We start from the raw sequence: 60,562 nt of genomic DNA on the forward strand, positions 1-60,562 counted from the left end.
TCCACGCCTCAATATTACAACTCTTTCGCCCTTTCACGCAGCTACAAAACGGCTCGTTGATGACCCAAAATGCCAGCCACGAAGCACGAGGCCACGCTGCCAAGCTTATATTCACGGCATCCCTCAATCAGCTCAAGCATCTTGCTATCGTGTTCCGCTACACGCACCCATGTGCATCCTACGCTATACTCTGGCATATTGCTCTACTGCACGTTGCCAACGCAGTGATGCAGGATACCGAGGACCCACAGTGGCGAGCGTACTTCATGCTTTGCATAAATAGCTATGCAGACTTATGTGGTGCCTTCCGTGTGGTGGAAGGGATTGTCACGAGTCTCCTGTCCATCGCGCTCCGTCTACGCATCACAAATGCATCCGAGGCGCGAGCACTCGTGGCTCGAGTTCACGCGAAGGGCGGACGTAGCACTGATACGCAAAGAATAACCGCCAGCTTTGTTATTGATCTTAATCTGGCCGTTATAGATCGCCAGGGGGCGCAGTTGGAGAGCCTCTACCAAAGTTTCGACGATCTGACACTGTTTCAGGAGTTCACCGAAGTCGAGTGCGAGAAATTAGCAGCGAGTCTATCAGAGTCTAGAGTTTGGAACAGTTTTGGGTCACTATAGCGCCTTGTCACTCGCCACACACATCACCACCACCACTACCCTCCTATTCGTGGAAAAGGCATTCTCCTACCTATTTCGGCCCTTACTATTGGCTACCATCTATTTCACCGACCTCTCCGTGGACCCCCGTTGAGCCGCCTACCCCACTCGCGGCGGACCCAAGGTCCAGGCGGCCCTTTACGCGAGATGAGACGGGGCAAAAGAGAAGAAGAAAAGCTCATCACGGACGGACAAGAAAGAAGAACGCCGCGCATTGCCGCATTTTTTTTTTATTTCAGTCTCATCATCTATTTCAACGTTGCCTATGAACCTCCATTCATTCTCATGAATTTCGTGAATTCAAAGTATGCATTTTCTCCCCGAGACTTCCCTTTAACCGTGATGATGTTCTCCCACAGCACACCCAAGTGAACAACAAATATGCCAGCTCTGCCTCCACTCAGACCTGGCTCCTCGCCACCACACTGCCAGCCGCCAGCAACCCATTTGAGGACTCCGCTGCCGACAAGCTCGTGCTCGCCAACGGGACGTGGCAGCGACTTTTCAGGTCGGCCAGGGTCAGGGCAGCCACCTCCGCGAAAGGTCGTTGCAGGACTTCTGGAACAAGAAGCGGCCGAGGATCGCCGTCTGCACGCCGAAAGCAAACAGATCTGGCGCGATCGCCAACTACATTCATGCGTTGAGGACAACGAGACCACGCCATGGCTTAAACACACGGGGTGGCGGATTTTTTCCAGGGTCGACCGCTCGACATCATCACAACCTCTGCATTCAGCCTACGGCAGGACTCAATCGACGCCAAGAGGATTTGCTGCTGGGTTCTTGGCAAGGTGTACCCGTCTGGAGCTCTGCCAGAGCCGAAGCGCGGTTGCGCATACTCATGCAAGCCGTCGACGACATTTTTGATCGAGCGGAAGCTAGCTCGCACATCCTATCGATCTCGTTGCTGGATCTCGAGTTACTGGCGAGACACCTTCTATACTCGGCCACTGCAAATTCTACCAACCAGAACAAAGGCAAGATACAAGTTCCTTTTGGTGACTAGCGGCACTCAGTCACCTGCCTCACAACCCCCGAGGTCAACACCATTATTGTCAAGTCGGTCTGATCACTCGAATGGTGGTGCCGAGGACGTACATGACGACGGAGGTTCTCAAAGTGATGCCGGCCTCCGCCTAGTCGCCCAATCTGCTCTTGCCCTTCCCTCGGCGGTGGACTCCAGCTGCGGCGCAAACCTTGATTGCGGAAGCTCGATTGAAGGAGATACCGACAAGCACCCAGCGGTGGGCCAATCCGTGTCCCGCCGCCTTCGTCACTCGACGCCACCGTATCAAAGGCGAGCGTGGGGCCCACGCCGAAAAGTCAGGGTCGATGGCCAGGGTGACAGTCAGTCTGGTGCACTCAATCAAGACAAGCAACTCGGGTCGCAGGGGCAACGTGGCACGAGGACCAAGCATAGTCTTCGACCGCATCCATCGAAGAAGCGTTTTTTCGGGGAATTCACGGACGGCGAAGACGACGGCCATCTTCTGGCTAGCAAACGTCACAGGGCCCCAGTCCCTACTTCCCGACGGCGGGATGCAAAGCGTAAATCTGAACTGCCTAGGGTAGGCGGTCCATCTCGTGCACGTGGAGGGAAGAGAGGCAAGAAGGACAACGCCGGAGCTGCCGCCGTTACGGATCCCTCACATGCAGCCATTGGACCCAGGTTGATGAAAACAAAAGTCCCTAAGATGCATCCTTATCCATCATTATCACACTTGATTATGGCGTCCCTTATCTTTTCTAGCAAACCCCCATCTCCAGGAATGCTGTCCTCACCATCATAGTATCCTCCGCGAAACCGCAACTTCTCATGCCTTGCCGCTTGCGTGCTTTGTCCTTCTCTGAACCAGTGGTACTATCCCAGTCCAGCCGTCTCTTGTTAGGCACAAGATACGCAAGTGGGCTTCTTGCCTGTTCAAGCAATCTCGCACGCTCAAAATCGATCATCATCACGCCATTCGCCTCCCTGTTGACCAGCATATTGGCGCTTCGTACGTCTCTATGCACCACGCCTTCCTTATGAATCGCCCGCAAGGATGCTAGCGCCTTGGCCTCAAGCGCTGTTTTCGCGCTCCCTGGCGCGTTGACGGCCTCGTCAATTGTGTCCCCGCCCCATGAAAGAAACGTCATGTGTACGATGTAAACCCGGTGGTCGTAGTAGTAGGTCCGCTTGAGTGGTCGAAGGTCTACGGCCCCGAGAAAAACGGGCACGTTAATGCCCTGAAGTCGGTCTAGACGCCTGTAGATGGCTGCTTCATGTTCAAGATCTTGGATGAAGGCTTGGTTTGTGCCTTTGCACACAAACGTGTAGCCGTATGACAAAAGCGTCACCTTGAAAAGGACTCCTCGCGCGCCGTGCTTCCCTAGCTTTGTGATTCCTGCGTCCAGCGTCTGTTGCAGTTGGTCTCTCAGTAGCCTCAGCCATGTATCATGACTGATCGGATGTGGTGCGCCCGTACGTGCGAGGCATCCACCATGACACCCCGTATTGGGACAACGAGGATCGAGGGTACCTCCCCGAACCAGTCCAAGGAGGCATGCTTGGGTGCAGTACTGCCGTTCCACTTCCTCGTTGGTCCCTTGCCCTAGTCGGTGCGCTAGGATCCGCTGACTTCGTCGAGGCACAGTTGCATCGCTTCGTCCTCGTCGTTCGTGTCGCTCAGACGGGCTTGGTGTACCTGGAGGCTGATATCCAGACCCGTCGTCCGATGACTCCGACTGATTTCGTCTTGGCGCAATCTTCTGGTGCTCACCGCCTCTTCTGCTTCGACGGCGTTTCCTTCCTCGGTCTGTAATTGGCGACCGGTCAAAGCCCTCATATGTCGTAGGTGCCCAGCTGGACGCACTGTCCGATGCCACGCGTTCGCTCTCAGGAATCGACCGCAGTGTCGTTTCGAAATCCTCTGCCCACCTGCGCAGATTCCCCATCGCTCGATCGCGCTCATCCTGACCGTGTTCGACACGTTCACCTGGCCTACCTAATGCCATCAAGCTAAACGCAAGATATTGTCCAACGGCAGAGCTGGACTGCACATGCTCTGGGTGAGCCAGCACCTCTGGCCCAGGCTCTGCAAGGTGGTAATGCAACGTCTCAGGCTTCGTCCAGTCGACCTTCAGGAAGACAGTTGCCTCACCGGTTGTTAGCAGCCCGTATTTGAGACCGCCCTGGACCATGTAATGATATGTCTGAGTGAGGGCAGAGGCCGTCAGTCTCTCTGCGTGATATGCAAACCGGCCGGCCGGGTCCACGGACGTCGGGACTGTCTTCCGATTGACGACCTCCTTGTAGATGTTCATCGGCCGTAGTCCAGCGCGAAGGTGCGGAGCCGTGAGCTTGTGGGGAGCCTTATATTCGGATACAAAAATCATTGCCCGCTGCTCGGGCGATGATTCATTGCCCGATCGATATATGCAGATTTGGTCGGGCCGCAGCCGATGAAGACCTTGCCGATGGTCCGGTGTTTGCGGCGGCGTTGACGCGCCATCCCTGAACATGACCTCGTCTGCAACATCGCTGATGGCGTGCGGGTGGTTCTCGAAGACGATGCCGTTTCCCACATCGAATGCTTCGCGTACTTCGTTAACTTGTCTAAGTTTATCCATGATGACTCTGACAGGATCTTCGACACTGTTATGCATGAAGTACTCAAGCGTCTTCTCATCGGCTATCGATCGCTGGGCCACCCGCCTTCCGAGACCGGCCAGGAAGTTTCGGCTCTCGAATACCTGGTTGTCGAGGGGCACACACCCGTAAAGGATATCGAAGACGCTCCTCTGCAGTTCCAAGAAGTTTGACCATGGTTCTAGGCTAGTCGGGCATAGCTTGTTTCGGGGGTTAGTGATCGAACCTCTCGACGTGAGCTTCCGGTCGCTTTCCACTCTGAACTGGCGAAAGACATGGTCGTGGCAAGCAGCGATGTACTCGTCGAATGTGGTCGGTCGCGTCTGTATCTCTGCTTCTTCGGCGCGTTGTTGCTCCTGTTGGCGCTCCCGTTCTGCTACTTCGGCGCGTTGTTGCTCCTTCTCGGCACGATCTCTCTCCTTTTGGCGCTCCCGTTCTGCTTCTTCGGCACGCTGCTGCTCCTTCTCGGCACGTTCTTCCGCTTCACGAAGCCGCCTCTCTAGCTCCTCAATCCTGTTCATGCCTTGTGTGCGGCAAAGAGATCGGCAGAATCTTGGAAGATGGGGGTTTTAATGCGAACGAGTAAATGGTAATGACACATTCATGAAAGCGGACGACACAGAAGGCTAACCAGCAGTTGCTTGGCAACCTACTTGCCCACCGTAACACGGTGGCCCCGCTTGGTAAGATAAACAGAAGTCCCCCCCGAACCGCCCTGTGGGTCCAGTTTGGCGAACTTTAGCCGGTCGCGCGGAGCCCTGGCATTGGCGACAGCGATGGTGGCCGTCTATAGTGGCATGTACAGGCCAGCACGTGCCGAAGCCGGCAGCCTGGGCTGGTACATTGGGGCGAGCACTTTGGCCTGCCAGCTATACAGAACGCCAGCCCACATCCGCGGCAAGCACCCATGCGCTAGCAGCCGTCGTGGTCCGCCAGCCCTGCCTCTGCGCAGACTGGGGCGTATCAGTACGCGATTTGGGACGTCACGGAGCCAACAGCACGCACAACAGGCTGGAGCCTCCTGTGTTTATTACAGCTGGCTCATCCTCAATGCGCCAAGTGGGTGGTGTTGACGATACTCTCCAGACACATGCAAGCGCGTAATTCATGTTCCTTCGCAAACATTTGACAGCCACTCGCTTTTGCTCCAGCTTCGTAGCCTGTGGCCCCTGTGTCGGCGCAGCAATTGACGCGCATATAGTGTATGCCATGCCTCGTTCTCGCCCCTCCGCGCCCATGAAGACCCCTGATTGTTTGCCTCAGCGTTAGCGCCGGCCGAGTCGCTAGTGCTGGCTGCAGAGGCATACCCAGAAAACCCGGCATCTTGGGTCGGCTCTGCCAGTACGGGATGCCAGTGAGCCTCCACTCTATTCTTGGTCGTGGGAATCATACATTGTGAACTTCGGCATCTGGGCGGTCACCGGTTTGCTTCCAGTACCGAGATCGCCTCGGTGCTGCACTAAATTTAGGACTGGCAGCCATCTATGGAGCCTAAATTAATGACTGCCGGGAGGCTCCGTGGTGGGTATTGTGGCTAGAAGCAGATGGCACGCTCGTTCGGCCGCCGCCAGAGTGCCATCAAAAAGTGTACACAATGAAGTACCTCACAGCCAATGTCTCGTGTACTGTACCACTACCATTACAATATTGCGTTGTACGTTCTCCGATCCCTCCATCAAGAGCCAGTCATTGGTTTCATGCCAGTGACAACGACGTAATCGAACACAAGGTGGCGGTCTCGGCGCCTAATCATCCGGAGCACAGTCGCATTCAGAACATGCACCTCCTCCTTGGACCAGCCCAAGATCTCCCTGAACGGAACAGCCGTTAGACCTTCGATACCCTCTCGAAGGCCTTGCGCCATAAAGATACCAATCTCTCTGAGCTTCGGATCTTTTGGCCAGCCTCCAACGGGCAGAGAAAAGCGTCTTTCTTGAACCATCACGAATCCGGCTGACTCTACCCATCGCTTAAATGACGATGCTGGGTCCATGTCTCGTCCACGCTTGCGTCCAGCTTGCCTCAGACCATCCATCAACTGCACAACAGGACTGTCCGACGAGAGAGTTCCGTCCTCTGAATATGGTTGATTGAGGATCCCTTGAAGTTCAACCCAGCCTCCTGGTTTGAGATTCTCGTATATCTGACGAACGAGTTGTGGCCAGTTTGCTATCGACCCTAGCAAGTTCCGCAAGTGTACGAAGTCGTACTCAGCGGACTCGAACCACTCCTTTTCGACATCATCGACAAAAAAATCGACGTTTGGGGGCACGTGTTGTGGCTGAATGGGGCTCAGATCATAGCCTCGGACCTCCGCCGACGGGTACTGATCTCCAACTTCCATGGCCCATATTCCAGTGCCAGCACCCACATCGAGTATGTGGCTCGGATTCAGGCCGATTGGTGCAAGAAAGAGACGATCATCCAGAGCCAGAAGGAAAACATGATGTAGCATGTCGAGCCTGTTCTGTTCTCTATCGTCGTTCGGAAAGCAGTATAGCCCAGCTTGATAGCTGTGGTAGCGACGGCCATATTTCCACTCGTACTCCGTGATGCAGGACGGAAGTGAAGCGGAGGAGGAGGGCGGTCCTTTCCCAAAGGTCGAGTCCGCATCGTCAGTTGGACTTACTCCGCCCTCAACTACATCTCCTAGATCTTGAGAACCCACTGTCGAATCGTATCAAAATGCAAAACATGATAACAGTTCATGCTTGGTGCTCTTACCTGGCGTTTCGGTACTCGAATGGGATATCGCGGACGTCTTTCGGCTGGCATTGGAAGACCTCAGATCCGATGAGTCAGACGCCGCATCGTCGCTCATGTCACTTGGGATCGCCGTGTCCGGCAGTGAATCCGAGGTGTCTAATAGGGCGCATCAATTAGCGAGAGGAAAAGCCTGTGAAGGTTTGCTTACCGGACTTCGATCCAGCGACGAGAAAGTGCTGGACCACTGACTCTTCCTGCTCTCCTTCCAAGCGGCCTAGCCGCCCTGCATGTCCCAGACTTTGCTCGTCTTGAAACAGTCCGAAGGTGTCGCGTGTCCGACCGGTGATTTTGGAGACTCTGTCGTCTCCGTAGTGATGCCCATGGGTCGCCTTCACTGCGCTCTGTTAAGAACTGGAGCTCAAGCGCCACAGATATGCGGGCAAGTACCTGGCTGAGACTTGAGGCCTCCGGTCTCGGATCCATGAGAATCAGGAGTGCCACGGCGAGGTGTGTTGACATTTGTCGGCGGGTTCGAGTCACTGAAATCTCCAGAAGAATATGGCGAGCCTTCCTTGTCTCGCCTTTGAGGGTACTCGACGATACCCCCACAAGCATTTCTCGCCCAAGAGCGGAGCTCTTCTAAAACGGCACTTGAACAGATGGCAGGCTCAAGCCACAAACCGCAACGATGGGGGAGGCTATATCGATGAGGTGGAAGGCGAGTGCTGCCTGACACGATGCCAAGAGCTGGCTCATCGGCCCTAAAGAGGGACGGAACAAGTTCGTCGACAAGGGATTCCTCATCACCTATCGTGCAGCGTGTGGCCACGTCCGTCGCCGGAAGGACCAGCGGCAGATCGAAGATGCCAGATATGTTTTCGTCTGTCTCAGACTCTATGGTGCCGTCTTGGTGGTCTTGTCTTGGCTCTGAAACAGGAGCATCGTCCCCCCGAGATGTCTTTGATTGGACCCTGGAGGTCGTGGTCAATACAAATGCTTGGTTAGCCGACGTTGCAGGTGTCAATGGCATCTCTACACATGGTCAGCCGCAGGAAGTGAATGTGATTGAGCTTATCTTACCGAGTCGGCCTTGGATCAGCACTTGGCATGCCTTCGGGCCGCCCCTATGGCGCGATGGTCCACAGAGCGAGACCAACTCCCTCCGCAGTTCTCGCGTGGGCCATGTGGCGGTGGGGGCGTCCCATTCAGCCGTCTCTGCAGAGTGCTTCGATGACTGTGTAGAATTTCCGATGGCCACAGAGGGTACACTGACATCTCCTGTGTGTCCAGCCATGTGGGTGCCGGGCTTCTGAAGACAGCCTGTTTCAGTGGAGGCTTGCCGCGCCGCGCCTGCTGTAGATAGGCGGGCGTGGTTGGAGAGAGTTGATGGCAACTTATCCAACTCGGCAGCATCAGTGGCGCTCAGGCACTCTATCGTGTCACTCTCCTTCACACTCCTGTCCCATAACTTAGTGAACCCCTGTTGGGCTGTGGGGTCAGAGGTTTCGCCAATCCCAAGTGTGAGGTCTTTGGGGCTCGCCGGCGATTGCCACTGCCGTCGTGGCGAGGTCGTGCCGGTATAAGCCGGTCCTTCGTCGGAGATAGACAGAGCGTTCGGCGAGCATTCAGTATGCAAGTCACCGGGGCCCGCACTGCGAGACGTTGCCATGGCATGAACATCGAAAGACCTCAGACATCTGTGGAGGGGCAATTGACGGGCAAACCCGCCGGGAGATGGTGGCGGAGAGACCCTGATTCTTCGTTAGTAGCGTTTACCTGGCACTTGTCTACCGTTCATGGCTGCCAACGTACCTGTCTTGTCCACCTCTCTCTCGATGGTGCTTTTTGTCGCCTTTCCCTGTGCCTCTCATCCACAACCCTTCGTCTAGAGATTCGCTAACAAGCTCAGGAGCATACGGGCGACCGTTGCGAGAGCCATTCTGATCCTTTGGGCAGGGCTGAGGCGTCTGAGAAGGCTGAAGTGAGCTATTTGAGTACATCGTTGGATATTCACACGACTGAAGGGTATGGAAAGGGATGAAAGAGTTGCTACCTGACTTGAAGAAGCATTGGAAAAGGAACAGACCTTGCTGTTGAACAGGCAGGGTTATATATTCTCGTACCAACAGCAGGGATCGAGCACGGGGCTTCATGCTCCCTCACACAAAAGCCACTCCAATCAGATGGCCCATCCAAAGCTGATCAATCATGCTAAAATGCCGACTTACAGCCACCCGGTGATGAGATCATTCCTTATTCCTGGTCCGCGGAGGTTGTACAATGACCCAGCCACATTGACGTTCAGGTTGGTTCTGAGCGATCCCTGTAAAGCGGACCTCCATTGCAAGTACAGTGACTCCATGTAATTATACAAAGAAGCAGGCGTATTGCCAAGGGTGGTCATTGCTTGCGCATGGAGTGTAAGTACCTAAAAGAGGACAAAACCAGCAAAGGAGCCTGCACATTGCTTCTGTGAGAAGACGAGGTGGCCTCCGTTTCGTGCGACGTGAACCCCAACTGCGTACTGGATGGGCCGGTTGCCAATACTGGTTAGACCTGGACGGTACAACACCGGGGCAGATAGTAGGGAAGTTTGTGAGGTAAGTCTCGGGGTAAAGTTCGGGGTAAAGTGCGGGGTAAGACATAGACATTGATAAGCCACACTTACCTCGTTTTCTCCCTTGAAATGTTCCTTCCTTTCTACCCCCCAGCCAGCCCCTCGTCGGACGCCGACTCGGACCATCCTCGACGTTCTCGTTCCGTAATGTCTGTCCCATCACGACCACTGCAAACCAACGAGGCATGGCTTAGAATCGCTGCTGCTGCAGACAAATTAAAGATTGTTCGATCATTAACGGACGGCAACAAAAGGCGCGCCTCGGAGGCAGTCCCTATACTCAAGGAGGCACAGAAGTCAAGTAAACGCGGGAAGTACCAGGTCTTTCTTCATGATGTTCTTCTCAAATGTGGCCCGGGGGGCGTCCTTGTGTGCGCCGTCGCTCTTGGACAGAACAATGTGGCGAGCATGAATAAGTCCAACCGTGCTGCCCTATTGCGAAGGTTGGAGAAGCACGACCTGGTGCCGCTGCGTGACGGCACTCTTGAATTGCTTGCCACCTCTCACAATATACCCAAGAGTGTAAAAGGTGCGTGTGGTCGCAATCGGTCAATATCGGCCGTACTTACCGGTTTAGATTTGCACGATGCAATTCGTCACGAACAAAACCGACTTCAACGACGGAGTGCTAGCTCGGTCAATTTACGACCCCCTGCCCCAGGGACGAGCTTTCCAGAGGGAGCCCAGGAAGACACCGGAACATCCATCGAAACACGACACGAAGGCGACGCAAGCGCGCCGCGTTCCGTTAATGGAGAGTTTATTACACCGGACCCGGCTTCAGTCCAGAACGACGAACTGGGAGCGACAGAAACGAGAGATTTGCTGCCGGCACATGGAGCTAAAGGTTACGTGACATCAGGGGCGGTTATACCACTCACTATCGAAGCCGTCACTGTCATTCTTTCGCACCTCAAAGAAGGACGGGGCGATGGATTAACAATTTCATTCCCTCCTCCACAGGTACACCTGCCCTTCATCACTGTTCCGCATCACATATGTGCAGATATTATCAGAACCGCGATAGACCCGAATCAGAACGATCATTGAGGGCTCATTCGACATATCTCACCTTGACGCCCTCCATTATCCAGCAGTAATAGCCGGGGTTGAGAATGATCATTACTGCCCCATCCGAGGCGTTGTACTGAACTACAGGTCTGTGGTCCGTCTCGCTCAATACCTCGAATACAGCGACGTATCCTGTGCTGCCTCGTTTCATGACGACCGCAGTAATAGTCTCGAATGGTCCGCGAACCGTAACGGTGTGTGGGCCTGTCCAGTCTCCAACCACGCCTTGCTGTTGGGTCTGTTTGTAATTTAGCTAACACGCAAACCACAGGCAACGAACATGGTAGGCTCACCGTGTCATAATAAATTCCTCCCAACACCTCCTGGTTCTTCGCTGAATCGTCACTAAGAGCGATAGTTGTGATCGAGTCGCTCATATTGCTGGGAGAGAAGTCCTCATTTCCGGCCACATAATCTGAGCATAGCCTGTGATAACCTTTTCTTGGATTGGCGGAACGACCGCCTGCAGAATATGGATGGGACAGTGTGGGGCCAAAGCGACCTATAAACTGGTTGACGAGGTCGAAGGCACAATGATCGAATATTTTTTCGCCGAGATTTCACAGCAACGCCGGAGGTTGGGTAGCAGTTGGTGTATTCGCTCAGGAAGATACCTGATGCAGCAATTTGTCAGACACGTCTCAATGGTCCTGGTGGCGGGAACAGATTGGTTGAGGTCAACAGGGCCGTACTTCACTCTATCAATCAACGCAGGCGGTAGAATCATCGTAAGAAGTTATACCGCGGTTAGAGGTGTTTGCTGCCATTCGTAGAGCCCGACATCATAGCAGCGCGACATCCATGCCTGGTTGAACAGGATGAGTTGTCTCGAAAGCGGGCGGCGAACCCCACTAAATCTTGCGTCTTTCGGGTTCGGGTAATTAATATTCCGGTGACCTGTGTGCGGTCAGAAAGTGGGGAGGTGGTACAACCGAACCGCATGTGCTTGATGTTGTTCTGTGACATCATTCGCGGAAGTATGGTAGTCTTCGCAGTAAAACGTCCCAATGAATATCACACGCCATAATAGAAATAAATGACCTCGTGATCAAGGGCAACGGCCTGGCCGTCCGCCTATTCAAAATTGCATGGAACAAGCCTCTCCGAGCGCTCGATCGTGGATCAAGCTTGTACTATTCCCCGGCTCCATTCCGCACGTGTATCAGGTGCTTCACGAACGGACACAAGCCCAGCCTCTCAGCGCCAGTAGGATCCATCCCTACCTGAGAGAACCCCGTCTGACAAGCTCCGCCCATTGTAGTCATATACAGAAACGTCCAGATGTCCTCACGTGGCAATCAGCGGCACACTCGCATTCGTTGGCGACTTTGCCAAAGAAGGCGCGAAAGGGAACGCCGGCGCTGCTCAAAGTCGACAACGGCTCATTCGAAGCCCAACCTGTCATCAATAACAGCGGAGGTGGCTTAAATGCCTTTGAACGCCTTCATCGGCTGAATCTTGATCACTGTCGTGGGTCTCGCTCAAATCGTGGCAGCCTGCCACGACTATTAAAGAGCAATGGCATGCCGAACTCCATGATGGTAAACTTGCAGGAGTGAACCCATCAACACTATCATGACTGACATTGCTAAGTCTTCGGCAGCCGCACAGCATGCCTACGGCAAGGATGAACGACCGGCCGGTCGCCTGCCAACCCCTGAGCCTACTCCGGGTGTTGAAGATGGCAGGATCGCAGCAGATATTGCCCGAAGGGCCGCGGAAGCTGCCCAGCACCAATCTCCATCCGCATCTGCAAAGCCGCCTACTCAGTCGCCCCAGGACGCTATCAAAGCCGTAGACGAAGAGATTGAGCGAATAATGAAGTGTCCAAAGGATGCACACGCCGAGATCTTGTCAATAGATCCCGACTCATCTGACGCTGACAAGCTGATGGCGTGGCGACGCTTGGGCTGTATGACGCATCCACACTATTGCCAGCAAAAGGGCGCCGAGGACGCGTTCAAGAGTATGTAGCACCTGCCTACCGATCACGCTCACCGACTAACATGTGAGACAGAGCTGCAAGATGCCGCAAGCAAAATCGGTGTAGACCAGCCGTTCATCGGCGAGGTGTACTCATGGGACGGTAAAGCCGACTTGCAAGCGGATGATGACTCTGACGGAGAGGAGACGGACGATGAGCCCGGGATGGAGGAAGACGATATACCCATCCCACCTACACGTGTGAACGACGCCTATCGTGAAGCGACACCCTTTCTGTACAAGCTGGGGGAAAATCCCGAAGATCAAGCTGTGCTGAAGCAGCTGAAAGAGATCAACGACCGGATCAAAGGAGGAAACAGATCCCAAAACGCCAACACAGAGAACGAGAGCGAATGCGTCTCCGACAGTCAGTGGTTGATCCCGGCTTCATTCTTCGGACCTCACTACAAGGTAGTGCTGGAAGGGTATCGCATCCTGCACGACGATCCAGAGAACCAGACCGCAAGGGCCCGTATATCTTCAGAGAAGAAACTCATAGATGCGCTGATCAATACGCACCATTTCCCAGCGGAATGGACAGTCACGTCAGCAGACGAGTACTTGAAGCAGAGACAGGCCGGCGTTGCCTCGACAGCCGCCGCGACAGCCGAAATTCCCAAGCAAGAGGCTGTACACGTCGAGTACCCTTGGCCCACTGCGAGAGCGGCAGACGGAGGTCTGATCGTTGGCGTGCGACGGCATGGTCCATGGTGCACCCAGGTGTGCATCGAGAGGGTCGAGCAAGGCGGGCAAGTTATTCGCCGTCTTGAACCCGCGTCAGAGGTCGGGCTTCTCGAGGGGGAGAAGTATAAGGCCACAGATGGCCACAAAGTCTTGAGCGATGGCCAGTCGACATGGTCCAACAAGGACAGGAGTGATTTCGAGGAGCTGCTGTGGGTGACAAAGTCGCAAACGCAACGCAAGAATCGAGCGGCAGGGAGCAAGGATCCGGCCGCAGACTGTTGTGTCCGATTTCGCAAGAGGGGTATCAACATCTTGACCGCAACAAGCTTGGGAAGAGTCCTTGGAACGGCCAGTGCAAACGCTCAAATCGACAACATCTGCAAGAGAGATGGTATACTTCCGCCCTGGCAAGCCGGATACGTGAGCTCTTTCGAGGATCCTGCAAAGGTCGAAAAGGACCCCGTGCGCCGGAGGGCCCTCAAAAACTCTCAGGCAAGACAATCATCAACTTCGGGCAGACAGCCACGAAGGCAGCGCAGCCACAGTGACAGCTCGGAAGGCGAGCCGGACCCGTCGGATGCGAGCGAGCAGCGACTGCAAAAGCGGCTGGAAGCCATGATGATTGATGTTGCCGAAACGCAAAAGACCATAAACAAGACAATGGCCACAATGGCAGAGATGTTCGAACGATTCATGCGGGCGAACATGGCTTCTCTCGAGGCATCCAGCAAATAACGGCAGGGCAGCCATATCGATGAGCTCTTCCATTGCCATAGCAAGCCCGCTGGTTAGGGTGCTGCGTGGCCAAGCTGCTATTTCTCGGTCGCTGGTCGAACGTCGTTGTTTTGCCTTTGGTACGGTAAGAGGATGTCGTAGTGTAGTTCTGTATGCAGTTCAATGTCAACATGTGCAGTTGTTAGTCGTCCGATGTCAGCCCGGAGTAGGCAGTGTTCAGTGAATCATCCGATTCGCGATATCGCGCGTTCAGGTGTTGTCGAAGTCATAGAGATGGAGAGGACGAGTCTGACCTACGATTGAGGGGGTGGCCGGACATGTGTGGCATGCGCCGGGTGACTAAAGCGGGCTTCAGAAGCTTCTGACCTCTGTCCCTCCAGTTGCACGCCGCTTTAGCGAGCGAGCTGTGCTATAAGGAGGAAACCGGTCCGAGCACCTCCGAGTATTCACCTCAAGCCAATAGCAGGAGACTCCAAGCGCAGCGCGCTTCGGAATGCCCCCAGCTCGTCACGGTTTCGAGCACGTGAGATGCTCCGCACGATTTTGTGGGGCGGAGGGTACAAGCCATACAGTGCGAAAATTGATACCCACATTGTAGTTCGCGAGAGGACGCTGGGACGAGCTCAGATTAAAATTTGCGGGGGATGGCCGGACTACCCTTCTTTCCCATAGTCCATGACTCACCACCCACAAATCGCCCATTTTGACGTCCACAACCAGCCGCCTTCGCCTGCCATCACGTCCACCTCACGTCGACGTCTCTTCAGGCTTTTCCGCCGAAATGCACCCAATTCCGAACAAAGCGACTTCTGGAGCATACGTTACAAGGCACAACAACGATGCCACATTTGGATTCATTGCAAAGATCAACATTCTGACACAGATGCTATCTCCCAAGGCTGAATTTGGCTGCAGCAGCTCAGCCTGCGTCGTTCTCGCCCTTGGGTGAGGACACGGCGGTAGGGAGGCCATTTCCCGCACGGAGCTGCAAAGTCTCTCGTCCTCGCTGACGCAGGTACAGGATGGCGACAGAGGTCAGGCTCCTTGTGGATACCGCCAAATATTTGCCGCGCGGCAGCAAAGCCAGGCACCAATTCGCAAATCACAGGTGTCCATGTTCGGACGACAGGGTTCCGGGACCTTTCCGCATGCGGTCACCGCTCAATCCATCCGACAAGCCGCTTTTAGCCTTTGTCGAAGAGACACCGTGCCACGCCGCCTTCCGTCCATCCAGCAGACCTTGTGGCGCCACGACGCCCCTTTGAATCCGCCATTTGACAACTCGGGTGCATGATCACAGCAGCGAGCTACATCTTCACAGCTTCAATAGCAACTATACCAAATACCTGCGGGTGACAAACGTCCATCCGACCGGCAGCCGCGAAACCCGTACTCTGATATCTGGGCCCGAGGTCAAATCCGCCTCATGTCGGCCACGAGATCGATATGCAAATGCCGCGGCTCGTCGCCACCGACATCCCGCACCCGGCGTCCGATAACCAAGCATGGTTACTGAAGGACGCATGTCTGAAGGCACGCTGCGAGACCGGCGACGCAGCCTTCGAAACAGACGGCCGCCCCAGAAGCTCCGTTCGGCCATTAACAGTGCCTAGAACCTCGCGCAGCCTCCTCCCATCGAAATGGCCTCATCCCGCAGACGTAGTCACTCTATATGACAGCGCGCTGTGCTCGCTGAACTCGCCGCAGCTTCGTGACGCGCTGTATCAGCTTGTTACGTTCCTGCCATACCGGCGCGGTCATGCAGTCTAGCATCTATTGACTTGCACCTTCGTATCTACTCCCCGCGACGTTCCGCACCGCAAGGGCGCATCGTCTCTGCTGATTTCATTGTACATAATTGCTCGAGTAGTGCCAGTCAAGACTGCTCCAGTCCAAGATCCAGCCTTTAGGGCAGAATTGGAGTTAGGTAGTTTGAGTGAACGATATCAGTAGCCATGGACACGGTGAAGCCGCACCAAGTTGTCTCGTCCAGAAGGTGGGATGGAAGAGAGACTTCAAAAGCACTCATACGCTACGTTGTGCGCCGAGCATACCTGCGCTGCATATTCGTGTCCGAGTCTAGCAAAGGTTTCAGAAGAGTACGACACTGCAGGTGCCACCGATGTTGCGCCCGTACGGTGTCGCTCCTTAGATACGCAAGTGTACGCATCTCGGTTGCCCGCAGATCTTTTCGGGTCCTTACAACACAGGCTAGTAAGGGTCCGGCCCGGGATCGCTAAATGATGAGTGCAAATCATCTGCCGAGCGTTCGCCATTTTCGGTGGTAGCCTGTCAGCATCTGGTAGACGTCTATCAGGGCCGTTGAACCAAATTTTGCTGCTTCTTCTATCCTCGTGTGGGACACGGGAGTGGAGCTTTGTGCAACAAGTTGGCTGCCCGCCGATGCGGGCCAGTTGAGGCAAAACGGGCGATGGTGGGAGGAAAACATTGCAAAAACAGCGTCAACGGGAACTTTCTGGCTAGCCGAAAGGTAAACATCAGCGCAGAGAGCACCCGACGCGACGAGCGCAATGCATACACCGGAACGTGAGTGGCAGGTACAGCCTTGCGAGCAGGGAGAGCGATAATGCCACGCGAGTATGAGTCCCGTAACGTGTCAAAAACGAGAGAGAAAACGATGCATTAACCCCTCACGCGAAAACAGTACCAGGGAAGTAAGGAGAAGGCAACTCTATAATCCTTCTTTCTACATTATGCAATGTCAGTTCGTGAACCCGTCTGCACTTGCGCGAGTGCATCACTCCATTTCATAAAGCCCAATCGTGCATGGGCTGGCTTCCGATGTCTAAGACACTGCACGCTACTTGTAGCACGAACAAGTTCCTCGAAAGGCTTGATCGTCCTAAGAGCCCGAACAGAAAGCCTCCATGCTAAAGGGCAATCTTTGTTCTCTGAATCATCAACAACCTCCCATCGAGCTTTGCTCTTCGAATCTTCAACAAGCTCCCATCGAAGGTCTACATTCGCCTGATCGTGAGATGGCGTTACCCTCATCTGGTTTAGCAAGCCAGTGACACAGGAGTAGTCTAACCAAAGCTTGTCAGCGGGACCGCAAATTCCGTACATGGGATCAAAATTGTTCGAGTATCGAATCGTCCCAGCAAAGATACCGAGAAAGTCTCCTTCCTGAATGGTGATGATAGGATGGACAGAGAGAAAGTTTTCGTCCCGAGGGAGGAGGCTGACAAAAATCGACTTGTTTCGGTTTCCGCCTGCTGCAGCGGGGATGTCGAGGAGGCCGCCGAGTTGGTCAGCCGTGGCGTTCGTTTGTCTGGGGATGGAGGCGAACCGCTCCTCTTCCTCGGCGCAGCCCCACACGTTTCGGGCATCATTCCAAAATGCTTCTGGAACGTGCAGTCTCTTGGCAACGTGCGGTTGAGCCAACCACAATCGTCCAGTTCGGTCTCCCCTGGCCTCCTTCTTCGCTCGTTCCGCAAGATGCTCCAGATGCGGACCGTACACCTTCTCCCACGAGAGCACTATCTGCACCAAACCGGACCCATCACCTCTATTATTGTTATCGCAAAAGCTGTCGAATTCCTTTGTACGATAGAAGAGTATATTTTCGACTCCAGCTTCGCGCATATCGGATAGGCTCTTCCAAAAGCGACGGCAGCGGCGCTGGTTTGCGGGGCTTAGTCCAATGCGAGCATTCTTCATGAAATCTTTAGTCGCCTCCTTTTCGGCCATCGTAAAGTCGTCCAGACGTCCCTTGGCGGTTTTCAGGGTACTGGGATCGAGTGACGCGGCATACTTCGTGATAATTCTCCAGTATATGGACTTCATGTACCGGTCCTGGATGTCCTTGATTGCAAGAGTAGCCTTCTCGTTCCGTAGGGCCCGAAGCGCCCTTTCAAAGTCCCAGCTAAGGATTTGTTCGGCGTAGTCCCGCAAATCACTTGTCTTGTCCGTCCTGGCTGATGTGGTCGAAGACCAACTATGACTGCCAAGCGTGTAGTTGAGCGTCGCGCAGCTCACGACTATTGTCTCCATTGCCTCCCTGGCCGACGCCGATGCGAAGAGGTCTTGTATAGTCTCGGTTGGAGGTTCAAGCGAAGCACAGTAGTCAGTGTTAGAAACCGGTGCGCTGTCCGCGGCGACTCTCGCCTGCGCGGCCGTCGCCTGCGTGATGGTTACCGACTGTTGCGACTCATCGGGTGGCGTGGCATCGTCCAATGCGCTTGTCTTGTTCTGATCAGTCGCAGGATTGGCTGTTATGACAGGTATCTGCTGTATCTCATCTTGAGGTTGGGCGACGGCGTTGCTGTCCGTTCTGTCCGGACCGGCATTGCGCGGGTCTCGTCCCGGATTGTGCTCGTTGCATTGATCGTTTTCCTTCCCAGCTGCGGTTTCTACGTCGTTTTTAGCGGCTTCGCTGGGTTGGTCGTTATTCTCGGCAGTCGCAGTAGCTACATCGTTCTCGGAGGCCTTGCTGAGTTGATCATTATTATTAGCACCGGTGGAAGCTATGTCAGTCTCGGGGCGGTCGCTAGATTGGTCGTTCCTGTTGGCGGCTGTGGTATCTCCGTCATTCTGAGGGGCTTCGCTGGCCTGATTGTGATCTTTGTCATCCGCGGTATTTACGCCTGACTCGGAGGGCTCCTTGGATTGATCACTCCTATTAGCAGCTGCGGTAGCAGTGCCACACTCGACGGTTCCGCTCGGTTGGTCGTTCTCGTTGGCAGTGCAGTCTCTGTCATTCTTGGATGTCCTCCCGTCCGGTGGTAGGGAAGCCGCTGAAGGCTTCTTAACCCTCCCTCCTCTCGATCTTTTCTTCCTCGCCGGCCCATCAAGTCCTTTATAGTCAGTTTGGCCGCGTTTCGCAGAATTTGAGAGGATTCGGTAGGATCCAAGTAGAGGTGCGTCAATGGCCGCTTGTCGATTGCGGCAAATTTCTTTCGACAGACAGGCCGGGCTGGCCTCTTTGCCAGCCTTGAGCCTGGCATCACGGACTAGAATACTGGTCAGCGTCTCGCGACTACCGTCCTCCACCTCCATCTTCGAACGTACCAAAATCTGACAGGGAGAGGACGTGCTCTTTGATCGATTCCTGGCTGTAGTCACCGACACCAAGAAGCGCCAGGGCTTCGCCAACCTTCTTTGTTATCACGAGTCGAATCACGTCTTCCATGATACCATGCAGATGCATCGCTGGTTCGAGGGAGAAGCAGCGGAAGTCGACCGTCTTATTCTCATGTGACGCTTCTGTTGCCTTCCACGCACATAGTAGCGGCTATCAAGTCTCCACTTCAGATCAACGCTAGAGCAATACTGACCAATAGCAATGGAGCTAGACGAGATGCCGGAGCGTTGTGCAATGGCTGCTGCCTAGGTTCTTCAGGCTCCTGTATTGACGTATGGAGTCATTCTGCGAGATGATCGATACACGCCATTTGTTTGGGCAGACATATGGCATTTGGTTGTAACTAGTTACAGCAGCATCATGCCAGCATAGCGCTGCATGAAAGAGCCAGAACGCTTGTCGTCAGGCACAGCAAATGGTAGCGCTGATTCTGACAAGCGATGTTACTGTTGACGTGCAAGTCTTAGCAGCCCTGAAGGCCATGTCTCTGTGGCAAGCATGACAGCCAGGCGCCGCGTACAGTCATGGTCGTAGATGAGGCCCACGCGTCATTGCGGAAGCTGCTTCTGTGACATTTCTATCATACAGGAATCGTCACCCGCCAAGCCTGTCATGTCTGCTGCTAGGCCGCCGTCCTTTGGACCTCCCTGTTCTTTGCCAAAGTCTTGTGGGGTTCTCCGGATTGCTGGCGGATAGACCTTCTCCTGGTTTCATGCTTAGCATACCTAGCTACGTGAGTGGACAGTCGGCATACCAAGTTGACGGAAGCTGGAAACTTAGGGTCGCTCGTAGAATTGTAATCGTACGTCCTATGCTTTCGTCGCACACAAACATACACATCTGCATCGTAGCGTCGACTTATTTGATGGCATCGCTTCAACAGACGGGTCGTTGCTCTGGAGAAGTTGTCGCTTGTACGGTCTCGCTTGGTCGGGGTCGTTGCTGGATCCATGGCTACGCTTGACGACGTGTCTGTGGTATTCTACGTAGTTCAACACCTTGCCACGCACCATGGACGGCAGCGGACATTTGAAGCACAAGTCATGTTGCACGAATTCCAGAGCAGCGTCGTGGGTCGCTGTATTAGTTACGGTGTGGGAAGCAGCCAAAACTGGCAGCACACAGCATATGAGGCACGTAACAGCCGCCCCGGGCGACCGTGATACCGTACCGTAGCACCACACAACATGCTAACCCTCAAGTCGTGATGTATAACGCTCCTCTTACTGTAGGTTCGGGCTATGCGGCGACAATTGGCTCGAGTTCGCATCAATTCGGCCCCATTGTTCGGTCGCTGCTTCTCTGCCACAAAATCGGAGCATTGCAGCGGCACGCCAATTGTGGCCCAATTGCTCGCTACCATCCCTGCTGTGCAGAGGTTAGTGGATCATGCTATTGGGACATGCACGAAGTGAAGTGGCCAAAGGAGGGCACAGTCAATAGGCCCCAAGTGGACTGTTCTCAGGACGCATGGCGGTCGCGGCGTCTGCTGTGTCCAGTAGAGCACAATCCGTTCACGCCAGGACAGGCTGTCTGACGTCTGTTCGGGCGTGCACACAGCAGCGTACGGTTACGCTCTGCCACCCTCAACAACTAACAGACTTCCGGCCGGAGCAGAGCCCAATAAACTGCCTAGTGGTCACCCTGCCAAGATCAACGGCCGCTGTTTTGCGCGACCGTCGGGGAGGTGATCACTACCACGACAAACGCCCAGTGCTCCAGCTTCGGGGGCGCATCGAGTCACCCTGCCACCAAAAGGCCGCCGGAGGACTGCTGCCGTGTGCGGCGTGAAGACCCCAAGCCAATACCAGCTTAGCGGAAGCTACCCCAGTGGGAGTACACACTACCAAGCGCGAACTTGCCAATACCTTGTATGGTAATGGGCTGAGATTGGCCGTTTCTCAGCCACGGTTGCCCTCGGGCCACTTCTGGCCCCTTTCCCTTGGGGCCGTATCTTGCTGGTACCCCTACCTTCCAAAAGAGTAACTCGGCGCCTCAACGATTTGTCAACCCCTGAGTGCACCACCCATCGCGCTCCATACCGGGGCTTGACTGGGACGGGCCACCCCTACCGTCGATCGCTGCGCCAACCCTCCCGCCGGTCCTGGCTCTTCGTCGACTCGCGTCAACAGTTACACACAAGACCGAGTTCAGTTTCACCCCCTAGACCAGAAAAAGAGAACTTGACAAGGACGATTTTGGCTGTTACCTGCCCAAGCGTGGCTGTGTACTGTGTGATTAGATATTCTACCCTCCAAGCCCTTCCACCGACAGGCATGGCTAAGAGAACTGCACTGCCCGTTCCCAAGTCGAGGACCCACTCTGAAACCACGCATGCCGTCCTGCTGCTATGCAGAATGTTCATGGTCCGCGCAAGAGGAACTTTTGCTCCGCCCCTGCGACCCTGCAAGATCAAAGTGAATAAATTTAAAGACAAAGAAATCACGTTGGCATTTCCCATAACGTCCGACATTCAACACGAATTGTTGTTAGACGGGCTTCCTGCTTCCCAAGCTTCAAGGACTTCAGATGTGGATTCAACCATTCATTACCAACTCTACGGACCGCTGCCAAGACCAGGAAAAAGGTTACTGTTTGTGGCTCTGAGAAAACTTCATCGCCAGAACACGGCCTGAACGACAGCCGATAGCAATCGTCGATCCCACCACAGCCGCTTCCGCCCCACGAAATTCCGGAGGCAACCAAAGCATCCTCTTCCCATCATTTACAATCCATACACCGTCTGTACTTATACCCCAGCCAAAATGGCGAACACCCCGTGCGGTTGCGTCAGTCGACTGACTAGTGGCAGGCAGTAGAGCCTGGAGATTCAGGTTCAGAAGGCCAATGTTGGTAGAGAGGAGAGTCTGATCGAAGGAAAGATGGGTAATCGCCGTCTCAATCTCGAACGTCCGCACGCAAGCGCCCGTTGCCGCGTCCCACACCTTGACTGTCTTATCGGACGAGCCTGACGCGAGGCGCTGGCCATCGGCCGAGAAGGCTACCGACCACACCCAGCCGCCGTGGCCCTCGAGCGTCTGCACACACGCGCCCGTTGTCGTATCCCACACCTTGACCGTCGTATCGTACGAGCCTGACGCGAGGCGCTGGCCATCGGCCGAGAAGGCCACCGACCACACCCAAGTGTCGTGGCCCTCGAGCGTCTGCGCGCACGCGCCCATGGCCACATCCCACACCTTGATTGTCTTATCTTCCGAGCCTGACGCGAGGCGCTGGCTATCGGCCGAGAAGGCCACCGACCTCACCCTACCGTCGTGGCCCTCGAGCGTCTGCATACGCGCGCCCGTTATCGCATCCCATACCTTGACTGTCTTATCGGACGAGCCTGACGCGAGGCGCTGGCCATCGGCCGAGAAGGCCACCGACCTCACCCAACCGCCGTGGCCCTCGAGCGTCTGCACACACGCGCCCGTTGACGTATCCCATACCTTGACCGTCTTGTCGTCTGAGCCTGACGCGAGACGCTGGCCATCGGCCGAGAAGGCCACCGACCACACCAAACGGTCGTGGCTCTCGAGCGTCTGCACACACGCGGCCGTTGTCGCATCCCATACCTTGACCGTCTTGTCGTCTGAGCCTGACGCGAGACGCTGGCCATCGGCCGAGAAGGCTACCGATAATACCGAACGGTCGTGGCCCTCGAGCGTCTGCACGCACGCGGCCGTTGTCGCATCCCATACCTTGACCGTCTTGTCGTCTGAGCCTGACGCGAGACGCTGGCTATCGGCCGAGAAGGCCACCGATAATACCGAACGGTCGTGGCCCTCGAACGTCTGCACGCACGCGGCCGTTGCCGTATCCCATACCTTGACCGTCTTATCGGACGAGCCCGAGGCGAGGCGCCGGCCATCAGCCGAGAAGACTACCGACATTACGAAATCGCCGTGGCCCTCGAGCGTCTGCGCGCACGCGCCTGTTGCCATATCCCACACCTTGACTGTCGTATCGGACGAGCCTGACGCGAGGCGCTGGCCATCGGTCGAGAAGGCCACCGACCTCACCCAAGCGTCGTGGCCCTCGAGCGTCTGCACACACGCGCCCGTTGTCGCATCCCATACCTTGACCGTCTGATCGGACGAGCCCGAGGCGAGGCGCCGGCCATCGGCCGAGAAGACTACCGACATCACGAAATCGTCGTGGCCCTCGAGCGTCTGTAAACACGCGCCCGTTCCCGCATCCCACGCCTTGACTGTCCCATCGTTCGAGCCTGACGCGAGGCGCTGGCCATCAGTCGAGATGGCCACCGACCTCACCCAATCGTCGTGGCCCTCGAGCGTCTGCAAGCATGCGCCCGTTGTCGCATCCCACACCTTGACCGTCTTATCGGACGAGCCTGACGCGAGGAGCTGGCCATCCGCTGAGAAGGCTACCGAGGTCACGAAATCGCCATGGCCCTCGAGCGTTTGCAGGCATGCGTTCCAGGCCGATTCCATACGTGGTTTCAAGATCACCCAATGTGGCTCTTCTTCCTGAAAGATCTCTCTGATTAGACTGCGGGTGGGACTAAACACAAGTGCTGACGCGTAGACTTGCAATGGAGCGATTTCCATAGCCCTCCTGTGAAAAAGAATAAAACGGCGCGCATCTTGGAGTAGTGTGGTCAATTCTTGTGCTTTCGCATTTCTCTGTGAACATGTTAGCTGGACTCAAGCGTATTCATGTATTCGCGGCAACTCACTACTAAAGCTTCGAGCTTCTGCACTGCCAAAACTCCCTCTGACGTATTGCGTAGGAGACTCAGACACTCTAGCCAATTCAAATACTTCTTTTTAATGAAGTCATGAACGACGCCACCGTCTTGTAAGGTTTCCTCGCTCATCTTTCCCTTGGGTTCACAGGCAACGAGATGGTCAACCCAGTAGACGCAAGAATACCGTATTGAAGCCAATGGGTCGGGGTCAGGCAGCGAGATCTGATCAGAGGGAAACCCTGGGGCGCCCAGGTTGTAAATGTCTCGACGAAGAGTCCTTGACAGAGTTTCCAATGACCTTGAGAAGATGGCGTAGTGCCGGTGTGCGGTGCCCGAAGGGAGGATTTCGTCGTATGCCTTCTTTAGCAGGAAATCCCTCGCTGACTGATGAACAAAGTAGATGACACCTCCTCGAAGAGTCAAGAAAGAACCGCATGACGTGATGATTTGTGGCAGGTCATTGTAGTCTTCCTTCTCAAGCGACTCGACAAGAACCTTCAACTCATCCAAGGTTATTGGTCGGTATACGACCGAAGTAATAGCCAGTATGTCCTTGCAAATGTTTGCATCATTGGAACCAGAGATTTGTTCCATCATGCGCTCGTAGAGGAGATCGAGTCCTGGTGGGAATAACTTCAACTTTGAAAGGGTGTGCCGTTTTCGGACTACCGCGGTATCTGCAAGCCCTTTACAGACCAAGGCTACCCAAAGAAAGGTGCCGTCGGCATTGGCAGCCAAATGGCGTCGAACAGTTTCTTTTGTTTCACTGTCGTAATTCTTGAGGCCGGCCAGTTCCTCCACCTTGTGTCCAATGTACGTGTCGACGGCTTTGGAGATTGAATCCTTGTTCAACTCGAGTTGCAATCTGACCTTCTGTTCCGCGCTGTCAAGTTTTTCCTCAATATCTAGCCAATTGCGACTGGCTATGATCCACTTGATGTGGGACGGAAATGTCGACGATTGAATGATGAAATCAAGAAGCTGGGCTCGTTCGGTGCACTCATCAAGGGCGTCGACAATCAAGATGGCGTCTTTCAAAGTCGGATCCTGGAGCATCTCCCTGAGTATCTCGACCAGAGAAAACCAGACATTACTGCCCTGGAAGAGCTTCTCGCCAGTAACATCATGCTTGGAACGGACATACGAGATGAGCGATCGTTGTCGGTCGATGAGCAGATAGATGAGGCCTCGCAGCACAGACACCGCATCGCTCAGTTGAGTCTCTGTGGCCTGGCAGAAGAAATAGGACAGCAAATTGTTGGTTCGCTTCTCTAGCTCGTCGATGATGCCGCAAAGGAGCATAGTCTTGCCCTTACCAGGGTCGCCCTTGATCCAGAGCAGCCGGCTTTGCGAATCCTCGCGAAATCGCTGGAAGTCGGCGTGGTCAAGAATCCAGCCGTAACAACCCTTGAGCAGGCGGCCCTTTGCTTCTTGGATTCGCTTCTTATCCTCGCGGGGGTCTGTCACGTACAGGTGTCGCATACACTTCTGATCCTTGTCGTCTTTGTTTCTCTGATCGATATCGCAAACGATGGCGCTAATCAAACACAACGTTAGCTATCTCGGCCATCTGACGCAGTCGGAGATCCAGTGTAAATATCGTCAAGTAATAGACTCACCGCACGTCTTGTACTCCTTCCTTCACCTTGGCCGTGACGGATTGAATATTCTTCACATCTTCACAGACTTGCTTTTGTTAGACGATGCGGCAAAACTCTCTCTAACTGACAAACTAACTGGATCTAAGGGTGTCAACAGCGCGAGGGGTAGCCTGAACTTGTTTGGCTGGGACAAATCCAAGAAGCTCCTTCGCGTATGCAGCTGCGGTGGCAGAGGCATACCGCTGCCACCGATCGTTCTTGTGCGAATCAGCGTAGTCGCAGATTCCCCTAATCACAAGGCAAGGAAAGTGGTTCATCAGACCAGCAGCCTCCATCTCAAAACAAACGCACTTCCTCCCAAGGTCGTCTGCAATCCTGTCGCGAGCGATGGCATCCTTGATCAGGCTGTGTCCAGAAGCAATGACTCCATAGTGGATATATGGATCTGTCGTGTCGCGTTGATTGCGCTGGACTTCTTTGGATACGTCGCACATCTGGCAAGTACCGCCGCCAGCATGGTCGTACGTCGACATGAAGGGCCTATCATTGTCGAGGCCCTGATGGACATAGGCAGGGGCATTTGGTTTGGGCTTTGTCATCTGGGGATTGGCGGCCCACATGCCGCGGAGGAGATCGGGAACCTTTGTCGGTGAAATCTCGTGCTCGGCCTGCAAGCTCGCCAGCGCATGGAGGAGAACTGGCGGAGGCATGTTCAGAGAGCCTTTTCGCTCCCATGAGTCGTTCGACGTAGCCTTTCCTAGGTCATACTGAACAACACCCCCCTCAGTTCCCTCGGGTTGGCTAACGACAACATCGCCCAGACGGATGTCGCGACCCTGGTCCGGTCGAGCAACTGCTCCGCCAATTCCGACCAGCAGTCCGATTCTGATTTGGGGCAGAGACGACAGGAGGTTCAACGCAGTCGTCGCTGCTGATGTCGTCCCATAAACACCCGCAGGAAGCGACGCTATGACAATGTTGTGCTCGCCAACTCGGCCCCACGTATACGCATTCGTGTCAGACTGATGCTGGTTGAATCCGTGCGGTGTTTCGTGCCGTTCGTCGAGTAAAGCGGTCGCCGCAGCGCGCTCGATCGGAAGAGCAGCAATCCATCCTACGGTGTAGAGGCTCGTATCGTCTAGTATCGTCATAGTTAAGGGATCTGGGTGGGCAGGACGGGACGCATGTTGGATGGGAAATGATAACTGAACGAGTTCACTGCATGACGACTCGCCTGAGACCCGGTGAGCGGGGCTATGGTGCGGCTAACCATCACGCAGCCTTCCTGCATATTACGCAGATAATCTGTAAATTTATGCACCAATCGGTATATCCTTTTGCGATGGCCCGGACTGTGACACAGGTGAGCCAACACGCGACGTTCACGTCGGCGGCCACAATTCGACGGCGCCTTCCTAGATTCGAGTATGTTCGGCCGGGAATGTGGTATACCGGTCGGGCTTGGCTTCTTCCGTCCGCTTCGTCGGCTTCCGGTTTACGTGTAGTACTTTAGATCATGAGACGGATCGAAACAGAAGTGTTGAAAATAACAACGACAAGAGATGGCGAGGCTCAGGCGATCGGCTTGTTGTCAGACCGGATGGTGTCGCCGTCGAACCACAGCACACGGCATCAGGCACCCAAGGGGCAGCAGCGATGACACATCGACCGCTGCTGCCTAGCAGGGTGGGTCGTCTAGGCCACCATATTAAACAGTTGATAATTGCACAGTCACCAGCCACTCTTTGTGGCTCACAAGGAAAGTAACATCTACAACTGGCGCGCGTGGAAATATTTTCTGTGTCTATCAGGGTGAAACTGAAAACGGCCGAGAGTGTAGCAATGATCTCAAGACGACAAACTGCCGAAAGCTCCAAGATTGGGTCGACGTGAAGACGGCTTCGACATCCGCCCGGGTAGGCTTTTTGACCCTTAAAGGCGTGCGACGGCGTCGAGCCACTCAAGGCCGCGAATCTGGCTCATTGTGGACCGATCGGTCGGTCCACCCAGCCCGCCTGGCCACCAGAGGGGGGCAAGCTCGGCATCAATTGCTCGGTATCAATTGCGGATTACCACTGAGCGTCGCAACCTGCAAGCTGCACAAATACCACAGCACACATCTGAAGAACACTACTGTATTACAATGGCACTTCGGGTTCAAAAATATTTCCCAAGCCCCTCGGTGTTCTCTCGCCATAGCCGGACAGCATACAGTAACATTCGGCATGGTGGGTCGCTCGCTGAGAGCAGCCGCTCTTTGGGCGCAATCCAGTTGACTCCAGTTGCCGCGGTAGCGTAGTTGGGCAATGCCTGTATAAATAGGCCCCTTCATACCGCACCTCTGTGACAATGCTTCGCAACACATCGCTATGCGTGACATCAGCTCCCACGTCCTTGTGGCATACTCGCTCGCAATTTGCGCCGTAGCCTTCCTCCTCGCCTGCATTCATTTTCGCTCCGAATTGAAGCATTTTAGGAACCTTGTTCGGGTTCCTGTTCTAAAATATCTCGTCTACCGCCCGGCTTTTGGACAACGGATCCTCATAGATTGGAGTCGCGCGGACGTATTGGCCTTGCTTGCCTATCTCGGCGTAACAATTTTCTGCGTGTACTTCAAGAGTAGCGATCTTGCCGCAGCAGGGCTGCGCGCAGCTAGTCTCTCGCTGATACATATGGTGCTTCTGTTCGCGTCACCAAGCCTAGATGCCGTGTCAAATGCACTGGGGCTGAGGTGGCGGCCCGTGCGTCGTCTGCATGCCACAGTGGCTGTCATGGCCTCACTGCTACTGGTGTTTCACGTCATTTGAATCCAGGTTGACCGCCGCCCGTTTCCTTTGGAAAAGCCGGAGAACTTATGGGGCCTCGTGGTAAGTGACCCCGTTCGAGGTCGTCTCCGGTGTATGCTGACCGACCGGATTCAAGTCAGCGTCATCATTGGGGGCCCTTGTCGTCCTGTCCGTCCCGCTCTTTAAGCGGCAGTGCTACGAACTATTCCTGCGCCTTCATCAGAGCCTGGCGGTCCTATTCTTGTACGGCCTTTGGGTGCACCTTGACGACAAGCGGTTGATGCCACACGTCTATCTCTACTCACTGCTAGGTATATGCGGACTTTCCAGCATCCTTACCGGCCTCCTAGCGCTCCGTCGAAACGCCTTTCTATCCCGCGGCTTCTCCAGAGCCACTATCACTCAGTCTCGCGACGTCATCATCGTGACCATAGTGCTGACACGGCCTCTTGTTGTCAAAGCTGGACAGCACATTAACCTCTCACTATTCATGCCGGCCACAACCCTCCAGTCCTTATTTCAGAGCCACCCTTTCGTAGTAGCATCTTGGTCGGACGCCCCACAGTCGTCCCTGGACCTCCTAATTGAACCTCGACGGGGGCTCACAAAGCAGCTACTGATCCGTAACAAAACAGACCAACAATCCACCTGCCCAGCAATCTTTACCGGCCCGTACGGTATAAGTGTGCCAGTGGGAGAGTATGGGGTCGTTCTCATGGTCGCGAGCGGCTTCGGTATTGCCGCACAGCTGCCGTACTTGAAGCGGCTCTTACATGGCTATAATAGCCGTAGAATTCGGACACGCAGGATACACTTGGTGTGGAAGCTGAAATCACCCGGTGAGTGCAAACAATGAGTCGTGACCTACAACCGCTTTCCTCACACTGCTAGACTTACCGCTTGCTATTGAACGACTGCTCAACAACGCCCTCGACGATGACACCTTGGATGACGGTTATGTGAGAGCCCACGATCCGTGCTTCTTGGCTTGTTGCTTACCATCCGTAAGATCCTTCAAATATCCGTCTATGTTGAGCACGTGAAGCGAGATGATAAGATTAGTCCTCGCGCCAATGTCATCAAGGGTCTGCCTCATTGGGGTACTATTCTACGCGATGAGGTGGCAGGCAAGTATATTAAGCGGGTTCAAGAAGAAGCCAAGGTTCGTGAGGACATGATCGTCACTGGTGAGTCTAAGCATCGAGATACACTGTGGGGCATCACTGCTAATTCCTGAGGAGTTTCGGCGTCGTTGGAAGTCAGGACCGACCTGCGAAGCGTCGTGCGAGGGTATATAGCAGAGAAGGTGGAGTTGGTGGAGTTGGATTACCAGCCATGTCAATAGAGTTCAGGACGCACACAACTGATAGTACTTGGCAGAGTTGGTGCCGGCGATGCATGCTGTTGAATGATTTCCAGCCCGGGCCATAAAGCCATGTAGTAGCAATCATGAGTACTAATATTAGCCCATCACAGATCTCCAGCCAATACGACAAGGATTTCGGCTGGCATCATGCCACTTGGTGAGAAGTTGAGGGCCACAAGCTCCATCGGAAGGTGCATGGGAACCGTGTAGCCCCTGCAAAGCGTCGCGTCGCCAGGTTCAGGCCGTGGAGCGGCCTGGCAGGCCGCTGCACCTACAGTGGGTAGGAACGCTGTGCGACACAGATCTAGTGGCGTTGCAAGAGATGTGCCCCCGATGTGTCGAGCAAGGTCCTGAAGTCCTCCTACGTACCAGCCGATCACATACACTATGTCGCCATGTCCAAACCAATTATTGCCGATAAACCACCACCCCGCCCCCCGCCCCTTCGCCTCTACAATGCCCTGGATCGAAGCATGGCGTTGCGCAGGGCCATACCATCCCCCTCATAGAGTCTACAGCTTGTTCTGCCACCCTAAGTACTCATAGTCTGGTCTGGTCCATGCCATCACGAATGATGCCAATCCTTTCAGCTTCGCTTTGTGCCACGAACGAAGGAATGGGTGCTGAGGAGGGTTAGTGTGGAGTAAATGCCACAGAAGACAGTGTTTATACCTCTAGAAGCTCGCTGACTGACGAGGCCGACGTCGTGGCACTGAGAAACTCTATGGCGCTGTCAGTCCATCTTTCAGGATGATCCAGCCCGATCGTTGTCCCATCCTTAACATCATCGCCTTCCATTAGCTCCATCATGACAAGGCCAACATCCCTGATGTCTTTTGTAGAAGTATTTGGTGTACAATCTTCTTGGTTCCCTGGGGGCCTCATTAGCGAATGTGCTTTGACCAAGAGCACGGGCATTAAGTACCGAGCTTGACTGTGCCACTTGGGTGCAACAATATGCGGGATGAAGCAAGATGCCCATGCTGCAGTCCCTTTCCCTCCAGATACGCTAACGCTACGACAATCTGCTGATTGTTAGCGACCGTCATTGAGGCAGCGAGAAGTCGCCTTACTTGTCCTACAATAGCGGCAAGCCTATCACTGCTGAGGTAGGGGTTTCCTGCTACTTCTTCAAGGGACCGAGGCATATGTTCGTACGCAACGTAGCATTTGGTCTCCGCGCGATATATCTCGTGCACCGTGACAAAATTCGGGTGTTGGATGGCCTTGAGCATCCTTATCTGGTCGTCGCTAAGGGCCTCAAAGCATCCAATATCCACGACGTCGAACGATATTCCCCTTCTTTCGGCAACGACCACCGGACCATTGTCTCCCAGGTGCAGCGCGTAGATGACTTCATAGGCATTCCATGGAAGACAAGCCTTGATTGGAACGCTCTCCATCGCACTTTTGCCGTCTCGGCTGGCTTCGACAGTCCGTAGAGGCTCGACACGGATCGACGGGTCAACGTGACCTTGAGAGCGTAGTTTTTGCAATCGATTCTGAGTATTCGAGGGCATTTTTTCGTGGCCCATGGTTGTCACTCGGCCTATAGCAAAGCAATGAGGACTGACGATTGTAAAGGTTGGCAGTGGGGGAGGGTTGGAGGGCATTTAAAGACAGGTATGCGCAGCAAGTCCTGAAAGCCGCATATGGCTATGTCTAGCCGTCGTCCGTCTTCTGCTGCCTTCTGGTTACAGCATAAGCATATAAATGTCATCAGCTTTCGCAACACCGCTGCGCTTGTTCCGCAGCCGTTCCCTCCTTCATCGTGGCAATGGCCAGGAACACCTTTGTGGAGGCGAATCGCCGACTCGAGGACGAACGACGCGCAAAATACTGCGGAACCGCCAGCATCAGAGTATCATCTTTGCAGTTTCGTGATAGGGTCCGGACGGAAGCCGCTTCGCAAAGTAAAAATGCCGAATCGCTGAAGAGGATATTTCGGGAGGAGCGCGGTTGTCGTCAGGAAGATACTCGCCATCATGCGAAGGCTATCATTAGGCCCCAAGACCTTGAAGCAGCATTAGCCGGCACCGACCTCACAGCCGCACGACTAGCGACGGATACTCTACCCTACCCTCGACTTGAGTTGCCTCCGGGTATTAAACTGGAATGTGTTCAAGGCTGCGACCGTCTTTCGGCGGCCGATGAGGTGCTGGAGGGCGCGAACAAGCGCTGGGTGGTGGACCTATTCCTGGACGGTGCGTCATTCGGGGGGATGAGGTGTGCCATGCTGACGTGTAGCAGATCTGAGCGACGACCTGAAGCGCATGCTGGTAGAGGACTACGACTATCACAAAGCCCCTAGCGACGGCGAGATATACTACAAGATTAGGGAGTACCAAGGAATTGGCGGCGAAGAGAACTTGTTCTTTGAAAGGCTGTGGCTTGGACGATTGGCAGTGTCGGAGAATCGTCGGAAAAATTTTGATCAGTTGTGTCGTCACCGCAAGTACGCGGCCGCTTTCGATGACCTGCTGATTATCCCCGCGCTGTTGGGAGGTATGCGCCTCAGCGTCGTCCACCAGATGATACCCATGAAATGTGACGAGGTAATCCAATAACATCTCACCCATCGAGCTGAAGCTAACCCTGTGTAGCCAAACATTTTCTACCTAAGGCACATACGCAAATGGTGGACAGAACTTTGCAGCGGCGACCACGAGAGCATGCGCCAAATTGACAAAGCAACGGTTGAGGCTCTGCAGGGTAAGGCCCCAGGAGCCTGCAGGTCAGATCATGATGACTTGCTCGCAAAGCTGAAAAGCGGCCAAATTTTCTGCAATCTTTCGCAGGAACAGCGCGAGGCCATGTGGCCCAGAATTTGCGCCAGCTCCTGCACGCAGTTGATACCATCACTGTTCACATTCTTCGAGGACCGCAAGTTTCTGGCATGCGCTGCGGAGTGTATGAAGAAGATTGTGGACCCTGGACCACGAGACACCATTGCAAGCCGGTTGGAAGACATGTTCACAGACGCCGAACAGCGGAGCGATCGGTGCGTAATTCAGATCTCAGATGGAAGCTTTGGAACTATTGCTGGCGATGAGGCACTGAGATTTGACCTAGGAGTACGTCAGCTTTGGCTTGCTGCGTTCCGTTTATATCAAGACCTGCCAACTGATGCGCACAAGAAAGATCGGCTGGCAAAAGCGCGGACGAGACCAGACGAAAGTGCACTGTATGACTTCGCTTCGCTTGCTTCACGACTTGGTTTCGAATCAGAGAAGATCAACATCATATTGCAGGCATCGCCAGACAGGGCGATTGCGGAACAGGCCCTGCTTGCTGCCCGAAAGCCAACACGGTTTCAGTACGCAAATCGTGAGCAGCACATCCAACAAATAGTCAATATATTCGCGGAAGCCGTTCCCATAAGCACCGAGGCGCCAGAAGATGCCGAAACCGGCGTGCGAGTGCAAGCCCCAAATCGATACGGAATACCCCACGACCTGAACCATGGAGAAGACAAAGCACGGTTGTTCTTTCCCAAGCTGGACGAAGCAGTAGGGTCAGATCAGACCGACGTTTGTTCGCTATTTGTTAGAAGGTCGGTGTATTTGGCTTACTTTGGACAGCCTCCAGCGACCGAGGGATGCGTTGCAGACCACCAAACGGGAAACCGAGAGGAGCCCATGACCGACCAGACATCGCAACCGTTGGACGTGTCCAATCGTGTGGAGTTGAACAGAGCTCTCATTCAGCGAGCCCTTGATCCCGAGCTGGACGAGCCGCAGGACAATTCGCATCTCAATGACGAGCAGAGCAACGAGCTGCAGCGGCTACGAGAACATATCGAGGATGAGCAGGCGAAGCTTGATCGCCTCAAATCACTGCTTGCCGCAGAGCAGGCCAAGATTGAGGAGAGGCAGACGCTGTTGTTGCCGCTCGCGAGACAGGAGCAAGAGCTACGTACCAGTATCGAGGAGAAGGAGGCCCTGCTGCGGCAACTTGCGGCACAAGAAGAGGAACAACGCGCCAAACTGCGACAGCTAGAGGATATGCGGCAGGAACAAGAGAGGATCCTGGATCGCTTGACAGAAAGGGCACGCGAGGAAGAAGAGAGACAGCGCACCGAAATGGCACTGGTACTGCGGAACGACCATCTGCCTGAGACTGAGGAACGCCGGGATCAAGACAGTCTGCAGACCGAGACCCCGCAAGCTTCTCTGGGAACAGGCATGGGGCAGAGCCGGCCGAACAGGATAACCCGGTTTTCATTCGGGAGGCTCCTTGAAGATGCACCAGCCACAACGGATGTGGACGTGGCAAACGTAGAACATAGGGCTATTATTTTGCCGACGACTATTCGTATCGATTTCAAACTGCTCGAACCAAACGGCAATCTGAAGGTTGTTGATACTCTCGATGTTGATCCTGCTGATCCATCACCGGTGCGTCGGCTCGCAGGAAAGTACGTGAGGAAGAATTTCTGCCTGTATGATACGCATGGAAGCAATCTGGCGCCTAAGAACTGCTTCGAGAGGGTAACGACAAGTGGGACTAATACTATTGTCTTGCGGGACGTGTCCCAAGCTGGCACTGCGGTCAGGAAAGTGAGGCTTGTGGATGTTGAGGAGGAGCAAACGAGAAGGAGGATAAGAAGAAAGGGCTAGAAGTGATACGAGGTTCCGCTTCGGCGATGAGGCGTAGAACTATTAGCGTGCAATCATACTGGCTTGTACGAATTTGCCTGCGTCCTTCGATGCACCTGCTGGTGCGCCTGTGCCCTTAGATGAACATGCAAATGTACCTCCGACTTCACGTGCTGGAGCTGGGCAGCTCAAGCTTGACAAAGCCTATGACGGCGGCGGCCTAACAGCGTCTGCCTCTTCACTCGTGCAGTGGCCAGCCATCCTGTGTCTTCTATGGACTTGCGACGTGCCATGTGCAAGACAATCGTCACAAACGAAGAGTCTCGCCAGCGGACAAGCTTCGGCTCGTGATGGCCCCGGTGCGTCAACCTAGGCTGCCACGCTGACACTCGACACTGAACTGAACTGAACTGAATTCCTACTCGGTTGTAGCCGCTAATTTAATGCGCAGCCATGCCCGGTGAGCGGGGTCTGGCAGGCAGCCGACGCGACCGGATTAACCTCCAGCCGCCCCACTTCGCCAGTGCAATGTAAACAAAGCCCCGACCAGCTGCCCCCAAAATTCCCGCTTTGCTCCTCAACCTCAATCTACATTTGCCTGGCCGCTCCTGCAGATCGTGGTTCTCTCTAATGCTCAATGTTTGCAGGCTCTGTCGAAGCGATATGCCTCATGTCTTGGGTCTGTGTACCTACAGTCTCCCCCCAATGCTCAGCTTTGTCTGGTTTGGGACGCGATCCTGAATTGCCCAAGGATCTCCGTCAGTTCCATGAACTTGATGGCCTTCGCGGCTGCTTTGCGCTCGTTCAATATGTCCCGGAGGTCGTGTCGTCCTGGAAGGTGGCCTAGTTCCTGGTGCCGGAGTTGTCGATACTTGCGGCATCGCAGCAGGACATGCGATACCGTTTGTCGTCCTTCCCAGCATGGGCAGCTGGCGTCCGTGGCGTCCGGTACTCTTCGGTTGAAGAGAAAGTCGTTGAGCCCTATCTTCTCTGTTCGCATCTGGACGAGAAGCGCACTCTGGCGCTTGCTCAACCCGTCGTGTAGCTGCAGGACCTTTTTGGTTGGCTTGGGTGTGTAGCGGTACGAGGTTCTACCTCGCTCCTCCGCCGCCCACTTTGCCGCCCATGTCCTTTTGGCTTCCTTGTGTGCCCACGTCTTCAACGTGGAATGAAGAGAGTAGATATCTGCGGGCATCTCTGCGCGCGGTCCCGCTGGTCCCCTCTCGCGCCATCCAGTGGCTTCTTTGGCCGCTTTGTCTGCGTCTTCGTTGCCTTGTACCCCGGAGTGCGCTGGGATCCACCGTATTTCGACCGGCAGGCCTTGCTCTCGTAGTGCTATGGTTTGTGTGGCAATGCGTTTCAGCAAGTAGGACCCAGACTTACCCTTAGGCTTGGCTGAGGACCGGATGGCTGCTTGGTTGTCTGTGTAGATGAGGACTTTGCTTCGCCTGTAACCTGCCGTTCTGTCCTGCTGTGCTATCTGCAGTGCTAGCGAGATGCCTTGCAGCTCGCCCGCGTATACCGTTGAGGTCTCCTCGTCTCCCATGTATGAGCTACGTGTTTGCTGCGTTGTTGGGCATACCGCAGCGGCTCCGATCTTGCCGTTGATGCCACTACCGTCGGTATAGATGTGCAGAGCCGCTGTCTCCCTTCTCATGAGGTGTAAATGTATTTTGCGCGCCTTTTCTGCTGTATCCTCAATGTAGACTCGCAGCCCTTGCCACCATGGCGGCGTAACGAACGGCTCGATCCTTTCCTGTTTGTCCATGTCTGGTCCATGCCTTGCTTGTATGCCGTGGCTGATTGCTTCTCTGGGCGTAGCTTTTCTTCGACAGGTCTGCATTGTATCGGCTACCCGACACACTCCAGTATTTGTGCGTCCTAGAGCTTCGACATTGTGTTTCCAAATCTGCTCTTCGACTGGAAGAAGGTGCATCTCGACGTCCAGTGCAGGTAGTGACGTCGCCTTGTAGGCGCCGCTTATGGCCCTAGCGGCCCTCCCTTGCAGACTTTGCAGTTTCTTTATGGTCCTGTTTGTGTAGCCCTTACCGCCCCATCCTGCGTTAGACCAGGCTGAGCATGCATACATCATCTGTGGTACTGCTACGCCTCGGTAGATGACACGCATGTCCCTGGTCTTGACTCCCCAGGCCGAATTCCCGAGGCTCGTGAGCGCGGCAATCGTGTTTGAGACTTTGCGTTCTATTTCGTCGACGTGTTGTTTCCAGCGCAGTGAGGCGTCCATTGTTAATCCGAGGTATTTACATGTTGGTTTCGGCCTGATCTCGCCCCACCTGGTTTGCACCGGCTTGCTCGTGTCGATTCTGGACGTTGCTCTCGTGAAGTGGGTCAATTGAAACTTGTCTGGAGCGAAGATAGACGCGTGACTTGACGCCCAGTCATCCGCTCTTTGAAGTGCTGTCTGTAGCATCTCACATGTTTCTTCCGTTGTGTCGGCCCACGCCAATATAGCAACGTCGTCGATGAAGCCCGTCGCAGCCGTGTTCTCGGCTTGATTGCATCGGTCCAACAGGTCTGCGTTGTAGAACAGGTAGAGGATTGGCGAGAGTGGAGATCCTTGCGGCTCTCCTGTCGTGAGTATATACGGTTCGGAGCGGAATCCGTCGATGCACAGTTCTGTTTGTCTCTCTCTCAAGAAGCTTGCGATCCAGCGGACTGTTCTCTCGTCGACCCGCCTCTTTCGCAAATTGTGCAGCAACCGTTTGTGTGAGACGTTATCAAAGGCCCCGGAGACGTCCAGCAGAAGTAGGCTCGCCACTTTGCCACGTTGGTTCCAGGCCTCGTAAATTTTGTCAATAACAAAATGGAGGGCATGTTCTGTCGATCTCAGCTTCCTGCCCCCCATATGAGTTGCAGGGAGAAGTTGGTATGTTTCAGCCAGGTAACTCAATCTTGTAGCTATGATGGCGTCCATGATCTTTCCGATGGTGTTCAGCAGCGCTATGGGCCGGTAGGCCTTCGGCACTGTATAGTTATCCTTCCCTGGTTTTCGTAGAACAACGGTCGTGGAGTTCCTGAAGTGTTGTGGGCAGTATCCAAGCGCCAGGCTTTGGTTGTAAATCCGGGTTAAATGGGTCCTAATCCAGGGTGCGGCTATCTGTAGAGCTCGGTTTACGATGCCATCAGGTCCCGGTGCCTTGAAGGAGGCTGCGGTACGGATGGCATCGTCGACCTCTTGCTCAGATATTTTTGGTAACAGAATCTGGCTATCGTATGCCGCATTGTCGATGTCTTCCAGGCTAGCTTCCGGTGGTTTGGGGAAGAGGGCCTTCCTGAGAAGGTCGGCCTTCTCATTAGGCGTGATCGCTGTCGCGGCGGTTGTAGGGTCCGTCAGTGCTGGTGTGACTGTGGGTGTTTGGCTTTGTCTAGTTCGTGCCCATTTGGCTATGCGCCACAAGGACTCTGGGGACTCTGCGGCCTGCTCTACTCTTTCTCTGTGTGCCTTGCGCAACGCCTTGCTGATGACTCTCTTCTTTTCGTTCCTCGCAATTCGGTATGCCTCCCAGCTTGCTTCGTCGTGGTAGCGGCTGTATATACGGCGTAGTCGCTTGGTTTCTGCGAGAATGGTCTTGCATTCTTCGTCCCAGCCTGCTTTTGACTTATTACTTGGGTGGCTTCGCGGTACACTTTCATCAATTGCAGCAAGCAATGAAGTGGTAATTTCGTCGACGTATGCGTCCAGTGCGGTCTTTGTTCGCGGTCTTCGTAGTGGTGGCAGCCGTCGCCGCAGCGTTTTCGTAAACGTTGCCTCGTCGACTGCCTTCCAAATCATTCTCGTCCTGGGCTGCAGCGGAACGACGGTCAGATCTAGCGCCGTGATGATGGGCAGATGATCCGAGTCGTGGCTAATCCCCTGGTCTATCTCGCACTTGATCAGTCTATCGACCAACCCCACTGTCGTGAGGCTGAGGTCGATAGTCGAGCGGCGTTCGGCTTCCTCATATGTGATTGTGCCGGCGGGTAGGTGGCTGGTCAGACTGAACTCATCCATAATTTCGAGCAGCTCCTGAGACTCTACATCTGGTCTCTGTATATCACTTCCACCCCAGCATTCGTGGTGTAGGTTGAAGTCGCCCACTATGACCTGCTCTTCTGTGTTTCTTGCTTCAAGCTCGGCTTTGAGCTGAGGTAGTATGCTTCGTCTATCTCCTTGAACTCTGGTGGGGTTGTATATATTGTGGATGACAATTTTGTTGGTTTCGTCCTGCTGCGTCTCTAGTACGAGAGTGCAGAGATCCTTGTTGACTTCGTGGAAGTGCCAAGTGGAGTGGTCGATGCGTTTGTTCACGAAGAAACACACTCTTGCCGTCTCCCCTTCCTCGGTAGATGGGTAGCATAGGTGGAAAAGCTCCTTGGCCGGCTGGTGTGTCGTCGCGCTAAATGGGTTCCTCCATGGCTCCTGAATGGCCAGAACGTCGTACTCCCGTATCCGTGGGTCTCTCAGCAGCGTCGCCATGACCGTGTCCTTGGACTTTCTTACGTTATACTGCAGTATTGTGAGTGTCTTTTCTGTGATCATTCCCTGTTGTCAACGTCCATTTCGGTGCTGTCTTGTGTCCACTGCATGTTCACGTCGAGGGCCTCCAGTGCCCGTCGCGTTTTCGTCACGGCTCGCCTTGGCCGTGCGTTCTCGGTGTTGACGTTAATGGATAGGTCCGCATTTTCGTTGCGTCCCTGGCTGCTTGTTGGATTCGGGCGCTTTTGCGTCTTCTTTGTTGGCGACCTGCTGCGACCCGGTCTCGCGCCCTGGGATTGTCGCGGCTCCAGGGGTGGCCGCCCTAGCCTTGGCGCCTCCTTAGGTTGACCTTGGATGTCGTCCATTGGGATTCGTAGCATTGGGATCTCTGGATGATATTTGGGTCGTGCCTTGTAGGCGGCCTTGATCTTGGCCAATTCCTCCTTCCTTGTCGGGCACTGGTTGTTCCAGGCCTCGTGGTCGCCTCTGCAGGAGGCGCACTTCCTGGGGACAGTTTCGTCGCTTTTCGTGGGACACTCTCGAGTCGAGTGATCTTGCGCGCAGTAGCCGCATGCTGTTGTTGCCTTGCACTGGGTTCCTATGTGGCCATATTTGTGACATCTGAAGCACTGTCTCAGACGGCACTGTCTGTCGTATCGTTCGCATTGGAAGACCTCGCCCTGCCAAATCAGTCCTTCGTCGATGATTCTGTTTGCGTCCTCTGCTTTCGCGAATTCCACGATCACAGATGATGCCGACTTTGTGGGCGATGACTTAGTGAGCCATCCGATATATTTGATCTCTGCATTAGGAATGAACGGTTTGTTGTCCTGCAGAAGGCCGTCCTTTACTTCGTCGAAACGCTCCATATCCATGGAGCTAGTGCGGATACCGTGTGCTAGTACGCCGTAGGTCAAGATGCGCACTGTGGCGCCGTTGCCGATCCTTTGTTCCCAGTCCTCTGCGAATTGTCTAAGAGCTTCCATGTCTGCGCTAGTGGCGGTCTTTATGCTGAGGTCACCACTTTTCAACTGATTCGACGAGGCTACTTTGATCTTGTTGATGTGCTCGTTGCTGCTTTGTTCGATAGCTCTGTCTATGTGCGCCTTTAGGCTACGTGGGCCCATCGCTCTGATGCTGGCGATGGTGACTGGGTCTCGGATGTTTACGATAACTTCACGTTGCGATTGGACTGGCGGTGCTCTGTGATTCACGGGGTTGTGCATGCTTGCAGCGAGCCCTCCCCTAGCAGCTATGGTGGCGTACGTCTGAACGAGGGTATTCTGCGGTGCGGCTCCTGCTGGCTTCATATCTCTTACCATTTTCATGGTTGCCTTGCTGACTTCCATTGCCTCCTTGGCCGCAACACTTGCGGCCCTGGCGGTATTGGCGTTCTCTTGTATGCTTACAATGGTCTGTTGTGTCATGTTGTTTGTGTTCTTGAGTTCGTCTCGGATGTCGTTCATGGCTCGGTTGGTCTTCTCGACGGCGGCCTTTGCTTCGGTCTGCATGTCTCGGATCGCCTCTCGGACGCGGCCCAGGTCGGCTGTACCCTGTAGTTTGACGATCAGGGACAGCGTCCCGAGGATTGAGTATCTGACTTTGGTTAGGTCGATGGGCGGTCCGTCTGCGTTGATCGACTTCAGTGCTGCCTGTAGGTAGGTGCTCAATTTCGCGGCGTGCTCTCGGTAGTCGGCGGGCCAGGTTTGGTCCTCAGGCCACGGGGTCGCCATGGTGCGTGCGTCGCACTTGGGCTATACGACGGGCACCTGGCTATCCAATTAACCTTTTGGAGCGTATTGCGGCTCGGTAAATGGCTATTGTTTCAAAAATTTCGTACTCGCTGGTGATGATGTTTTTTTTTTGACACTCGACACTGCCCAGGCTCGAGGCCGGCGCACGCCACTTCGCGTGCGCGATCGGCAAAAGTTCGGTAGCACGGCTGCATACGGACCAGGCCAGCTATTTCTACCACATGGACGGGTCGTTCGAGGTGGAAGGGGAGGGGAGGGAGGGAGGGAGGGAAAGGGGAAGAGGAGGGGCGGGAAAGGCACGAGGGAGAGCGACGAGGGGGAGGGAGGCAGAGCAGCCCCGCTCGAGCAAATTCTAAAACGGGAGCAGCGCTCTTGTTGGTGAAATGATTGGTTCGGTTATAAGTCCACCGGACCACGGCCATTGCAACGTCCAATTGCTTTATTCTGGCCCTCTTCTGACTCCTATTTATATGTCGACTTCCCCCCCGGACTGTGTGCCCCGGATCTGCCACACATTCGAAACAGAATTGCCCACGTTAGCAGCCATGCCTCGCCAGCGCAGTACCGGATACTCAACCATCAACCAGCGTCACCAACGCAAAGCCGCATTCAAGACTGAGCGCGGCGAGAAAGCCACGGCACCTCGCTGTACTTTACAACTCGCATTGCCATCCCAATATTTGCCTGGGAACAAGCGTGAATCGCGCCGTGGGTGGGGGAGATATCCGACCCTTGCACAGAAGGATCTGTCGAAGCTACTTGCAGAGGGCTTCGGCAAATTGAAGCCCATAATCTCCCTGTCAAATCGAGGGACTCGTTCCATTTACGGGAGGCCTTCAATGCCGAGCATGAACCAGGTGGGCCGATACCATCTCCAAGCTGGCGTAAATAAGTGGGAACAGGTTCGACAAGTCTACTTGAAGCAGCTGGTGAGCCATGCCGCTGAGTTGGACTCTGTTTTCCGCTCTTCGCGAGCGGAAAGTCCGCATAAGAGAACCTTTAACGCGTGCAGTGGTCTGGCAGGTCTGCCGCAACTTGCTCAGATGACATCCCAGCCAGACGTATCTACCCTGGTCCAAGAGTGATGGCGTCGTCTAATTTGGGTCAGCTTGCTGCGCTGATTTGCCACGCTTCCATCAGTCCCTTTTGAGCTGCTTTCGAAGGTGATGGCACGGCCGGGAAGCAATGAAATATGAGATAAGGCTTCTGGCGGGAGGCTGACTGGCGGACCTCTCAACAGAGCCGGCACAATCAATGGCGAGAAGAATAATGGGAGGATCGTCTCGCCAGGCCCCACTGCCTCCCTCCTGTCATCCAATCAACGGGCTCTTATTGCGGCCGTTATGCTAGCAGACTCCAGCCGACAGGACGCGTGCAAGTGTGGCTGTGCTGCTGGTGCCTAGGCTTGCGGGGTATTGTGCGATAAGCCAATGAGATGCATTTTCCAGTCTGATCCGGAGCCAACTCATGGTGCACGTGCACGTGACCATGCGCCCACTTACCGATCACTTCTCCAAATGACGCGGGCAGCGACTCCTCAACAGAGGTTGCCGACGTCGCCCATCACAGGTCGCCCGGCGCTGAACGCGCGGAAGCCCGCCGTCTGACCAAGAAGTCGCCCTCTCCCAGCCAAAACTCGAGCACCAAACGACTGCGGGCAAGGGCACTGCCTGCCTCTGTCCATTGCAAGGCTTTCGCCGCGGGGCCGGGCCGCCGCATTTTCAGCAAGCGACATATATTAGCGGCGTCCTTGCCTGTGTCTTAACTTTGCGGATGTACGCCCAAATCAATCGAGCACGCCAGCTTGTTCGCGTCAGTAGCCCTGTCCGCGAACGATCATCTGCGAAAGTGGCACACTCCGATAACCTCCACGAGCACCGTCAGCGAAACGTCGGGTAAGGCTCTCACTTGGCCTCTTCCCCCACGATGGCCTCATCTCGCGATGACTGTATCTTGCACGGTCCCGAGTCGGAGCTGGCAGTTTTGATCCGCGAGAGTCCTAGATTCGAGGAGCATCCCGGGATCGCCCGGCTATCGAATCGCTATCTGGCAAAAGCCTACGATCCAGCCTCCGCTGAAGATACACTCGAGGCGGTGGAAGCTGCACACAGACTTGGGATTCGCGTGCCGCGGGTTGTACGCTCAGTCCGATGCGAAGGCACGGCATTTGTGATCATGGAGCGCGTTGAAGGGGCAACGCTGCAAATGGCTTGGCCGAGTCTAGGGTGGTGGCTGTCTTTACGTCTGGCACTGCAACTGCGGCGCTTCATCCTCAAAATGAGGTCTGTCACTTCGAAATCAGCCGGCTCTTTAGTCACCGGCCAGTGTAGGTCTTTCTGGTTGGACGACCATTTCGGTCTGCCGGCGAGAGCAATGCCCAGCGACATCTCGGCCTTTTTGGCCTTCTGGGTCAACTTTATATCTATCCGCCAAGAGCTGAAAAAGGACTGCCATCAGCATTTGTCACAGAGAGAACTTTCAACCCTCCAATCGAGCAGGCTGGTCTTCACTCACCACGATCCTGCGCCGCGGAATATGGTGGTTGATCCGGCTCAAGGCCTTTGGCTGCTCGACTGGGACTTTGCAGGTTTCTATCCGCTGTGCTTTGATACGCATCGATGAATAACTTTAAGCTACCACACAACTGGGGTGTGCTCTCGCGCATTCGATGGTATCTATTCACATGGATTGCAACTGGGCGCTACGAGAAGGAAAGCCGACTATTGTGGGTAGTGAGGTCTAAGTTTCTGCGTTTCGGAGCTGGACAACGGTGTAACATCAAAGCACAAGCCACTAGGTCAAGGCGGCAGGCAGCCCCAGACTCCGAGACATCGGACTCTCCGACGGAAGAAGAGTGAGTCCTCGAACTAGACTGACGTCTATATTTTGTTTACTTGACTCGATTGTACAGGACTCAACTGCGGAAGTAGCCTTGCTTTACGGCCCTCACCTCACACCCCTCGGGATATCGCCAGTAGTACGATACCGCCTCCTAGGCGGACATTGCACTACAAGGGTCAATCATACCACCACTCTCAAAATCCGAGATCACCGTGTAGATCCAGAACCGGCAACCCTCCATCTCTGTGAAGGTGTATTTCTGCCTCTTGTTCATGCTGATTTTGTCGGTGATGGTTCGGACAGTGATACCCTGAGCGACTGGAAAGGAAACCGTCTGAATCGCGTTCTCGGTGATTTGGTACCTCTTGAAAGAAATCTGGATCTTGCCTCTCAATCCATTGGAGCCATATCCCGGAGCCATGTCGAGCCTGACTGAATGCTCGTCCAGCGCGTATAGCAACGTACTCACGCAATTCATGGGATGAGAGACCGGCCGGCCGCCACGCGGTGTAAATCGGGACCACGCGACGGACGATTGATTGAGATGAACTGCCGCATCTATTCGCAGGAGGCTTGCAGAACCAGCATGCATGCAAGAGCCCCTGGTGTGTGCCGCCCTGCCCCCTGCCCTCTCCGGACGATCTTGAAGGGGGGCGATGTGGCTCGTTGGCGGACAGGGGACTGGGGGAATGTAGTACCGTATGTAATAACTACTATGTGCTTTATTGCTTGCCTGAATGATTGAAGAGCAAATCATGGCATCCGATATGCATGGGGCCACGAACTTAACACCTCGGCATTCTCACCGTATGCCATGCATATCAAAATCCTCCTTATAAGCCGTTCTCTGCACATTTCGTGTCGTTATGAACCTTCCCCCGTCTGGTACAACATCAGCCTTCAAACTGGTCTGTCTGAGACCGCTGTGGAGGTACGCCGGATGGCCAGGTGGTGAATGCCAAACCTCATCTTCCCGCCATATGTTGTCTCCGGGCGTATCTGCGAATTGCGGCGATAAGGATGGATTGAGCACGACGTTACGTCGTCGACGATGATCGCGGTCGCTTATGCTACGCGTTCCCAAACTTCGAAAGGGCGGGAACCCTGCCTTTTCTCTGCCCTTGTCAGTGGGAACGGCGTATCGAGGCTGGTACTCAAGTTCTGTGAATGTCGTGGGTCGTGGATGTTGCATGAGAACACTGTTAACGGCGGCTCGAAACACAGCGGTGCCGCAAGCTGGCCCAGTCAGCGGAGCCGGGTGGTGTTGGGGCGGACATCGCTCACCCGCTGCGGCAAAATCGCCAGGTGATGTTTCAAGGTAATGACCTATGTAGTGACGAAGTGTTCCATCCAGCGTCCCGCAAGAGGACCGAACAGCCCAGTGCTTTCTGAACTCCTCTGGTATCCTGTCAATCATCGATTGTTTGGACCCGGGTTCGTCGTTGGGCTCAACTATGAGGATGTGAACCAATGACTCCCTGTTGTCAGCGCGACGTGACACTGTCGGAGGGATTACTCGATGCGCGTACCTTTTTGGGGTCGAGCGCAGCCAGCTCCTTCAGCCTGTCTGTGACTAAATTGAATTCGCAAGATTGTCTCATGACCCAGATGATATTGACCTTTCTTGTGCGATCTCGATGCATGCTTGACAGCAGCTCCTGATGCTCCGACGGGTCCCGTCTCTTCATGCCATCTTTGATCGATTGATCATAGCAACTTCGCTCAGCCAACTGCACAGTGAGAGGGAAAACGGCCAGTATCCCAATACCATCAGCTGCGAGGACTACCGAGTCGAACTTGTGTAGCTGAGGGTCCCGACCGTAGGGGCCGTCTATGGCGACTGCGATGTCCCGCCTCGACAAGGCTGACGACAGATGATCGTGACCTTGCACCAGGAATCTGAGCTTATTCATCGACTTGGTGTTCCGTTGCCAAGTCTGAGTCTCGTCCTCGGCTTCCCAGCCGTATAAGATCATTGGTTCGCCCCGATATTGCCGCCAACCTGACTGTTCGAAGAACAGGTAGAAGTATGCCCCAGGATATACGGAAATCGCCCTGTGAAGGCTGACGTCTAGAAGCGCTGCTCCGGGATTTCGCCAACTCGTAGAATTAGGGGCATCTTGAATAGTGGTAATACTAGCACGTGCTCTTCGCAGTCGTATGCAACGATAAAATGCTGTGAAAGCCCAGGTTGCTGCAGCAACAGTAAGAGGGATCTTGGCCTCTAGTGCTTGTCCTGCTGGTCGAGCTAGCCAGACGTGAAAGAGCAACAGAAGAAGGGCGGACATCGCTAACGAAACGTGAACGAATGAGAACAAGACTCCGTGAAGTCGCCGAACCCACAAACTGGATGTTACAGAAAGTAGGAACAGAAGTATCATGACCTAGCGTTGTAGTTAGTGCACCGAGGGCTTCTGTGATGGAAAGCAAGGCAGGGTACAATGAGGCCGCAGATTGCCTGTGCTGTCCATGCCATGCCGGTCTTGAGGTGAAGAGCTGCATGCATCGTCATCTCGACAGTCGCCAGCCGGGCCAACCAATGGTGCGCAAAATAGTAATGGTGGAGAGAGATGTTGAACGAGTCAAGGAAGAGACATGTTCTGCCACCAAATACAACAGGCACCAGGTTGATGCTCGCTGCCACCGCAGCTCGTCGTCGTACCTCTGAGCCGGCTTGGACAATGTGAAATCCACCGCTCCATGCGGGCCGGACGAAGAGCAGCCCGTTGCCTAGGATATAGCTGCCCAAGACGACGTAGTGGCAGACTGTAACCCGCTGATGGTCCCACACGTACAAGGTGCGAAAAGGAACTCTCGAAACGCTGCGCGCCCGCCGAAAGATGCCGCTTCGTTCAAAGAGGCGAAGAATTGACTTCATTAGGCGCTCCGGCCAGTTGTAGACCAGCAAAATGGCGAAAGCGCATAGCCATGTGATTGCATACGCCTCTGTCGCGTCCATGATGACCGTTCGCGGTTGCGCCACGTCGGAGGAGGACAGAGAGCCAGTACCGCTTAAGTAGCCCAGACATGTGCTGCTGGATAGTCGCACGCCCTTGCTCAGTTACTACCCCAGAAAACAGGAGGATGCGATGTAGTTATCCGCAATGAGAATTCAGTTTGCTGTAGCCCAGACTTCGTATGCTGTACCGTCGCAGCGCGACGACGGCGCCTGCCAAATATAGCAGCACTGTTCACCCAATAAGGCCGTGGGCGTCCGCCTCGTTGGGAGGAGTCAGGTCCTTAATCAGGGCCTTAAGTGCGGGAGACTATTAATAGCAACGCGTTGTCGACGTCAAATTTACATCGGTCAAGATATAAAGCAGTTGTCAAACCGGGCATTGCATCCGTAGCCTCATCATGAGAAACATTCGAATCGTGATCAACATTGCGTCGCAACTTATTCTTTAAAATGTCTAGACGTTCCTTAAAGACGCGAACTACTGGCCTTTTCAAGAAGGGAAACGCCTTATTCAGACTGCAGAGCCCTAAAGTGGCCATCTTTGTCATCCCCGACAGTGGCAACGCCCATGGCTATGTGTCCCATACAAACCAGGATTGGCCAGAGATGCATCAGGCCATCCAGACATTGAACGTCCCCTTCTTGCACTTGCTTGGGCCTGACAACCTCGAGACGGTGGCAGATCGTCAGAGGGAGTCACCGGGTTCTTCTTCCGTCGGTGGCCTGGCCACACCTCCAAGCACGTGTGAGTCTAGTGAGGGCGACCGCCTTGTGGCGGAAATGCTCGCGTCCATCCTAGATGGTCCGCCCGAGGCATCTGATCGAGCTATTCCTGTGAATGGTACAATGGCCATGCCGGCCTACGGTATACCCACGGAGACGTGGACAAACCATACGCCGCGGAGAGTTGGTGAGCGGCCAGTTCCGTCATTGCAGCATACCCCTGAGCCAGATGTGCTTCAGTCAATCCAGGGCAATGCTGGTCCAGGACCCTCAACAGCTAATACACACCGCACATCGGAGCCACGTATAGGTTGTTCTTGGCCAAGCACCCCTGAGCCGGGCCTGGATCGACGAGGCCCGGAGGCCAGGATGGTCGATAAAGTGCCGATAAACCGACAGCCATGGTTGTGTGGTACACATGACGGCAGCTCCATGAGGAGGAAGGCTCCAGATGAGATGGAACGTGGCTCGAGGAAGAAGAAGCAGGACAGTAAGCGGCGGCGGATGGTGACTAGATCACCGGGGGGCGACACGTATGTTCGGCAGCACTGATAAGAACAGTTCAGCCGTGAGGCGCAGGGCACCTCTGCGCAAATTTGTCAGTGACGTTTGCGTCGCGTTTATTTCCATTGTTTAGAATGTCCTCCCACCTACCAAGTTCCTCAAGTTCACCGTCAATTCACTGAACTGTGAAGCTGACAACGCCGGTTCCATGTCGATGTGAAGTTCAGTCGCCACTGGCTGTGTGCTGTGATCCACGCGCTTCTCCGCAGTTTTCCTAAGCTCTTCTCCCTAAAGTCCGCGACCTCATTTCCGAAGTCGGCAGAGATGTGTTCAACCGCTGCTGGCAAATTCGCATGCCTCTGCCATCAAGTCAGTACGCGAAGAACTTCTAATCTGTTCTGTCTCTCCCGGAGCAGATATGTTGTCTATGTGAACCTGGATTAGCGTGTTTTGTGATGTGTTCATGGGCAGTGCCCATGCGAGAGGCTCGTCGAATTTTGCCGCATTAATCCAGGACTATCGATCGCACATGCTGGGATACTTCCGTTTGGCGGGTTCCAGTAGAGCTGAACTTCGTGATCCAGCAGAGTGTGCATAACTGCGTTCAGGTGCTCTCCTGCAGGTAGACGACATATCACCTGAACCTCCAGCATGGGCGTGTATTAGTTGATCCTTGTTCGAGCGAGGCCTGGGCCTCGCGAAGCGCGCATAGGAGTTCGATGGTGACGTGATGCGAGAAGGCATCTTCGGAACAGGTCTTCTTTCGACGAAGGACCAACAGTGCCGGCGTCACGATGGAGTCAACAAGGTGTGAGAATCGCAGTATCCTTGCAGTGGCAGTGGCAGGGGCTTTGATGCCGCCGAGTCTGTCTGCAAGCAGAAAGAATACCCGCCCATACAGCTAGTGCGTCCGCGAGGGCCTCCGGGGTATTTGCTGCGGTCTTCCGCAAGCAAGCTCGCCACAGTCAGCGACGACAGTGGACCAACCTGCTTGTCTCAGCTGGAGACCACCGCGACCTGCTAATAGTCGGAAGTCGTTGAGATTGGCAACGGCTAGGAGTCCCGCCGCACAACCCAGGTTCAGGACTAGCTGGTGCATATAGCCAAACATGATCTTTGTGGCTCGAACCGCGATCCATGATATCTGCCACAAGGCCGCGCCCAGCCACTAGGTCAGGCAGGGCGAGCCAGAAGGGCAAGCCGCGGTCAGCATGCAGACTGCTCAACAGGCCTGCCATTGTCAGTGTCGTAACAAGGCCGAGCACTCCATGTTCGCTGCCTCCAACGCCTTCAAATACGCGCTCCACGGTTGCAGAACCGAAGCGTCTTGGAGTGTTGCGAGGCTCGTAACTGTGTGGTCAAAGTTGTTCTCAAACGAGGCAGGCATGACAACCTATGGTTTCGTGCGAGACCAATTTGCTCGCAAGGGACGTAGGTAAAGTCGCCCAACACGGGACCTGGCCTTGTGGCCAAAGTCTGAGTTGTGGAAGGACAGTGTTGTAGGTCGCTTGGGTTCGGATTTCGGGCGCTGACTGACGACGTTGATTGCGATCGGCCTTGCGGGTCGCGTGGTTGCACATGGGCACGGCTCCAGCTGTGTGTCGCGTCGGTGGGATGGCTGATAGAGCGAGAGCCGAGACGAGTGTGCGAGATTGAAGTAGAGGGCTCGACAACCCCTTGCGCAGCGGCGAGCGAGTATGGTGTCGCTGGCCCCGATGAGAGGGCGACCTGCCGAGTCTGGGTGGGAAGCATGAGACGGGCGTTACGCAACGAAAGAGACGAGAGGAGAGGATACTCACATTAAGAATTTGCTTCCCGCGAGACCCCCAGGATCGCTCATTGACGAAGTGACAACACATCGCTCGGTGGAAGAGTTGGATAGGACCTGTCGCCTACGGCAGCCTATAGAGGTCACTGGCGCAAAACTCAGAAACACCCTGCCCGCAATGTGCAGGGGCAGTTTTGCGCCAGTGCGCTCTTTCGGCCTCCGTAGTCGCCTGTCCAAACCATAAGCGACGGCGGTCCAGCAGCTGGCGTCGGCAGCGGCGTGAAGTTGTTGCGGAGGGCAGTTATGTGGCGTCAGCCGTGGAACGCCCGCGACGAAAACAGTACCAGGCCGACAAAGCTGCAGTAGATTCCTTTCGACACAGTCTCAGAGCGGCCGCCGGCGAGGTTAGAGCCCGCTTGCTGAGGCGCCTTTTGGTGGAACACACGCTCAATACCCCGCACGCGCAGGACGGTGTCATTCCGAAGACTGTGGCGCCCTACGATAGTGCACAGCACGTATAGTACTCTAGTTATCCTACCGCAAGGTTAAGTGCTACGGGACTCTTGGCAGGTCACCAGCCGGACCCTGGAAGTACTGTACAGCACGCCGAGAGAAGGATCCAGCAGCGCGCACAAGGATGGGCAGTTGGTTTCCATGACTTCGAAGGAGCCGCCTGGGACAGAAGGAGGTGGGCATGCGCTCCTAGACCCTTCCGCTCGTTCTGGGCTGTTGGTTCATTCAATCTACTACCCATCAGCACGGCTCTGTGACTCACCCTCCCAATGTTGCCCGTGGTCTCCCTAGGCACCCCCCATTCTCTCCTAATTCACACCCTGGAGCAAGCCCATGCCCACTAGGCCTCGCAAGAAGTGGCCGACCAACACGACGAGCAACTGAAATATGCAATGCTCTTCGTGAACAAGGGACCCAGCTTTCTGGTCGAACTGGCGAAGTCCAATAGGAAGCCGCGAAGAGGTATCTGGGCGGCAAGAAGTGAGGGGCTGGATTGCGACAGCTCTAGGGTCGAGTCGCGACTCCCCAGCATCTACTGATTGGCAAGCACTTCACAAGGGCAGTGAAGGCTACTGCTGCATGGGCTGCCAAGCAGAGAAGATTCCTCTTCGGCTACGGCGTGCTCTCTGCTGCCGTGGGGCCAACTCGCAGTTTCCCAGGACAGCGGATTGAGAACATAGCCGCGGCGAACAGGTTGTCCGCTGCCTAGTATTTCAGCGGATGGTCATATGTTGTCGTGGCCGCGGCATACACGGACGCGGAGCTTGTAAAGATGTCTCTTCATGCGGCCGGCAGCGCTGAGGCGGGGGGGAACGAGTCGAGACATACAGCCTACAGGATTGGGGCTCATAGTTCAACACGCTTGTCCATTACCACAGGGAAGCACATGACGCTATTTACAGAGCCGCGGCCGGCACGACGTGCTGCGTCGCCCCTTTGGTACCTTGAGATGCACGGCAACTTCCGTTTGCCGGTCGTAAGCCAGCTAGCGATAGCCAGGTCACTCATTCAAATTGACAGACACGAAATCTTCTTCGCTATCCTCAAAGCCTTGCGTTCCTGATAGCTGGCCGTAAGCCTCCCTCGGCGGCGATCCATGGCGATAGAGGGGAGCATTTGCCATGTCTCTCGGGTAGCCAGACGGTCTCCGCTCCCACTGACCGGACGAAAAGTGCGGTGGCGTAGACCTGGTGGCAGAACTTGACCAACTCCAGCAACCAGTTGTAGCACCCGACTCAGAATGGGCGAAAGTGCCTGGAGAAACCCCTCCGTTCGCTTGCAGTCCGTCGAATCGTTGATGGGACCGGGAGCGCTTCGTGAATCGGGGCGACGCAGATGAAGACACGGCAATAGGGACCTCAGAACGGGGTCGTACCGGACTAGCTATCAACGAAGATTCGCTGGCAGGCTGCGATGGGCTACGGCGGAAATCAGTCGAACCACGCCTCGGAAATTGTGCAACGGCACGTGGAGAATGCTTTTTGAACCTTCGTAGTCCGTCTGGTCGTTCATAGTACCCGGGAAGCTTGGTGGCTCTGGAGTGCGCAGAAGGGGAGCGGGTGGGGGGGATTTCAGAACGGGGTCGTTCAGATCCGTTGTTAGGCTGCGACGTACTACTGCAGTGATTGCTCGTAGACTGTGCAAGGAGGTCTGGAGAAAGTCTCTCGATTGTATGACTTCTGTCTGCTACTTGACGGTTCCGGGAACGCTTGGTGACTCGGGAGGTCGGGGAATGGGGCCTTGTGGAAGGGACCTTTGAACGGGGCCGCACAGGACTGGCAGCCAGCGGAGAACTGTCGGCAGAATGCGACGGGCTACTGCCGTGACTAGTTGCATCACGCCGCTTCGAATTTGGTGCAAGTCCTCTCACCGGTTGTAATATATGGGGTCGTTGATGGGACTGGCACAGCTTGGTGACTCGGCAGGACGCAGAAGGGGGCCTGGTGCCCAGGATCGGAGAACGAGGCCGTGCGGAACGTCGGGGTGACAATTTACCCTTTCCTTTGGTCGACAGTGACCCGTGTCCTGAACGATCCTTTGCATCGCATTGACGTTGTCGATCCCTCGCATCGGGCAATGGTGGCATGCGACCGGCCGCGTCAAGCGATGTTTGTCCAGCAGGGAAGCATTGTTGGGCAACAGGGCTGGAAGAATCCGGGTGTGGCGAGGTATCCGGGGAGGAGAATTGCAGTAGATGAATTGGGAGACTCAAGGGGCTATCACCTAAACGATGCTCAAGGGACGACGCGGACATGTTAGCTATATCGGTGTCCGGCCCACGCGAGTAAACCGAGCTATCCGACAGGATAGTCTGATTGACTCGGGCAGCAAATGCGAAAGGATTCTGTGGTTGATCATGGTTGAGCTCCTCTGGCATGCTACGATGGGAGATGAGCCCCTCACTAGCGAGGTCGTCTGGAGGCAGCGAGTCATCGTGCACGTCCACTGCGGAAGCTGAGAAGGGTGCCATTGTCTGGCCTAAATTGCCATCGTAGACCCCGTCGGTCCATTCCTCGAGATATCGCAAACAGCTCCGGCAAAGCTGACGCTGGGGACTGTTTGGTGCCGCATCCGCAGTAACATGCTGGGTTGGTCGATTTTCATTGATGAACAGCATTGGACGCCCGAGATCAAGTTCATATCTGCAGGGAACGAAGCAAGCTCGGAGCATGGCCCGCAGCCCATAGAGCACGTCCATTTGATCCTCGGGCGCGCGATGCATGGTCGGAAGAAAAGCCGACGTCTGGATGGTCCGATAAACATCTGTGCAGGGCTTGCCCCACTGACACTCTGCACGTTGGTGAGATCCGGACTCGTTGAATGCGTCGACCTCTAGATCAACTGTCCAGGACTGCGGTTGGAATGGTGACGATTGCCGGGCAGCGCCCGCGTCTATGGCCGAGCTGCGGAACCCTAGGAGCTTCGCTCGCCTATGAAGGAGAGCTACACACTTGGGATCAAATGACATGAGCGGCTTTGGTCCACCTTCGGTCTTGGGCCTTTCGAAGCTCAAATAAGGAAATTGACGAAGAGCGGCCAACACGAGCTGAGTATAGGCAAGGTCAAAAGAGGGCGGGCCTCGTGCGGGCCGAAACACCCCTTCGTGGATCTCGACATACGGTGCTGTCTCGACCCAGTGGCCGCGCAATGTCGCCCGCAAGGTTTTCCTCAGATTTCGCTTCGCCGTTCTAGCATCCTTTGGGATGACATGGGACCATAAAATTTCAGCAGCGATGCCTAGATAGATCATGTTCTGTTGCAGTAATCTTAAGCCGGGTATCATGCCCGGGGCAGCCAGCGCTCGCCGCTCTATCTCGCGTCTTCTTTGCACGTCGGTCACACCAACAAGTGCCTGGTTGGTGCCAAAGCCCTCTCGGATTGCCCGGCGATCTAAGGGACTGGCGGCAGGAGTGCAGCCTTCCAATAGCACCACCGTTTCTTTGTCAAGTGTCCATTGTATATCTCGATCGCCACAGGTAAGGTTTGACCACTCTGTGTAGATATGCCGGAGACCAGCGAGACATTCTTCGTCTAGGCGAGAAGTGAAAATCTTTTTCCAGCTGCCGAGATATAGGAACTCCGTCATGCCACGAAATACTTTGAGGTCGTCAAGAGCTGAGGCGATGTCTCGGCGCTGACTGATTGAATCAAAGACATACTGTTTGTTCTCGCTCAGTCGTTGATACCATTTGAAGTACTCCAGGTCATGGCCAATACACTCTCGGAGCTTATGATATATGCGCCCATCCGAGTCGGCCTTTTCGTGCTGGTACCGTTCGGTTCGAGTTTTGACCGTCGAATTCTCCCGGATGCGAGGTAGATCTATGGAATACAAACACACGGTCCAATGTGCCACAGTATCGCTCGCTGCTAGGATTCGGTGTCGACCTTGGGTATAACTCACGAATTGGTCATCTAAAGCAGGATATATCCCGTCTCCGTTTGACTGTACGAGTTCCCGTTGCGACAGACCTAACTTTCTCAGGACAGACGGAACCTCGGTGTCGTCAATGTAGCCGTCAATCCAATGTTCGTGACTAGCATCTTCAATAGAAGTTCTTTTGAACAACTTTTTGAGGCGATCAGTGTGATTCCTGTCGTATAATCGCTCTCCGACGCCGTCAACGAATTCGAGCCGGCCCAGTGGAACCCGAACGATGCCCAAAAGGCGGATTTCGGACTCTGCCATAGCCTAGGAGGTGAGGTGTCGCACGCATGTCTCGGTTCACTAGCGCCAGGTGGAGGACCACGGCTCGAGGTGGTACAGGGACAGCGAGCGCCTCGATTGCAGGAAGCCATTTTCGGTATTGCCAGCTCTGCCTGGGTCGAGGGCTCCGTGGGGAGCTGGGCGCGTCGATTGTAGGAAGCCATTTTCGGTATTGCCAGCTCTGCCTGGGTAGAGGTCTCCGTGGGGAGGACGAAATCTCCCCACGGAGAACTCTTTGCACGTGATATCATTCAGACCGTTGACATGCGCTCGCATTCCGTTTTGGCCGAGGTGGAGGGGGAAAGGGGAGGGCGGGCGGCCTGGGGCCTGTGGGGGTACCTGTTATTCTCCTCGGACAACCCCAGGGGTGTTCCGCAGGTCAGGTCAAAACTAATAGGACACCAAGACCAGTCTCCACAGCCCCCGACCCCAAGGGTAGGTGAATTACAAGCATTGACTGATGGATTCACGACGCAGCGCTCGAATCACGAGGGGGTTTCTGTAGTCAACGATGGAGCCAGAACTGTTGATTCTATTGCTTGAACCTGAAGTTCTTGTGGATTCAGCCCGGGCGGGGGAGTCGATGCTCTACCCTACGCCCAGCCACCACTAACCAATTATCCTTGTATCCGATTCCCGCATATTTTAGCGCCGTTTTAATTGCACATTGGCGTCAATCTATCATTGACACCAATAGACGGTATGGAGGGCGTTTTCTGCTTTCAACGATACCTTGTTCAGCTGTTTAGCTGCCTCGATGTCTGTTCTAATGATGACTAATCACCAAACTCTGTCCTGTAAATGTTCCCGATCTTGAGACAGTTCCACATGACACTGGAGCGAGCCTTATAGCTGTCAAGACGGCAAGAATGGTTTCGCAGGGTTCCAGCTGTCGTGAATCAGGAGATGGCTGGATCTGCAACGCTTGACATGTACTGAGGACAGAGCTCTACGGTTAGTCTGTAGCCTATCTCCTCCTGTCGACAAACTTGCTGAGGAGGATACGTTATTTTCTAATGGCAAGAGTGGGCCGGATTTCACAATCGGAGCCACGGTAACAGTCGAGCTTATCTCCAAAGTTCATTCCCTCGCGTTCGCTTATCCATAATCCCATCGTACTCTGTTTCCTCCATGCCCTCGCCTCTGGGGGGGGGGCCGTCGAACCAACCACCATCGGAACTCCAATTGTATACCTTCCCCCTCTCATCCACAAGCTCCCACCGCTGTGATATGATCTCTCCACGGTCAAGTGGGGAAACCATAATTGCAATCCCCGCTAGAGAGGCCTTCACGGCATATCGAGAGCTCACGGACAGCAATAAGATATGATATTTATAGCATTGCAGGTATCGCGTTGAGTAAGGTCCCGCCCGGTTAGTCCGTCGTCTTCGTCGAACATGTCCCGGATCTGTCGCTCTTTATTAACCCTACTGTCGAGGTCAAAAAAGTTGTTGGGGCTGTCATGGCATCGCCTGCGCAGCAAGCGACCCCATCTTGGTGTATTGGGGTGGAGAGGTCCCAAGCCACTTGCGAGGCTCACATGGACACAAGACCATACACTGTCCCCTGCACAAGCTGGAGCTGTAAGTTTGCATTCATGCCTATAAAGCAGGCTCCTCCATCCTCCAGCCAGGGAAATGGGGACAGAATTATCGTAGTTAATGGCCAGCTGAAATGGATCTGCGACAACCAGCAGGAGATCATTAAGATACTGTTAAGCATGGAGAGAAGAGTGAGTGGTATCGCCGAAAAGCATGGCTAGCGATTCTTGGGTATTAAACAGTGCAGGTGATAAGACCAGCCAGTCATCATCGGAGCCAAGAGGGCAGCGGAACGAAGAGTGAGGCTACCAGCGACAATGACTTGGGCATCTTCGATCTTGATGATTTGGAAATACCTATAAACACAGACGTGAACTTCACGGCCGATGAGAGAAACAGGGCTGGCTACCTGGCTAAAAGATTGTCTGATACCCGCTGGCCGCCCAGCGGGACGGACCTTCTTCGGCCCGTTCGCATCATATCATCGACCGTCTCGAGAGTATTATTGGTTGGCCAACACCTGATGGGAGCCAATAGGATTCGCCCCCGCCAAGAGGAGGGTGTGACGATGAGCGTCTAGTCCCAGAAAGGCTTGGGCATGGCCCACAGCTGTCAAACTCGTCACATCTGGGGGCTTGCTCCTGCAGTGAAACAAGCGACGTGAATGGAAATGCAACCCTAAACCATGGATTTCATTTGGCAGTTAACGCCGCAACCGCTGTCGGAAACTGACCGAATACGCGGCGTAGACGTCCAGGCGCTTACATATATGACATGTCGCCTCTTTATTTGGCACACGTGCTGCCTTTGTCTGGGTCTGGCCTTCTCCACCAGCCCACTCTTACAAGGCTGACATGACCGGCTTCATGACGCCACCATCGGTCGATCACACAGGAACCGCTGCCGATCACCCATGTCCAATGACCCTGAACACAAGATCCTGATTCTACGTACAGCAAGGCAAACGATCACAGCCGCAATCCAGCCAGCTGGACCCATTGCGCAAGTACGACTACACAGCCCCTAGTCCTCTAATCATGTTGCTGGTACTGCATACTGTACTATACGTAGTTGGCCGTACTATTTGAAACATGAAAGTCCCTGTGCGGATTTCCCTCTTTTTTGGCCTGCGACTTACAGTACATAGCAGGTCGACTTGTGCAGTGGCTGCACGGAAGATCCAGCTACCTTATCACATCTCACAGCCCAAGCGTCCACTCCATTCTAAATTTAGTTCCCACCGATACATAACCCAGGCCTCGCCCTTTCAGGCCGACCACGTTGTAGCGACACGCCATATGCCCCAGTGTTCGTCAGAAGCCCTTTGCTGCCTGAGCACGGCGGTATGGATGGTGACTGCAAGTTAACACGGTTCGGTATTTCTTCGTTCTGCCTGGTCAAAGTGTGTCACTGGGATATCGAGCTTCCAGGGCTCGTCGACTGCATCCAAAATTGTGGTCAGTAACGTGACTGATTCTTAGGCTTTGGGTGCTCTTTAGAGCTCCACCACGTTGATCATCCGTATGCTGGCTGGCACTCAGTGAGCCTTTTTGACGCTGTCATCGACATCGGTGTCGAGGACGTTCAAGATCCCGCGAGGACCGAGCCTTCGGGCCCGAACCCAGAGGAGGCGTTCCTAGTATCGCGAGGAACGGCAGTGGAAGAACTCCTTAGTTAGATGAGCTGGACGCCCTGCAGTCGGTAGCTATCGTCTCGCGTGGGGTCGCAGCCGTACTTGAGCAGACTATCTCGCAGCTTAAGTCGGGGACGTCAGACTTCAGTGCGGCGGCCTCAAAGCTGTCTTCGGCGGAGGAAATTCACCCTGTTCGCCTCGTGTGCTGTTAGAGCGAAGATGCACCTCGCAGGTAAAAAAATGCGACCGGATTGCCAGCCAACAGCTATTCAAAGACCAGAATGTTTACAGGTAAGAGTTAGGCTGACTAATCATCACTTGGGCAAAGGCGGGGTCGGTCGGTGCCACTACCCAGCCTCCCATAACAAAAACCAGGAATCAGTTTATGGCCAGCTTGATATGTGCGTAATCTGTGTACCCTCAGGGTCGACCGGTAGAGACGATCTTATTGAACGCCTATTGGCTCCGATCGGAACTTTTGACCACCCGGGGGGTTGCTCACTGAAAATAACAGGTACCCCCGTGGCCCCCAGATCTCTCGGTTGTTGCGAAGGTTGTCATTCCGTTGCCCAGCAGTATCACCTCAGGCTGGGCAACAGTCTGCGCATCGTTAGCGAACTGAACAAGTTGCAAGAGAGATGACCACCCTTTCTATCCCCTTCCCTCTCCCTTAATTAAATGAAGAGACAAAAACGTTCTGGCGATAACAGGACACCGTCGAGCCAGTCTGACTTTGTGCAGTCGCCGCGCGAGGTGGCCCAAGAGGAGTTGAAGCATTCCTGGCCCTCGAGAGGCCCCGAGACAAGCCTAAGTGGTTTGTTCGGACGGGATGAGAGCAGATGATACTGACGGGCGCAGGCGTTGTCAAGGAAGAGACCACAGAGTGTCCGAACCCAGCTTTCGTGATGGACGTGCGATCCGAGGAGCAAATGCCTTTCGCCAGCGATACGCGTGCGATGAAATACCGAATATCATATGGCAGAAGCTTGCTGGCGGCTGTGCCGGCGTGGCAGCCGCACGGGTCTGAACCTCAGAAAGAGTCGTGGTAACGTGCAACTGGTTCCCAAGGCCGCACCTCAGGCTCCCAGTGGACTGTCGCGCCGTGTCATAACCTGTGACAAATCTGGTGGGCGGTTTCTACTCACACTAGACGCGGTACAGCCACCGTGTCATTGTATCGCCGCCACTCCAGACGTCACTGAGATCGCGGAGATGCAGGCCGCTTAGAGTGAAAGACTACGCCCATGGCCGCATCGGATACGGCGCGACATCGTTACAGCTCTTAGCCGAGCTGTTGTACTCCTGTGGGAAAGGCCGCAGAACAGCCGTCAAGCTCACGGCATCGTTAAGGCATGGTCAGGACCGGTCAGAGCTCTCACAGGGTCGCCAACAAGCGGTACTCTTCCAACTTCACGGCCATTCAAGCCGCACCAAGACCAAACGCAACAAGAACGGGAGTGCCTGCGATAATGCATTGAGCCACCCGCAGGCCAGCCCCTCCCCGATATACCGGCGCCCATGGCGAGCCTACGCCCTGGAGACTACCTCATCCCATCCACCTCCTTCGAAGTCCACTTCGCTGATGACGCCTAGGTGCGTTCTGAGGCAGATCATGACTCTTGCCCGCGACCGATCGCCTCGCCCAAGAAGCACGCGTAACTCTACCGCCAAGCCTGCATGATGGGGAGACCTTAACGCACTGTTACACCACTGGGCACTCTCACTTGCCGACGAGTCGTATTCTTGCCAGGGCCTTGGGAATACCTTGCCGGAGGGCCAGCACACTGTCTTTGGTTGCAAGAGCATACAAAACTCTGGCAACGCGACCAATGAGCCGACGATGGAAGGGAGCTCGGTGCACTCAGAGTCCACTGGGGCAATAGCCGACGGGTCAGCCAGCCAGTCCATGTCGTCACCTCAATTTCGCCTGCTGGGATAGTCACCTCAGTCTTCAAATGCATGATATGTACTTCTCCTCCCCAGATGCTTCGCTTCACTCCGATTCTATCACAAAAGGCTGCACAGCACAGCTCTCCTCTACGTGCATCGCCTGACGTAACACACCGCGTGTCTCGACGAAAATCCCCGGACGGGCCCTTCTCTCAGCGAATGTCGCCCGAGGCGAGAGATCGGCAGCCTCGACGCCTGGCAAGTGGTCGTACAAGACTCAGCTCGAAATCGAGAGCCCATCTATGAGTAAGGGGTGTTCTGCGCCATCCCCACCTGTAACTCCCTACTAACACCAACGCGGCCGCCCTGGGACTCTGTCGAAAAGAACCTTGTGCAGCTCTGGTAGCGCGCCAGACCGACGTCGTCATGGTCTGGAAAGGCGGCGAGGTCTTTCAAATCCCAGAGCGCAGTGTTGGGTTGACATTTCGTCAACATAAAAAGCACTCCTTGAGTCCAGCGGGAAACCAGTTCACGATGTAAGTCTCATTTTGCCGCGCCTCGTCGCTGTCTAACACCCATCTCAGGCTTCCCTCCTAGACTTCTGCTATAGGCCGCCCCTCTCACCGGGGCGAGCAATGCACCCTTCGCTTGCTGTGACTCCAAGCAGTATCGAGCCCTATGCTCCCAACCTCGCGCACCTATCTCCTGGCAGCTATCCCACCGCAGCGCCACACAGCTGGATCCATACCCGTGTACGGCTACATCCGCAAGACAACAGCCCGCAACATCGTCAGCGCCCGAAATCCGAACCCAACCGACCTGCAATACCTACCGTCTTGCCATAATTCAGACTTCAACCAAGCCACTGGTTGAGAGGCCGGGTACCGTGATGGGTACACAGAGTTGTCAAGCCTTACTGCTGTCGACCGAGATATACAGTACAATAGCCACTTGGTAGAGAAACGGTGGTGACTCTAGAAGGCCGTCCTACCGAGCCAGTCAGTCCGAGCCGGCAGTGGCGCTAAACATCTGGGTGTCCTCATCACGAACCCCACACGATCACGGCCCGCTAGCAGGTCTACGCCGCCTCGATCTTCTGGCTACCAAACAGGTTTGAGAAGGCCTGGTGTCTCATTTTTGAGTGGGTGATTAGGCTGAGGCTCACCAGCTTATGGCCGGCAGACGGAAGTAAATAGCGTCTTGAGCTTCGATAGGGTTATCGACGAAGTGTGATGAATTAGGTGTACTGCCTCAAGATTGATTCAGTGGGTTAACGTCGCGATCCGGGTCCCTCGGCGCTGCAACCCCATGAGGAGGCATCTTTACTAACTTCATGTTCGCATATGCCGCACTAATAACTTTAAGTAGAAGGAGGTATCCCTGACCTGGGGTTGTTCGCCGGACCGCACGTCCCTTACGACTATGTTCTTAATCGGCTGTCCCAAGTAACGCTGAGAGCAAACTTGCCCTAGAGGAGAGTAGCCCAGGAGTGATCAG

The 60,562-nt window shown here is 54.8% G+C and overlaps 14 protein-coding genes across 15 annotated transcripts; 5 read left to right on the forward strand and 9 right to left on the reverse strand.

The window, feature by feature from the left end:
- Window positions 1-3,268: 3,268 nt before the first annotated feature.
- JDV02_001881 (uncharacterized protein) lies at window positions 3,269-4,814 on the reverse strand (the record flags this gene model as incomplete). The annotated part of the gene is made up of 2 exons (XM_047982854.1): window positions 3,269-3,282; window positions 3,350-4,814. 2 exons carry the CDS (start codon window positions 4,812-4,814, stop codon window positions 3,269-3,271), a joined length of 1,479 nt encoding a protein of 492 aa, XP_047838822.1.
- A 1,154-nt stretch (window positions 4,815-5,968) lies between these two features.
- JDV02_001882 (uncharacterized protein) lies at window positions 5,969-7,114 on the reverse strand (the record flags this gene model as incomplete). Its single annotated transcript, XM_047982855.1, has 2 exons — window positions 5,969-6,960; window positions 7,018-7,114. The coding sequence occupies 2 exons, from the start codon at window positions 7,112-7,114 to the stop codon at window positions 5,969-5,971; spliced, it is 1,089 nt and encodes a 362-aa protein (XP_047838823.1).
- Window positions 7,115-10,506: 3,392 nt separating this feature from the next.
- On the reverse strand, window positions 10,507-11,072 carry JDV02_001883 (uncharacterized protein). The gene is made up of 2 exons (XM_047982856.1): window positions 10,981-11,072; window positions 10,507-10,925 (listed from the first exon to the last, which is right to left on the reverse strand). The coding sequence occupies exons 1-2, from the start codon at window positions 11,062-11,064 to the stop codon at window positions 10,671-10,673; spliced, it is 339 nt and encodes a 112-aa protein (XP_047838824.1). The 5' UTR covers window positions 11,065-11,072; the 3' UTR covers window positions 10,507-10,670.
- A 1,190-nt stretch (window positions 11,073-12,262) lies between these two features.
- Window positions 12,263-14,089, forward strand: JDV02_001884 (uncharacterized protein; the record flags this gene model as incomplete). The annotated part of the gene is made up of 2 exons (XM_047982857.1): window positions 12,263-12,653; window positions 12,705-14,089. The coding sequence occupies 2 exons, from the start codon at window positions 12,263-12,265 to the stop codon at window positions 14,087-14,089; spliced, it is 1,776 nt and encodes a 591-aa protein (XP_047838825.1).
- Window positions 14,090-17,067: 2,978 nt separating this feature from the next.
- On the reverse strand, window positions 17,068-19,263 carry JDV02_001885 (uncharacterized protein; the record flags this gene model as incomplete). Its single annotated transcript, XM_047982858.1, has 3 exons — window positions 19,121-19,263; window positions 17,142-19,062; window positions 17,068-17,077 (listed from the first exon to the last, which is right to left on the reverse strand). Exons 1-3 carry the CDS (start codon window positions 19,257-19,259, stop codon window positions 17,068-17,070), a joined length of 2,070 nt encoding a protein of 689 aa, XP_047838826.1. The 5' UTR covers window positions 19,260-19,263.
- A 2,518-nt stretch (window positions 19,264-21,781) lies between these two features.
- Window positions 21,782-26,656, reverse strand: JDV02_001886 (uncharacterized protein; the record flags this gene model as incomplete). The annotated part of the gene is made up of 5 exons (XM_047982859.1): window positions 21,782-23,839; window positions 23,893-25,441; window positions 25,524-25,590; window positions 25,642-25,646; window positions 25,746-26,656. The coding sequence occupies 5 exons, from the start codon at window positions 26,654-26,656 to the stop codon at window positions 21,782-21,784; spliced, it is 4,590 nt and encodes a 1,529-aa protein (XP_047838827.1).
- Window positions 26,657-27,872: 1,216 nt separating this feature from the next.
- Window positions 27,873-28,786, forward strand: JDV02_001887 (uncharacterized protein). The gene is made up of 2 exons (XM_047982860.1): window positions 27,873-28,372; window positions 28,428-28,786. The coding sequence occupies exon 1, from the start codon at window positions 27,875-27,877 to the stop codon at window positions 28,310-28,312; it is 438 nt and encodes a 145-aa protein (XP_047838828.1). The 5' UTR covers window positions 27,873-27,874; the 3' UTR covers window positions 28,313-28,372; window positions 28,428-28,786.
- A 128-nt stretch (window positions 28,787-28,914) lies between these two features.
- Window positions 28,915-29,759, forward strand: JDV02_001888 (uncharacterized protein). Its single transcript, XM_047982861.1, has 4 exons — window positions 28,915-29,130; window positions 29,183-29,250; window positions 29,301-29,478; window positions 29,533-29,759. Exons 1-4 carry the CDS (start codon window positions 29,007-29,009, stop codon window positions 29,634-29,636), a joined length of 474 nt encoding a protein of 157 aa, XP_047838829.1. The 5' UTR covers window positions 28,915-29,006; the 3' UTR covers window positions 29,637-29,759.
- Window positions 29,760-30,149: 390 nt separating this feature from the next.
- JDV02_001889 (uncharacterized protein) lies at window positions 30,150-32,226 on the reverse strand. The gene is made up of 5 exons (XM_047982862.1): window positions 31,738-32,226; window positions 30,731-31,671; window positions 30,583-30,682; window positions 30,330-30,529; window positions 30,150-30,280 (listed from the first exon to the last, which is right to left on the reverse strand). The coding sequence occupies exons 2-5, from the start codon at window positions 31,268-31,270 to the stop codon at window positions 30,170-30,172; spliced, it is 951 nt and encodes a 316-aa protein (XP_047838830.1). The 5' UTR covers window positions 31,271-31,671; window positions 31,738-32,226; the 3' UTR covers window positions 30,150-30,169.
- On the forward strand, window positions 31,435-34,348 carry JDV02_001890 (uncharacterized protein; the record flags this gene model as incomplete). The annotated part of the gene is made up of 3 exons (XM_047982863.1): window positions 31,435-31,861; window positions 31,908-32,212; window positions 32,261-34,348. 3 exons carry the CDS (start codon window positions 31,435-31,437, stop codon window positions 34,274-34,276), a joined length of 2,748 nt encoding a protein of 915 aa, XP_047838831.1. The 3' UTR covers window positions 34,277-34,348.
- A 322-nt stretch (window positions 34,349-34,670) lies between these two features.
- JDV02_010842 (uncharacterized protein) lies at window positions 34,671-39,529 on the reverse strand. The gene has a single exon (XM_047992580.1). The coding sequence runs from the start codon at window positions 38,793-38,795 to the stop codon at window positions 34,965-34,967; it is 3,831 nt and encodes a 1,276-aa protein (XP_047838832.1). The 5' UTR covers window positions 38,796-39,529; the 3' UTR covers window positions 34,671-34,964.
- Window positions 39,530-42,412: 2,883 nt separating this feature from the next.
- JDV02_001891 (uncharacterized protein) lies at window positions 42,413-43,108 on the forward strand (the record flags this gene model as incomplete). Its single annotated transcript, XM_047982864.1, has 1 exon — window positions 42,413-43,108. One exon carries the CDS (start codon window positions 42,413-42,415, stop codon window positions 43,106-43,108), a length of 696 nt encoding a protein of 231 aa, XP_047838833.1.
- Window positions 43,109-43,478: 370 nt separating this feature from the next.
- JDV02_001892 (uncharacterized protein) lies at window positions 43,479-43,748 on the reverse strand (the record flags this gene model as incomplete). The annotated part of the gene is made up of 1 exon (XM_047982865.1): window positions 43,479-43,748. The coding sequence occupies one exon, from the start codon at window positions 43,746-43,748 to the stop codon at window positions 43,479-43,481; it is 270 nt and encodes an 89-aa protein (XP_047838834.1).
- A 6,420-nt stretch (window positions 43,749-50,168) lies between these two features.
- On the reverse strand, window positions 50,169-54,285 carry JDV02_001893 (uncharacterized protein). 2 transcript variants are annotated; one of them, XM_047982867.1, is made up of 2 exons: window positions 53,454-54,285; window positions 50,169-53,391 (listed from the first exon to the last, which is right to left on the reverse strand). In XM_047982867.1, exon 2 carries the CDS (start codon window positions 53,378-53,380, stop codon window positions 50,795-50,797), a length of 2,586 nt encoding a protein of 861 aa, XP_047838836.1. In that variant the 5' UTR covers window positions 53,381-53,391; window positions 53,454-54,285; the 3' UTR covers window positions 50,169-50,794. The 2 variants fall into 2 exon arrangements, with proteins under 2 accessions (XP_047838836.1, XP_047838835.1); XM_047982866.1 differs by having other exon boundaries at window positions 50,169-54,285.
- Between the last annotated feature and the right edge of the window lie 6,277 nt (window positions 54,286-60,562).

Source organism: Purpureocillium takamizusanense, chromosome 2 (genome assembly GCF_022605165.1).
Source record: "Purpureocillium takamizusanense chromosome 2, complete sequence".
Lineage (NCBI taxonomy): Eukaryota > Fungi > Ascomycota > Sordariomycetes > Hypocreales > Ophiocordycipitaceae > Purpureocillium > Purpureocillium takamizusanense.

Bases quoted from the DNA above. Each gene is read 5' to 3' on its own strand.
- JDV02_001883 (XM_047982856.1), bottom strand. From the start codon at position 11,064: ATGAGCGACTCGATCACAACTATCGCTCTTAGTGACGATTCAGCGAAG. The intron at 10,926-10,980 runs GTGAGCCTACCA...AATTACAAACAG, and splicing joins GAGGAATTTATTATGACACG to ACCCAACAGCAAGGCGTGGT.
- JDV02_001887 (XM_047982860.1), top strand. From the start codon at position 27,875: ATGCGTGACATCAGCTCCCACGTCCTTGTGGCATACTCGCTCGCAATT.
- JDV02_001888 (XM_047982861.1), top strand. From the start codon at position 29,007: ATGGTCGCGAGCGGCTTCGGTATTGCCGCACAGCTGCCGTACTTGAAG. The intron at 29,131-29,182 runs GTGAGTGCAAAC...TCACACTGCTAG, and splicing joins GTGGAAGCTGAAATCACCCG to ACTTACCGCTTGCTATTGAA. The intron at 29,479-29,532 runs GTGAGTCTAAGC...ATTCCTGAGGAG, and splicing joins TGAGGACATGATCGTCACTG to TTTCGGCGTCGTTGGAAGTC.
- JDV02_001889 (XM_047982862.1), bottom strand. From the start codon at position 31,270: ATGCCCTCCAACCCTCCCCCACTGCCAACCTTTACAATCGTCAGTCCT. The intron at 30,683-30,730 runs GTAAGGCGACTT...AACAATCAGCAG, and splicing joins TTGCCGCTATTGTAGGACAA to ATTGTCGTAGCGTTAGCGTA. The intron at 30,281-30,329 runs GTATAAACACTG...AACCCTCCTCAG, and splicing joins CAGTCAGCGAGCTTCTAGAG to CACCCATTCCTTCGTTCGTG.
- JDV02_010842 (XM_047992580.1), bottom strand. From the start codon at position 38,795: ATGATCACAGAAAAGACACTCACAATACTGCAGTATAACGTAAGAAAG.
- JDV02_001893 (XM_047982866.1), bottom strand. From the start codon at position 53,983: ATGGCAGAGTCCGAAATCCGCCTTTTGGGCATCGTTCGGGTTCCACTG.